General features: G+C 44.4%; 1 protein-coding gene across 1 annotated transcript; it reads right to left on the bottom strand.

The window, feature by feature from the left end:
- Window positions 1-13,274: 13,274 nt before the first annotated feature.
- On the bottom strand, window positions 13,275-56,463 carry CHST3 (carbohydrate sulfotransferase 3). The gene is made up of 3 exons (XM_032795205.2): window positions 56,408-56,463; window positions 16,435-16,725; window positions 13,275-15,222 (listed from the first exon to the last, which is right to left on the bottom strand). Exons 2-3 carry the CDS (start codon window positions 16,569-16,571, stop codon window positions 13,980-13,982), a joined length of 1,380 nt encoding a protein of 459 aa, XP_032651096.1. The 5' UTR covers window positions 16,572-16,725; window positions 56,408-56,463; the 3' UTR covers window positions 13,275-13,979.
- Between the last annotated feature and the right edge of the window lie 15,626 nt (window positions 56,464-72,089).

The following is a 72,089-nucleotide window of genomic DNA, read 5'->3' on the forward strand; positions in this document are numbered from 1 at the left end:
GGAAGGTGCTAAAAATGTAGTTGCTTAAAGACGCCTTGTAGAAAACTGAAATATAGAGAAACAACCCTTCACAATATTGAAATTTATTATGTGTCCCACAGTAGAGCCCAAAGGTCCCACTCAGGACTGAGGCCTCGTGCTGGGTGTTGTACAAACATGCAATAAAAAACAATCCCTGTCCCAAGAAGTTTGCAATCAAAAGCCATGAGCCTGGAAAGTTTTATGCCCAGGTCTAATTTAAAGCATGTGAATAGTCTCACTAAAGTCCTTAAAGTGAAGCATGTGTGCAAGCGTTTGCAAGATCAGGGCCTATATATGGTCAAGAGACAACAAGAGGAGTGGAATACAATGGATGGAGAAAGAGGGGAGACAAAGGTGAGTGCAAGAGGAACACAAGCTTGAATATGTTCTTAGCTAAGCGTACAAATTGGAGGCATAAACATTTGTTTCTTATAAGTTAGGTGGAAAAGATATGAATGAATCACTAATTGGCCACCTGCCAAGTCAGCGTCATTATGCAGTTTACTATAGACAGCATGGAAGAGGGGGTCCTAGGAAGAGCAGTGATTTGGATAGGGTGTTCATATATAGAGCATATTAGATTTTTCTCTTCTTTCATCCGTCAGTGTAAATAGACAGTCTGCTCTTGAAAGTTCAACTTTTCCTGTGGCTTTCGTTAACTAAAGCCTTTGTCACAATTAGCTTCTGAGGGAATGTTCACAAAGTTACAAAGAGGGGATTATCTGAGGTGTGGAATAAACAGCAAGAGCCGATGAGCTCTGAAGAAATAAAGCCCAAGAGGTTTAAACCTGGGTGCCTAAAACTGCCTCCCAAATCCATGTCTAGTCACCTGACAGGAAGTGGCCTGATTTTCAAAGATTCCCAGCACCTGTAGTTCCCAGAGGTTGTTGGGGTTGTTCAGCACCTCTGCTAAAGGGAAGCTTGAGTTTCTTCATTGGCGTGAAAGAAGACACAAGTGGGGGACCTATCTATGGTGTTTCCAGGGCCAGATAGCCAAGAGAGCTCAGCATGAAAATCTAGACTTCATTTAGGTGTCTCACTGGTAGTTGAGCCCTTTAGAAAATCTTACCCTGATTAGATCAGCTCTTCCATTGCATTGTTCTCTCCTCCCCTTCTCTGCTCCTTCTTTCAGACTCTTGATTTGTTTTGCACTCTGCCCATTTGCTGATCTGTTTTTCACCCTGTTTTTTCATTGGATTTTAGTTTTCTCTGTCACCTCTCTGCTCCGTTTTTCATAGTTTCTCTAAGGTGAAATGGGACCCTAATAATAACTGAGTGTCAATTAAATTTTCAAATCCGTAATATTGGAGGGGCCTTGATGCTAGACAAAGAGAGTTATTAGGTGTATTTTCAAAATGAACCATTAAGGAGCTGATCCTGCAAAACCTTCTCATACAATTATTTCAAGGGGACTTAGTGAGTAAAGATCTGCAGGACTGGGCCCTAGAAGGCAAGACAGCAGCCAACCAGTCAGTACCTTGTGCTCTGGCAGGAACAGCAGCCAACCAGCAAATGCCTTGTGCTCTGGCACACTATTATGCACTTTAATGCCTCTTTAATGTGCTGTGTTTTCATAGCTAGGGACCCAGAAAACTTCTGGGACTCTGTGCTGGATCATGGTATTCCATGACCTGCACAGAAAGCCTCAGCAGCTGTTCCTGGCCTGCAGCTGAGACGGCAAGTTCCAGTTACGCCCAGTCATTCCTTGCAGGTTTCTACTGAAATTTGCATCCTGCTGGTAGATCTTATGGAGGTCAAAGATGCTTTTTTCCATGAGTAGACAGTCTCCCCTGCTCTGAACAATCTGTGCTATTGAATCACATGGTTTGGTCTGGCATTTTCTAACCCCTAGAGCATCAAAACAAAATGTCCACTCATAGTCACAGTCACTCTAATGTGATGTGTGTATGTTAAAGGGAATCTCTTTGATGGGCAGATAACTGAATGTAATCATTCATGCCTATGACGCTGTATAAATGAGGACTTCAGTTCTGCTGAAACACGCTGGATTTTCAGCCCTGGAAAAGGAAGCTCCCTCTTGGTTCACAGGGGAGCATGAAAGGATCCGTGCACCTTTCTGCTCATGCTCCTCAGCTGTAACCTGAAAGGATCATCTCTGTGCTTGAGGTAGTTCAGCCTGGATAAACTAAAGTAAGGAGAGTTGGCAAATATTTAGTAGTCTCAAATAAAGAGATTTGTGGATACAGACTAACGGCTGCTACTCTGAAAAAAGTTGGGTGTTTTTTATTTACCTTCTGTTTTTTGAATTTGTAGTGTGCACTCAGCTCATGTTTTCCAGCTTTGTTCTGCAACTGTGAGGAGTTCTCTACTAGGAACTTTGGGGGTTTATTTTCAATGAAAGCTGAGATTCTGACTCAGTCACATGGATCCAGAAGGTGAGACTTTAAGAAAAACACCACATCTTGTGAGACTCTCTATAAAATTGCAAGAGTTGGCAGCCCTGCATTTTTATAACAATCATCTAAAAGTCACCTGACTGCAGCCAAGACCTATCCAGCATCTGAGAGACTGAGGACACTCAGCTTATCTGGAAAATTGCCCTTGTAAAAATGTTTCAAACTCTGCTGGCAACACGCCATGTGGGCCAGGTTCATTTCTGAAAATCTCAGCCTCATTGTGTATAGCATCTACAATTTCAGCATTCAGAAAATAACATGGAGTTCCCTGGGAGGGATTCAGACTGGCTAGTGGGGAATACGATCAATGCAGGAGCTCTGTCTTGCACGAGGGAAACAGCAGCACGTGAGTGGTTAAAACCCAGGCCCGATTCCCAGTCATGTATTTTTACACTTTTTGGTAATAGTGTTATTCTTGTCCCTTGGTCCTCCTCGGCCTCTTCTCTTAGCTGCTTCTTATGTTAACCCTCCATTAGGCAGTCAGCAAAGCCTCTCTCACTAATGGACGTTAATGTGTTTCCTTAACCCCTCAAGAGTCAATGGCTTCTCGTTCTCTTTCTGAGGTCCCTTTGTAGTATGGAGGGCTTTGCAGGCAACCCAGTGGAAACCCAACCCCCATTCTGCTGCCCCAGCTCCATCTTTCAGGCTGCCTGTCGCCAGATGCCCCACTGGTGGCTGTTCCTACTTTTAGATACTGTGTTTCGGGACAAATGGTGGAAGGGATTCAGAGGGGCTTTTGGATCAGATTGGACTTGATTAGGGGGCCACGAGCCTGAACTGCTCAAGGATGGGTCTCATTGTTATTAGGAAGGAATGGTGGTCAGCCTTGGCACAGGAGCCAGCCCGGGCTTTGGAAGAATTCCCTGGGCTTTGTTTAAGGTATTGGTTTTATTTGTGGCACCATTCTGGTCTCCTTTCAATGTGGCCTGACTGTTCTTTTTAAAAAGCAAGGCAGCCACACTGGGTTTGCTGTTTTGGCCTTCCAGCGCCATATGCCCAGCAAGTCCCCTCCCTGCCGACCCCCACACCCTCTCCAGTGGTGCCTGACAGACACAAACATGCATGCACCTAAACAAACCTGAACAAACTCTTTCAAGGAGTGCAGTCATACACAGCCACCCCTTGTCCACCTGTCCCAGTGAATGAGACCTGCTCGTCCTTTCTTCTCCAAGCCATGAGCACTTGGGTAAACCTTGTCCTGCTGAGCTTTTACTACCTGCCTGTTCTCTCAATAAACTGCAGGGCTGCATTTAGCAAGTCTTTTACTAGCTATTAAAAGATTACACCTCCAGGGGACCCGTTTACTATTTGGAGCCTGTGTCCAGCCATTTTGAAATGTATACCCGTTACAACCATTTGTATACAAGCTCATTAATAGATCTGTGTGAATTTCACAATTGTTGTTTCACAAAGTTTGGCACAAACACTTTCACTGGTGTCTCATTGTGGCTGAATTTTATTGATAATGTATGCAAAGTGGCTATGTTAGCCATGAAAAGACAGGAACGCCTGAATTTTCCCATTCCCCAGGCAAAAATTACCCTTTCTCTAAAAAAAACTGGTCCATTTCTGTTGTGTTTCCTGTTGCATTTGTGAGGTGAGGCCAAAATACTCTGGAGGCAAGAGCTCATGTTACCCTTTCTGCTGAGCCCTAATTCATTTTGGGAAATCTGCTTGTGACCTTGGTAAACCAGCTGCCAAGGCTATAGGCTTTAGCTAAGAACTAACAAACTCATAGTTTGAAAACAAACCAACTCTCTGTATGTTAGTTTTGTTCAACATAGGTATTAGCTTTGTAAGAATGTATTTAGTGTTTAGATTCTATGAAATGCTCGTAGGTTGCTGCATGCATTAATCTCACTTGTAAGTCTGTGATAGAACAACAAATTTAAGTTTTGCTTTATAACTTTGAAAATGCTTGCACTGAACTTGTGAACCCAGGCACATGAATCACATCTCCCCTCCTCTCTCCCACCCATTAAGGAGGCCTATCAAGTTTAAACAGGCCATAAGGATACAAAGGATTGGTGAATGGCCCCATCATACCTTGGAAATGCTACATGCAAAGAAGCTCATCTCATAGGCATATTTACATTGGAAACATCAGTTGACTTACATTAGGTCGATTTATAGCCACTGCAGTAATTACTGCGGTGATGCACATCCATATTACCCTTCTTGGATCAGTACTGCAAGCCCTCACCAGGAGCGCTTCCATCGATCTCAGAGGGGCAGTGAGGGGAACTGAAAGTCTGGTCTCTCAGCTCTGCTGGCAGTTCCCTACCAGCTGTCATATAGGCACCCAGTGGACTGCCCTCCCCCTCGCTCCCTATTCCCTGCTGGAAGGTTAAATGTAAAAGATAAAACAGAGTCACAAGAAATGTTTTCCTTTCTTTGCTGTTTGAACTTTCACAGGGCCAGAGATGCTAAATTAAGGCAGAGATCCCCAGGGGTTACCCCTGGGTCCACCCTGAAAGACATTTCAAATTGACAGATTACTACATCTGTCATCTTTAGGAGCCACAGATGGTAATGCATTTGTGTGTATATGCTTGCTTGCTTTAACCTGTAAATAACTGTCTCATTTCTTTTCCCTAGTTAATAAACCTTTAATTAACTTACTAGAGGGTTGGCTACAGGCATTGTCTTTGGTGTGAGAACTAAGATACAAGTTGATCTGGGGTAAGCGACTGGTCTCTTGGAACTGGGAGAAACCTGAATATTTTGATTCTTGGTGTGAGTGACCATTTATCAGTTAGTCCATCTTGCCTGGGTGGCAAGGTAGACTGGAGAGCATAAACTCTGAGGTAAGACTGTTACAGTGATCCAGGAGTTCACATTTGTTCCTGGGCTGGTGAAATTTAATTACAGAACAAACCGCTAGCTAGGGGTGTCTGCCCTGGTTTTACCTGTCAGCCCTGAGGTCAGCACTCCTGCTCGTGAGCCACTCCAGGCAGTGTGACAAGATTTGCAGCTGAAAGATGCCTAAAGCTAAGGCCCCATGACCCAAAGAAGTCTCTTTTCTTTCCACCCTGGAGCCTGGCAGGACAAAGGGGGCAGTGTCCTCAGACTCTAGCCTGCACAATTTTGGCAGTAAAACACTTGTACCTGAAATCGAGGCAGCAACATCCCAGAACATAACTATTTCACAAATGACTGGATACTTGGGAAGGACGTTTTGGAGCTGAGAGATAGAAACAGCCTCACTAAAAATCCAGAATTAATGGTGTTCCTCCAGCTAGATGCTTGCTGGGGATGGGTAGGTTCCAACACTTCACTGCAGCATCTTCCTACACCAGCTCCAGGGCTGGCCATAGGTATGCACGACCCTGAGAAAAGTGAGACTGAACCAGTGGCTGTCTCCATCCCACCATTTACCTAGAATAACCCGGGCTGCCTTCCTCCCACTGCCTCTGAGCTGCAGTGAGTCCCACCATGGATGCCTGATTATGGGTGAGGAAAATAAACAGGGTGGAGCCCAATGATTCTCTCTGGTTTGTTAAGTCCTCTTAGGTTCCTGAAGATGATATTTCCCACACTGATTTTAGCCTTTTCTTTTCCCTTTGATGGGTGGTAACATTCCTCTCTATATTTCTGATGGATTTGAAACCAACTTTTCTCTCCATCTCTGTGGTATTGGAGATAGCACCAGCCCTTGTGCACATCGCTCTGCTACCAAGGTTTGCTAAACAGCTGCTGCACAGCTCTCCTGACTGGAAATGAGCACCTGCAAATTCCATTAGAGTGAATGGGAGCTGAGTGCTCAGTAACACTGGGGTAGGGGAGGGCAACAAGCTCTTGTTTAAATTCTTGTCAGCACAGTGGTTTCCTTTTTCATCCCCAGATCTTATTTTCCTGAGCGTCTTCCAATGTGTTGACTGAGCGCCGTTGCTGCTGCTACACGGATAAGGAGAGCAAGTCACTGCCCCGGGGGAGCATGTTACACAAAGACTCTTACCAGCTGCTGCATCTGCTCCTGTTAATGTCTACACTTCTCCTGCTGCCAAAAATAACCAGTGAATAAATGCCAGAGAGACAGGAGATGTCTTTTTGGATTCTGCTCCATTGTATTTTTAATTAAATAAATCAAGTCAACCATCTTCTAACGGTTACAAGGTTCACATTCATTTCTGTGCATGGAAGATTCAAACTAGAGTACTGAGTACTCTCCTCAGAGGATGTGTCTGTCAGCGCTTCCAGGGGCTGGCAGACCACAGCGGCTCCAGGAGTGTAAAAAACCCTGTGTAACATCACTGCTATGGAGCCAGGCAGGCCTTTAAGCCAAACCCTTAACACAGGGTCAGTAAGAAAATATCTGGACATTGGTTTAGCTGTTAATTTAATTTTGTAAAAACTCCTAGGTGGCAGCAGAGAGTTCTCCCCATCCAGATAAATAAACGAGGGATGCTGGACTCCCTTAGGTGCACACTTCCACCTGCCAAAGGGACCCCATCCCAGTGCATTTCCCTTTGAAGCTTGCTTGATGCCGGGGCCGACCCTCCCTTGCCTCCTGTCCCCTTGGATTTTCCCCACCAATGCGGAGAGCCCCTGCAGCTGAACTTACATCTGCTTTCCTGGAGGCAGGTGCTCTGATTTTAAACTCCTGGGCTGTGTGATGTCAGCCACTGAAGAGGGCCAGATGCTTGAGATTCCTCCTTTTGACCTGACAAGCAAAGACGGATGAGAGGAGGAAGGGAAGGAAGAAAACAGCTGAAGTAATAAAGCAGCTCTCCATTTTACAGCCTTAGAAGCACAGATGGCAGTTGTGAGTCTTCCTCTCTCTGCCTGCTGGGGTGACAAGCAGCGTAGCTGCAAGTCAAAGGCTCCATTCAGACCCTGCTGCCAGCTCCTTCTCTTTCTTCACGCTTCTCCCCACCCGAAACGTTAGTGAGTGAAAGGCCCTCCCCCCACGAACTAGCCTGATAGCTGGAGGTTGCTATGCTGCAGTACCGCAAGGGAGTTGGGGTTCAGGAGAGCACGACAGGCTGACTGCATGCACTGCTTTCTTCTAGCACCTAAGCCTGGTCCCTGTCCTATAGGCCAGAGAAGGGAGAGAGAATGTGTAGCTTTACCTAACACACCAGAGAAAGAATGTGCTGTTAGAAATTTGCCTTTCCATGTCTAATAACTGGAACACAGAGGAATAGTCCTTTTACGTGCCAAGGTCAGAGACTGTCTCTCTCCCGCAGCCTGAAGATATGTTCAGGGAGAGAGAAAAAACCTTTAAATAAACAAATAACTGGTGAATGACTCTCTTGTGCTTGGGAAGGTCAAGTGACTGGCTGAGCAGAGAACTGACTCCCTCTGTCTATCCCAGGGCTATGTATAGAGAAGGTAGCCATCCAGCATGATTCCCATGAGCTGCTAATGAATTCAGCCCTGCCCTGAGGGACTGCTCCAGCAATGAGACAGAATTCCAGCCTCTAGGCCAAATCCTAGCCTGATTTAAATCCCACTGAAGTCATGTGTGATTGCAATAGGTGTAAATCATGGCAGGATTTGGCCTTCCATATTTAATCACATATCCCATGTTCATCTACCAAATAACCGCAGCTCTGAGTATTGCAACTTTTCTCTCCATCTCTTGGGATGAGGGGACCTGGTATCAGCTCCCACCTGGGGGCTGGGATTGAAACCCCCATATTTATTTCTCATTATGCACAGGTCTGATTCCAGATGGGCTCCCCAGAGGCAACAGCCATTCTTTTATGCCACTGCGGCATGTACCCTTTCACTTCCTCTGCATTTCTGTGTTTTCCCAGGCCATAAAATTATATCCAAAGCCTTTGTCCTGTCTGGGATTTATTATGTGTCTCAGGGCTAGGCTACATGAGAATGCTACAGCTGCACCGATGCAGCTGTGCCACTGTAGCATGTCTAGTGAAGATGCTCTCTCGTCAGCACAATAAAACCCCCTCTACAAGGGATGGCGCTTAGGACAGTATAAGTTACGTTGTGCAGGGGGTGGCTTATTCACACCCCTGAGCAAGATAACTTTTACCACCATAATGCAGTGTCAACAAGCTCACAGCTTGTGAAATGGGCCATTTGAAAGGCTGTCATTTTAAAAGTGCTACAAAGAGTTTCATGTCCTACACAGCCTGAGTTCGCCAATTTTTGAGATTTTTTTCAACCATGCTTTCCTGAAAAAATAAAAAAGATATTTTCCGCCTTCCTGTTGCTGTGCAAAGCCCCCCGACTCTCTCAATAACAGGGAACAGTGAACCTAATCTGGTTCAGTTATAGAGTGTGGAGGTGTTACTTGTAACAACAGCAGTTAGCAGTTTCGAGACTGAAGTGTGATTTTTGTTTGTTTCTGGGTGTTAAGAAAAATAGACTTCTCAAAACAACAACATTTTGTTTGAAATCCTATCTGTGCTGCTCTGAGTTTAATTGTTTACCTTTTTTCCATTTCTTGGGATATTTATTGTCTACCTGGTTTGGGGTGTAGCTCAGACTCCCTGTTAATAAAACATTTCCCCTCTTTTTCATATAATAAATAAATAAATTCCCCTTGCAGTTTACAATATTAAACCCTCCATTCTCTGAACGGTTCCACATGGTTGCAGGAAGTGGCAGCCTCTTTTCTGCCGGACTGCAGCCCTTGTAGACAAAAAATAAAAATAAAAATAAACTTTTGAAAAGCACAAACAAAACAAACAATAGCAATAATAACGCCTCACTTCTCAGAACCAAAGTGCTGGTTGGAGCTCCAGGTAAACACACTCTCCCCTACTGACTGCACTAGAATTGTTTCCACTGGGGGCTCCCTGCTGGAGCTGGCAAAGTAAGTTTGATTAAAGAGCAGTATGGATCTGATTCATGGTTACCCTGCACCTTGGTGCTGATCCAAAATCTGTCAAAGTCAGTGGGAGTCTTTCCATTGATTTAAATGGGCCTTGGCTCGGGCCCACTGGGTGGTCATATTGTGTAAACCATTTCCGTTTTGTTTTGGGGACCATTTACAGCCACTTTATACTGATGCAAATGACGACACAAGGTAGAAGGCAACTGGAAATAGGGCCCCTTGTGCTGTACCGATAGCTCTTGTTGTCTTGAGTACACTGAAGAAGTGCTCCAGTATGCATTAAGGCCTTTATTCTGGAAAGTACCTCTGTTCAGGACAGCTTTTATGCATATGCTTAACACTAAGGTGTGCTTAAAGTTATGCCATGCTTAAGTGCTTTCCTGAATTGAGGCCTAAGTCTGCTACCTTCCCAAAGGTAAACAAATTATAATATAGGATGAGGCAGTTAGAGGACAGACTGTGAATATTAAATAAAGAGAGGTCAAAAATGATTGTTTGCACCAGAGGGTCTGTGAGCTTGAAGGAGGAAGCTGTTGTATATTTGCCCTTTATGGTTTATATACCTGTAGGTAGTAATTTAAAATGTGCTCTTCAGTGGGTGCAGAGCTTGAGTTTCACAAACAACTCCACACATGAGTTGCAAGGGCATACATAGAAAAGCCCCCTTTGAAGTATATATTTGTTAATTTCTTTTCACCATTTAGATGCCATGGCGCCTGCGGGGGCATCTAAATGCGCTTGTGTCCTGGCTGGCGGTCAAGCATCCGCCGAAATTGGCGGCATTTTGGCAGCGACGCCTCTCGATGACGCCGCTTGCCTCCGACAAGCGACTTCATCAAGAAGCGGCAACATCAAAATGCTGCCGAAATTCGGCAGCATTTTGGCGGATGCTCGACTGCCGCCACGGTCCTTCGTCTGGCGCCCGCAAGACGAGAAGGTTGGGGACCACTTATTTAGACATAAGTAATTCCTTGAGAAACTGTAAAGATAGTTTAGGCCCAATATTTAGGGATAGAAAAATAAATGTTTTTGTTTTGTTTTGTTTTTACAAAACCTGCTATTAGTCAATTTTTTCATGATTATTTTTAAGCTCAATTGGAAATAGTTTCCACCTTTTTGTATCAACATTCTCTTTGCAATATCTGCAACCCAAACACTGCAGAAAGAATTGTGCCAGTACAAGGGAGCTGAAAAGTGAAGCTGCCCGGCATAAGTGCTGGAACTGGGGGTGCTGCTGCACTCGCTGGCTTGAAGAGGTTTCTATCATTTACAGTTTGGTTCAATGGCTTTCAGCAGCCCCACTATAAAAATGGTTCCAGCACCCCTGCTGCCTGGTCTGTTTTCATTGGTTACTTTCTGCATCTCAGTTTGGACAAACTAAATAACAGGGGTAAAATAAATTCATATCTTTAAAAAACTATTGCAGTTTAACAATATAAGGTGTTGTTAGTAACCCTGAGAGGGAGATGTGGATTGTTCTTTTTTAAAAAGAGAACTGTGATAGGGTGTGTACTCCACACAGGCCCTGAAAGGGTTAATGTGGGCCTGAGGGACCAGTTAGGGTACCTGGCTGTACCTGGAGGGAAAGCCAGGCTTAACTGAACAAGAGACTCAGCTGGGCTGGAGCAGGCTGGATTATAAAGCCAGAAAGTTTGCTGGAGAAGGGGACTGCAGGGAGACTCTGAGGTTGCTCTCTGGGAGCACAGAGAAGGGGAGATGAAAACCCAAGCGGGAGAATAACCACCAGGATTCTAACCCTAGAACAAGGGTCAACCCCAGAGGAGTTGTGGGGAAAGGAAACCTGAGAGACCTAGGTGGGAAGAAGCCCAGGGAAAACAGCAGCAAGGGGTAGAACCATGCAGACCTTGGCTGCTTGTTACAGGGTTTCTGGGCTGGAACCCAGTGGAGAGTGCAGGCCTGGGTTCTCCTATCAGCCCCGCTGAGAAGTGGCACAGAAGCCCTGGAGAGGAGCTCTGGACAGCTGGTTTGGAGATTTATTTTGTTATCCTGGAAGGGGAGGACTATAGTGATCTCACTGGAGGGCCAAACCACAAAAACAGAGCCCCTTGAGTCACAGAGAGTCAGAGACAGCAGAGCATGCAGTGAGCAGCGGAAGGGGACAATGGAGTTGGACAGAGCTGTTCCCCAGAGCGACCAGGAGGAGATGCCACCTAGCTCTCCCTGTGTCAGGGACGCTGTCAATTTTTTCTTTTTTTACATGGGTATAGGTTGGGGGCATATACTTTGTTAAAGTACACCAAGGCTGAGAATTTCAGCCATTATCCTGCATTTATTTTTGCGTTTCTCTTTCCGTTGCTCAAACAGGGGTGTGCTCCGGCACAACAATGGCCATAAACAGGATGTGCCTGGATCCCCCTCCTGCATTAGCGTCTCCCCTATGCTGCTCACCCATGTCAGCAACAGCTTACTCTGTCTACCTGCTGTCCAGCTCCAGTTTATCAGTGCTCCCAGGCTATGTCCATGGATCCATAGGAGATTAGGGGGACTGCTCCCCTGCCCAGCTGTGCCTGCCCCCACCCTTGTGCATGAGAATTCTGATATTCTCTCATGCTAGTGCATCAGATTAGGAAGTGAATCCAACCACGGATGAAACTGACTGCCTAAAGTACTGATAAATGCACAAAGTAAACACACTGAAAAACAGAGAAATGTCTCTTGCGATCTCTCTAAACTTGAATAATCTGTGACAACAGACAAGTTTCAGAGAGAAGTTTGCTGTGTTGACAGTATCCCTTTAAATTTGATTTAAAACAAAAACCTGATGCTGCCCCTTCAAAAATTACTAAAAAACAAAATGAAACGAAACAAAACAAAAAAAACACACCCAGCTCAGATCTTGTTCCATGTTTCTTCTCTGAGGATGTATTTAAGGGTGAAGGGGACTCAGTGGGTATCTCAGGGTATGGCTACACTTGAAACTAAGTGCGAGTGTGCTTGCAGCACCAGCACTGGGAGAGAGTTCTCCCAGCGCTGCACGTACTCCACATCCTCTACAGGTGTAGCTTGCAGCGCTGGGAGCCGCGCTCCCAGCACTGCGGCACTGTTTACACTGAGGCTTTACAGCGCTGTATCCTGCAGCGCTCAGGGGGGTGTTTTTTTCACACTCCTGAGCGTGAAAGTTGCAGTGCTGTAAAGCGCCAGTGTAGCCATGGCCTCAGAATAATGATGGGTCGGTCTGAAAAGGAGTCTGAAGACCTCTTCTGGAGCAGCCTCTGGGTTGCCCCAGGAAGAGATCAAACTCCAGGAAGCAAAAACCTAACCTAACTGTAGATTGGACAAGGGGCAGCACAGGCCAGGAATTTGTCTGTTGCAATCTGAGACCATCTCTTTCTGTTATGGAAACTATTCCTATTGCCTAATTTTGGATGAGTTCCCACTTGCCTGCATCCCAGTCTCTATCCTCCCCCTTCTCCTGCCACAAAAAGCTAATTGGTACAAACTACTCCCCTTTGCTTTGGGCAGGAGAATTGCTGGCAGCCTCCAACCAGCACTTCCAAAGATATACAAACAATAGCAAGGACAAAATATAAATATTATTACAGACACACCCTGCCACCACCAGCCAAGAAAGCTTTCAGTATCGATCTTTAGACCAGCAAATGATCACCGAGGAATCCAGCCTCCACAGTGGTGGAAGACAAAACAACTGATGGCACCTTGGAAGGAGACCAGTTGAATCCCCAGGGATAGAGAGCATTGCTTTCGCTTTCTCTCTCTAAGTCTCTCTCTCTCTCTCTTAAATAGTGTTTTCATTGTCTCCAGGACATCTCTTAGCTGCTGGCTTTGGTGCACTTGATAAGAAGCAGCTTAGGTGGAAAATGCTGCACCAGTGCCAGAGATCATGGTGTGGCTGTTTGCTGGCTCTGCTACATGTTTTCCCGATGTCCTGGCATTTTGCTCTTCCAAGAGCATGGTCTGAGGGAGTGTGCTCACCCTTGTAGGACTCACTCACATCTCAAGGTTTAACAGGCTGTTGGTATATTTAAAGGTCTGCAGACATGCACAAAGTGTCTGACATAAGTGTTTGTCAGCATAAGGCAGCAGCAGTCAGGATGGGAGGAGAGAGTCTCACGGATCCTCTCACTGGGGATTTACTAAGAGGTTTCTTGGCAACAAACCCCAACCAAGTCCCTTTCTGACAGTTCCGTCAATCCAACCAAATACAGTTTAGCGAAGTCTTTTTGCCCAAGGCGATATCAGTGCAACCCTCGGCTCCTCTCACCTCCTTGCTCATACTCAGCGAGATGAGGGATTTTAAAGTGTACGAAGATTTTTAAAACATACAATTCTCTCTTTGGAGGTTTAGTGCAGAAATGTCCTTTGAAAGAAGGGTGGGGCTTGTGCAGAGAAGAAAGCTAAGAGGTGAGGTATGGAAGCTAGTACCTACTGCTTTGGTTCTCCCCACTGCCAGCTTCTGAGCTCCATTTAGTTTCAAAGGGTGGCCACATTATAATCCATCCAGACGAGCCAGAGCTCCTGGCTGTTACTGCATTCCCCCTGCTGTCTGCTGGAGATTCAGAAAGCACCTCGCTAGGATGAGGAGCGCATGGAAAACACAAGCCTTATAAACGAGGGTGTGATGCGTGTCAGCAGGGGACAGTGGCCCCTTTCCACTTGCCCCTTTCCTGCTTCCCCAGCTGTTCTTGTGCTCAGGTTTTTCTTTTTTCAGTCTAACCGTATGTTTCCATTCAGAAACCCAGTGATGAGAGCTCTTACGTGATCCAGAAGGCCTTCCTTTCCTCCAGCAAACTGATGGATCTGTTTGTGAGGGTCTCTTGGTCGCTGGCCAGTTTGTAGCCAAATAGATTCATGGCTGGACCGCAGACGCTCTGCACCACCTGGGCCAACTTGAAGGGGATGCTGAAGCGCCACTTCTCGAACTGCTCCGAGGAGTTCTTTTGGGTGGAGTAGATGCCATTGCTGTCCTGAGGTGCCTGGGTGTTCTTCTGGATCCATTCCTCCACCTGTGGGGTGAGGCTGATGCCAGCAAACCTGTACATCTCCTTGGCATTTTGGAGGGGTGACCTGGCAATATCCTCATAGCGGATCAGCATGTAGCGGCCCCGCAGCCAGGCTGGCTGTCTCAGGCCAAGTTCAGCCGAGAGGCGGATGCTCTCGCAGTTCCCCCGCAGCCTCTGCACCTCATCCTCATTGAGGGGAGCTGCTCCTTCTGAAGCCCATTTCTTCCAGGTTTCATACTTGCCTGAGAAGGCCACAATGCGAGAGGCCAGCACTGCCCGGGGGTCCCGCACCAGCTGGATGATCCTCATGTCTAGGCGAGGGTCTTCAACCAGGGGTCGTAAGAACTCCAGCTGCCGAATTCGCACTGTCTTGAGTGCCATGTGATTCTTGTGCAGGCAGGCTTCTGCAGCGAGGGTAATGTTGAGGGGGCCACAGCGGCGGTTCTTGCAGTGGTACTTCTCAAAGACCTTCTTGACAAAAGGGGTGCAAACAGGATCCTCGCACAGGGAGCGGCTTGAGCCCCGCCGGAACATATAAGGGGTCAGGTGCTCCTCAGGGAATGGGGTGATGAAGTTCTCCAGGATGTAGAGGTCACAGAGTAACAGCTGCTTCAAGACATCTCGGTAGACGAGGGCCGATCCCACCGCGTTTGCTCCGCCTGGCTCGAATGACACTGTCCTCTCGATGTGCCACAATGGCTCGAAGAGATAGAAAATGTTGCCCTGTTGGTTGAAGAACTCTCCCACAAAGGAGGAACCTGTGCGGGTGGTGGCCATCAGGAGCACATGTCTCCGGGGTCCCTGTGCCACAGCAGGCTCCTTGGTCCCTCCCAGCTGCAAGGTGACATTCTGAAGCCGGCTCTTGAGCTGAGAGAAGGCAGAGTCCAGCTCGCTGAGGGACAAGAGGGACCCATTTTCTGACAGCACTAGGCCAGGGTCTGTGCTGTTGACCTCCATCAGAGATTGTGGGGCTTGCTTCAGCTTGTCTGATACCCTGCAAACAAAGAGAACACAACCACAAATGAGGCAGTGGTTAAAAAGGGGGACATTTAGATTTTCACCTCTAAGCACTTGAGTTCATCTTATTTCACCTGACGCCTAACAAGTTCAGTAGTTTCAATTTACTCCCTTGTGCCTCTCTGTCCATACTGCAAAGCCAACACAGACTGGCACAACTGGCAGTCTCTTCAGGAGAGGTCCAGTTTTGGAGTAGCAGTAAACTGCAGGTGGGGATTAATGGGCAGTGGCGGGGCTGTAAGGGAACCCAGGAGTAGAACAGCAGGACATGCTGCAGGTCAGGACGGAGGTGCTTTTGGTGTAACTGCTTAAGGGACATTTGCACAGAATATGTCCACTCTATTCATCCTTCATTTTCTCAACTGCTAACATTTATCAGCTTTTAAAAAAGAAAAGCCCTAAGGCAGGTCTACACTGGAAACTTACATTGGCATAGCAACATCTCTCCGGGGTGGGAAAAATCCACATCTCTGAGAGACATAGTTAAGCTGACCTAACCCAATATAGACAGCACTGTGGCCAGAAAAAGTCTTCCGTGGACCTAGCTACTGCCTCTCAGGGAAGTGAATTAACTACAGTGAAGGGAGAACTCTCCTGTCACTATAGTGAGTGTTTGCACTGAAACGCTGCTGCAGCTGCACCACTGCTGGTGTGTCACAGTAGCATTTTAAGTGTAGACATGGCCTAAATAAAAACCCTCTTCATTCCCTCAGTATGGGCAAGTAGGCAGCTTCAGCTAGACACTTTGGCATCTCCTCACTTGTCATAGTCTACCTGGCTATGATCTTCTATGATGCCCATCTCCCGTGTATTTGTCTTGCGCATTCTCAAAGCATGAGACCTGCACATTAATCCAACTATCCTGGGGCTCACTGGAGATAACCAGGAAACTATGGTTGCTTGGGCAGGCTGTTTACTGAAAGTGGGGAAAGAACTGGAGGAACCAATGCTAAGCACGGCTGGGAAGAAGGCCTTTCACTGTAGCCAGTTGTACTGACTGACTGGGATTGTAATGGAAAGAAGGTGATAGGCATTAATGGGCTTCACAATCCACGAGGGAGAAATGTATCTACTTGTACTTGGCTGGAAGGCTGGCTGCGGAAAGGTGAGGTGAAGGCTACCTCAAGAATGAAGAGAAATCATCCCCAATCCCCAATATAGCAAGAGCTTGCTCTCTCTTTTTTCCTACCTCGATATGATATTGTTTTCCTTCTCGATAATGACAAGAGCTACAACAAACACCAGGAGAATGGCATACTTGCTCTTCATTCTCAGGCAGTGCCGCAGGTCTCGGATATCCTGGGGTAAAGCGTGTCCTTTATCCATGGGGAGAGACTGGGGAGTCCAACGTTTTGCCTCAAAGTCTCTCCCCCGCCAACTAGAATAAAGGAGCACCTTCCCCCGCTCCTTGTGCTCTTCAGCTATCTGGAAGGCATTGTCCAGTTTTAATACTTCTTGATCAGACAGGTGACACCCTTGCCTGCACAGAGAGAGAAAAGGGGAAGTGTTAGTGCTGGGAATGAGAAGATGGGTTCCCTGGAATAAACCAGTTTAAGAACTTAACTATCGCAGGGTCAGCATCTTTCATATGGTGGATGCTTTAGACAGATTTCAAGAGTTACACAAAATACTGACCTAGGGAAATCTCCATCGAGATTGACCCCCCACCCAATCAGCGTGATATTTTCTCCAGTATCTGCTCAGAGGCTTTAATAGGACTGCACCACACAAACAGAAAGCACTTTTCCTCCCTCTCACCTGCTGCTGACTCGGACAGTCAATAAAGCATCTCTTTACCCTCGCAGGAATTAAAGAGCGAGAGAGCAGGGCTCTACATCAAGGGCTTGGTCATGATCCCATTGCACTGTAAGAATAGGATTTCAAGTAACACTGATTATAATTGGCAATTCTCAATTTAAATAAAAACTCACTCCTGTCAAGCCCACAAATGCTACCCACTGCAGTCAAAAATAGTCCCTCACCCCTTCCCAAGGCAGTAAAACATCCCTAATGTTGTCTGTCTGTTTACAGTAGACTGTGTGCTTCTCAGGACTGCAACTGTGGGCTTAATTTTGGTCTTACACTTGTGTAAATCAGGAGCAATTCCACTGAGGTCTCTGACCTCACACCAGTTTCACCCAGTTCACTATCAGGCCAATATGTCATCTTCTGTGTCTTGCACAGCCGTGAGCGACCGGTCAGTGCTTATGAATAATGATAAAATGTAATACATTTTAGCTAGTCAAGAGGGGCACAGGATTCATATTCACTTCTCTCAAATCTTTGCCTGGCATCAAGCCGTCAATTCAAAGATACGGCTTTTAGCTATTAGAGTTCTTGTCCTCACTTTCATCTCTCCTGCCCTGACTGTTTCTCGGTAGTTTTAAATAGAAGTAGGACTAGCTGGCTCAGGTGACTGAGGATCACCTGGCGGCAAATTTGGATCAGGTCAGGAATGTCAGAAATCACTGCACCAGCACAGCTACTTAACTTTTCTGGATAACAACTGGCAGTCTCCCATCAGTGAGCAGGCGGTCTGCATCAAAAACCCACCAACACAACTTGTACTAAGTAGCACGCTTCCAGACAGTCTCAGCATAGAAGCCAAGGATTCTGAATAATTCACTGCCCCCATAGCCACTCTCTCAGCCACGAACACAGGCCTTTCAGGTCAGGTTTGCAGGACATTGTCCAACCCATGTGTGACAGCTTGCACTACTGTGACTATGCAGTGCCTCTCGCTATGACACCTTTCCTAAGAAACATCGAGTCCTTCCAGTGCAACTGTAATGCTTGTTCCAGTGGATTTACTTTACTTTCGCAGTTTGGCATTTATCAAATGCAGCCGTAGGAGATCTTTATCTTTTCCCTATAAGAACTGGCCTTTCATTAAACACAGACCTTAAATGCAAGGGGCCAAATTACCCCCTGCTGTATCTTCACTGAATTGTAGGGATGGATTGGCTGAACTACTCTACACATCTAAACTGGCTATCAGGAAGTTTAGGCCTGGTCTACACTACGCGTTTAAATCGATTTAAAGAGCGTTAAATCGATTTAATGCTGTACCCGTCAACACTACAACGCCCTTTATATTGATATAAAGGGCTCTTTAAATCGATTTCTGTACTCCTCCCCGACGAGAGGAGTAGCGCTAAATTCGATATTAACATATCGGATTACGGTTAGTGTGGACGGAAATCGACGTATGCCTCCGGCGTAATCCATGCAGTGCACCACTGACGCTCTGGACAGCAATCTGAACTCTGGATCAGCGGGCAGTAAGCAGGAAAAGCCCGTCGAACATTTTTGAATTATCAATTTCCTGTTTGCCCAACGTGGAGCTCTGATCAGCAAACGGGTGGCGATGAGTTCCAAATCCAAAAAGAGCTCCAGCATGGACCGTACGGGAAGATACTGAATATGATTGCTTTATGGGAGACAAATCTGTGGTTCAGAGCTCCGTACAGAAGACGAAATGCCAAAGCGTTTGAAAAAATCTCCAGCTACACACGAGTGCTGCATGACAAGTGTAACGGAAAGCAAAGAATCAATGACCTCATGAGGAGAGGGGGTACTGAGACTTCCAGCTATCCCACAGCACACAGCAGTCTCTGAAAAGTATTTGCCATTCTTGGCTGAGCTCCCATGTTCCGTACGGTTAAACACAGTGTCTGGCGTGGTTCAGGGAATAGCTCTCAGTTTCTTCCCCCCCCGCCCCATCAATGTGAAAGAAAGGGAAAGAAATCGATTTCTTGCTTTCTTTCAATGTCACCCTACTGTGTAAGCTGAGCCTGCTGGTAGATGCATCTGCAGCAGCTGAAGAGACAGTATCTGCTCCTCTGCCCTCTCTGGGTAGAGTGCAATATGACTGATATGCCATCGCGCCATCAGCCGTTGAGTCTTTCTGGCTGGCCTTAGTGAGGCTGGCCGGGGCGCCTGGGTAAGAAATCGGGAATAGCCCAGTTATTCCAGTAATAGTACAGAATGGCTGTAACCGCTCCCTCATAGCAACTGGGAGCTGAGCCTTCAATCAGCCCCCTCCCTTTCCTGTGTAAAGAAAGATTCTGACTGCCTGGACTTGTCTATGCAAGAGCATGCTGTCTCCTCTCCCCCACATACCGCTAATATGTCCTGCCTGGAACATCGTGCCGGAAAAGCTGCCTCCCCACTCATTCTTATGGCAATAAATCAGTGTTTCTATTCCTACATTCTTTATTACTTCATAACAAATGGGCAGACAACTGGCACGAGCCGCAGGAAGGTGGGAGAATGGGAAGCAAGCGGGTGGGGTGTTGCAGGGGACCCCCTGTGTACTACTTATACGCGACAGCTGTGCTCTTCTGATACAGCTGGTCCTTAAATACACTTCCCTTATTCTTAGGCAGGACTGACTCTATTTTTAGAAACCATAAGGGAGGGATTGGACTTGGGGAGTCAAATCCAATTTGCTTTGCTTTGCGCCCGCCGATACAGCCGGGCACTCATGATAGCGAGCGGACAGTAACCAGAGGGGGAGAGATAACCGTCATTTCATTGCCAGTTTAGTCCGCAGTAGAGCGGTAGGGTAACATGAACACTGTAACCATCTCTGCTATCATGCAAATCAAGTGAATGCTGCGTAAACCGCACTGAGATCGCCCTCTGTCGCAGCACTCAGTCATCATACGGTGCGAAAAAATAAAAGCTGAACGGGCTCCATGGTTGCGTGCTATGGCGCTGCCAGGGCAATCCATGGGAAAGGCGGAAAAAGGTTGTACGATTTTTTCTGAGGAGAAGGGACTATGACTGAGACATTTTACTCCATCTTATTGCAGCGACCACACTTCGCGCCAGATCAAGATCAACCTCCAGAAGTCCGAGAGGGCGAGGGAGTCGACTGCAAGGAGAGAGCTTAATACGGTTATTGAAATTTCTGAGCGAAGATGCAGCCACAATGCAACGCTTCAGAATCAACGTTAGCCTTGGACAATGGACGCACAAGCGTCGAATACTGTCTAGTTGTGGCTGCATGAAACGAAGTTTATATATCAGTTTATAAACGTTTAGCTAATTCGATATTATCCGTAGGTAGACGGAGAAATAGACAAAGGTTTTAATCATCAGAGGAGTGAAGTTCTGGAACAGCCTTCCAAGGGGCCAAAAGACATAGTCATGCTTCAAGACTAAGCTGATAAGTTTATGGAGGGAGGTATGTGGGATAGCCTAATTGGCAATTAATTCATCTTGACTATTAGTGGTAAATATCCAAATGGTCTGTATGGGATGTTAGATGGGGTGGGATCTGAGTTACTACAGAGAATTCTTTCCTGGGTGTCTGGCTAGTGAGTCTTGCCCACATGCTCAGGGTTTAGCTGATCGCCATATTTGGGGGTCAGGTAGGAATTTTCCTCCAGGGTAGACTGGCAGAAGCCCTGTTTTTTTTTTGCCTTCCTCTGCAGCCTGGGGCATGTGTCACTTGCTGGAAGATTCTCTGCACCTTGAAGTCTTTAATCCATGATCTGAGGACTTTAATGGCTCAGACACATGTCTGATACAGGAGTGGGTAGGTGAGATTCTGTGGCCTTGTGCCAGGAGGTCAGACTAGATGATCATAGTGGTCCCTTCTGACCTTGAAGTCTATGAGTCTATGAATCTCACATTAACAGATAGAAAGCAGAGGTCAGGAAAATGAAAAGCATCTCTGGGTCTCAAATCTGGGAAAGCAGAGACAGCATTGCAGTGCACCAATAATGCTTCCTGTCACCTGAGGATGACTGTCATACTACAGTAGAGAGGAAAGTGGGAAGGGGGATTCCCTAGTTATAAGTGAATAAAAAATGTCAGGACTCGATGTTTTGGAAACATACTCCGCCGTTTAGTCCCTGGAGGGAACTGCTCCAACAACCAGGAAAACATCTGCTGCTCTCAACATCTGGAGAGCTGGTGTTAAGGGCCTGTAAACCATTTCCTTCTCCTAGATGAACAAAATTTCAACTAACAATGAGAGCAATAAAAACACAAGGGGCTTCCTTCTCTTTATAACCTCCATCCTGCTTGGGAGGAACAGCTGTTGAGAGCATCCACCAATCTCTGCCCCTCATATCTCCGTTCCCAAAATAAATCTTGTGAGGGACCCCTTGCTGCACTTCCCCTCTGGCAGCATCCTTCCCCTGCCCTCATCAGTCTTAGTTCTGAGAACTGAATACAACCACCTACATTTTACAAGCACAGCGTTCCACCCCACCAGCTGTTCAATTGCTGTGCCCTACAGGCTTCCTTGTGAAGGGCTGGAGAAGGGGGGCAGGATGACACAGAAGGGGAATCCCAGAATGGAACAGGCAAAGGGAGGCAGCCCTATTCTCCTTCATCCTGCCAATGGACAACAGCCATTGCTCACTCTGATTTGTTGGAACAGTTCCAGATCCAACACATTCTGTGTTCAAGTAAAGGCCCTGTTCCCTTCACACTTGCCTGCCAGGACTAGCCCTGGGAAAGAGAGAGCACCTGAAAGTGACATCTCTTGACAGGTTTGGTGGAAATGGAATTCCTTTTACATTAGTCACCATGCTGTTTTATGCTCAGGCCCCAGCTTGGGGGCAATATATTTTTGGAAGGGAGTTTTACAGATTTCCAGGTATTAAAAGGAAACTATGTGGAGAATCGAAATTTTCTGTTCTATCCTTCTCTCTTGATTTCCTAGAACACAAACAGCATTTTCACTTCCCAAGAAATTTCACCAGTTCTTTGCCTGTTGTATAGACAAGTTCCTTTTGGGGTTTTATTTTTTCTAAGTGATAATTTAAAAATGCTTTTTTGCTAATTTAGAACTCAGTACCTGTACAGAGGTGATAATTCGTGCACATGTCCAAATTTAAACTGTTTTGACTGGAGCTGTGTATGACTTCTCTCTGTTGCCAAGACTTCAGATACCTTTTCTAGAGCTTCAGTTCAACAGAACTCTGCCTAGGCTCACCAAGAGGTTTGTGAGATGCAGCAAACTTTTCAGTGAATGCTGGCTCAAGTACTGGTTTAGTAATGAAACCCCCACTCTTGGCAGATTTGGCTTGGCTTTGTTTCAGTACAAATGTGTGTACAGCTCCAATTGTGATTCCAAGCTACAGATCCATATGATCACAAGCATGAAGTTACACGGTACATGGTTCCTGCTTTGGATTAAAAGTACTTCTTAAAAAGTTATACACAAATGCTGTGGACACAGCATGTTCATCTACTGGGAACAAGGCATATTGTAGGGTAGGCCTAACATGTGTTTATCTTGCAGGTCATAGCCATGTGCTTAGCAGATTTAAAGGAGACTTTTTTTTAACTAACAGCAGCTTCTTGTTTTGGTGGTATTAATATAACAATTGTAATAGTGTTTTTCCATTTTACTTATGTGGAAGCCATCTAATATTTTCTTATGCCCGAGATTATTCTGTCCCCCAAATGTTCCTAATGGTAATGTCACATTTAAAAAGGCAAATATCCAGGCAAGCTGTGAACTGTCCAGTCTCTCATATAGCTTAGTCAACTCCCATTTAAGTCAATGGGAGTCTTGCCATTGACATGAATAGCAGTTAAATCTTTGCAGTGCAGTGTTGTCCTTCGCTCAGCCCATTTGACAGGGACCAGGAACTTCTCCATATTAATCTTGGCTCTAATAATTATTCCATTTGTTGCCATGGGCAAGTCACTTAATCTTTCTGCCTCTGTTTTCACAACTGCAAAATGGGGATAATAATTCTTAACTATCACAAAGGTGAGTTTAGATTGCACTATATTTGTAAATCATTTTGAAGATGAAAGGCACTACATGATGTAGGTGCAAAGTATCCTTATTATGAGAATGTGAGGAAGAAGGAGTAAAGATCGTCTTGTGATTAAGGCATGGCACTGGAATGCAGGAGATCAAAATTCAGTTCCTTGCTTTCCTACAGACTTCCTATGAAACCTGGGTAAGTCACATAATCACTCTATGCCTCAGTTCACGAGTAAAAGGGGATAATACCTCCCTGTCTTACAATGTAACCTCCCAATTCGTTGATGTCTGCGAGGTGCTGCTCAGATACTACAGTGATGAGGGCAATGTAAGTTCCTATATGGATAGTTAAGGGCAATTACCATTTATAGACATGATCCTCCTGCATCAATAAAACAGACTGCTCCTCTCTTTAGAACTGGCACCTTAGGCCTGGTCTACATAGGGGGAGGGATCAACCTAAGATATGCAACTTCAGCTATGAGAATAGCGTCGCTGAAGTCGACGTATCTTAGGTCAACTTGCCTCGTGTCCTCATAGCGCGGCGTCGACCGCTGCCGCTTCCCTGTCGACTCTGCTTCCGTCTCTCGCTGCGGTGGCGTACAGGAGTCGACGGCAGAGCAATCAGGGATTGATTTATCACGTCTATACTAGACGTGATAAATCAATCCCCGATAGATTGATCACTACCCACTGATCTGGCGCACCCTAAGTTACAGTTTCTTTGCAGTTCCCCGATGTGTGCTTTCAGATTTAATCCACCCTCCTTTTGTCTTCGCTTGTACATTGACTGTCAGTGTGAATACAGGGCAGTTAGGCTGAGCATCTCAGTCATCAAACCAACCTAGAGCAGCCTGGGGCATTTTTTCCTTGGCTTTTGTCTGCATAGAAGTGTTTGGGGGTGTCTGATTTGTTTTTTGCACTCAGTCTCTCTCCATCAGGTGAGAGCAGGAGAGACTCATGCAGAGCATAGCCCAGAAACGTGCATTTGTGTCACCGTCCCTACAAAGGTGATTCTGAAACTGATACCTGGGAAGATCACACACACTGCTTTGTAGAGACTCTGCTTTGTCCTGCTACACAACTGCACAGACCAAGGAGCCCCCTGCAATTATAGTGTCAAAGACTTTTGTTTTGCTGTTGGACTTTGAAAAACATTTAGTTTCTTTTCTTTTTTTATATATGGGTGTCTGTTTCCACAGTACAAACTGTCTGCCAGCAACACACTTTCAATTTCCCACTAGTTAGAGCACAGCTCCTTCCACCCTCCCCCCAGCCTATAGATTTCTGTCAGTTTCTCAGATTGTGCGGCTATGATGATACACCTCAGTCACAGGAAATGTTTCTATTTGAGTAGTGCCTAAGAGCAAAGGCACTTAGTTTTTTGCAGCAGCTTTGGTTGTGGTGGAGGAGGGGTATAGACAAATTAAAATCTCTCAGTACATTTTATTTGACACTGTTTTTCACACAGTATTTTTATTCCCCTTTTCTACTCCATAAACAAATAGTTAATAAAATAATTATTGACAGTACATGGAAAAAACATTTGCCCCTCTATGTACTGGGGGTAAACGTCACGTAGATTTATTTATTTATTTAGGCTTGATTCTCCATTGCCCTGTTCACACCAGTGCAACATAAATGAAAAGTGGATATAAACTGCTGCCAAATAGGAATGGTTGGTATTTTGCATCCACCTATGCACCATGCCTGCACAGAGCAACTGAGAATCACACCCTCAGTGTTTAAAACTAAAAGAAAAGGAGTAAGTGTGTCAGGGACAAAGAGTGGAACAGTTTGCCTAAGAGACTCAATCACTAGCCATCTTTAAATAAAAGTTAGATATGTTTGTTGGAGAAAATGACACAGAGACTCATAGACTTTAAGATCAGAAGGGACTATTCATGATCTAGTCTGATCTCCTGCATGTCGCCAGCCACAGAACCTCACCCACCCTCTCCTGTAATAGACCCACAACCTCTGAGTTACTGAAGTCCTCAAATCATGGTTTAAAGACTTGAAGTTACAGTGAATCCACCATGTACACTTGTTTAAACCTGCAAGTGATCCCGCCCCATGCTACAGAGGAAGGCAAAAAACCTTACATATGTTCTGAGGGAGAGGGTTGCAGCAGATAATAAAAGAAATTCCTTCTGACCATTCCAGTTATGATTCTGTGAGGTTCAAATAATTTCATTTCAATTATTTTTTCAAATGAACTATATATTCATTAAAATGGCAAGGAGGCTGGGTTATAATGGTAGCACATTTTCTATAATGACATTTTTCAGTCCGTTTGGATTCTGTAAACTGCTGCAAACTGTTTTTGATAATACTTGTCTGGAATTTATTCCCAAACCTACAGAAAGTTTATCACTCTCTATTAATCTGATAGAATTGAACAGAGAATTACATCCCTGCTATAAAATTACACAGGATGGTTAAAAAACCTATGGGAAGGATATTGTTCTCTATTAAAGTCTATATTGCATTATTGATTTTTATGCCTATTAAATTCTAAAGCCCTTTTCAGTAAGGACTGAACATGAGCTGAGATAGGGCCAAGACTGGTTTACTTAACAGCTGAAGGGTCTGGTTGTAAATGACTGAAATTCTGGCGGATTACTAATGCATAGTTATTTCTGCTACAGTTAGTAAGTGAATGATATACTTGCTATTACAGCATCTCAGGAGCTGTGCTCTAGTTATGAGTGCAATGGCACTTCCATTCTAAATCCCATCTTTCCAGTCACCTACAACTTTCTCAGAAACTTATCTTTAGGCTGAAATTGCTAATGGTTAAAGCAACCTTGTCTGCCCCTTCCCACACCGGACCATGATTGCCTTTCCCCTCCCGGATGCTACTCTGATTTCCTGTCCCAGCTATAATCAGAACTGCACTATTCCAGCTTCTGCCTCAACCATCAAGCAGAGATAGGGCTGGGAAATTCATTTTCAAACTAAAATAATGATACTGATTTAAAAAACAAACAAACCAACAACAAATCAACAACCAGGGTGTTAGCCTTGAGGCCCCTTCATATTCTGCTAAACAAGACTTTCAGTGAGAACCAACTTTTAGCCTTCCAATTAGTCACCCGGCCTGTGATGATGATGATGTAACCAACTCCAGTAGTGAAAGAGCCTGTTGTACAGAACATAAGCAAGGATACAGAGTTCTAATTGCTGTGAAAACCATGGCTCTGACTACTCTGGCTACTGTGCTCCTAAGGGTAAGTCTACACTACCCGCTGGATCAGCGGGTAGCGATCAATCTATCGGGGATCGATTTACCGTGTCTAGTGTAAATGCAATAAATCTATTCCCGATCTCTCTACCATCGACTCCTATACTCCACCGCAGCGAGAGGAGGAAGCAGAGTCAACGGGGGAGCGGTGGCAGTTGACCCCGCACCATGAGGACGCGAGGTGAGTCGACCTAAGGTACATTGACTTCAGCTACGCTATTCTCATAGCTGAAGTTGCGTATCTTAGGTCAATCTCCCCCACTAGTGTAGATCAGGCCTAAGATATCAACCTTAATGTTGCGGTAACAGTTTTGTGCATGCACTTTAAATGAATTCCAGGTGTTCCTGATAGCCTGAGGAAAAGGCAAAACAAACCCCGGTGAAATCCACAATGAAGTCAAAACCCACTATTTGGAATCACAAGTATAATGGGTATAATTTCATCTCTAAAACAGGGACTTTTGCACAAGAGAATAAAACCCTTAAGAGGATGTGTCAAACATTGTGACCTGTTTATACTGAACACCACAAATGCAATTTTCACCCATATAATATGGGTAGCCTCTCCTTACTAATTATGCTCACACATCTTGTCCTGTACATTGTGTTTGTACTCTCTCTCCCCAGGCTGAGCTTTTGCTGTTGATAACATGACACAGCCTGACCCTAGAACAAACATCTAGAAAGTAGCACAGAGACATCAAATTCAGTAGTCTCTTTTGGTAACCTGCTTGGCTTTTCATTGTCTAGTGTCTCAGAGACAATGTTACACACAACAGCCATGAATACAAAGTCATTTAAAAAGCAAAAGAGAGAGACTGAAATGTTACGTTTCTTATTTCAGATTTTCACTCGTACTACACGCTCTGTGTTGCCCTGTGTTCCACTCTTTATCATAGAAAAATAGAGAGCAAGTTTCCTTGGTGCCCAGGCTCTCTCTCTCACATGCACACACGCCCCCTTTTCAATACTCTCCAGGTTCACTCAAAATATCTAATGAATCAATAAAAATATTGTCCTTCCTTAATCCTAACACGGACCTGGTAAACCGTCTATTGCAAGAGATCAACCAAAAAGACTAGAAAAGTGTGACAGTCACTCTTTGCTTTGACTACATTGATTTTCAGAGGGAAGTGTTTTGTGTCAGAGAGAGGTGGGGAAAGGCTCAGAGGACAGTGGCTTGTAGATTCAATTGTACACTTGTAGTATGAGAAATTCAGGGATATGTTAGCATAAAGATTAAATCCCCACCAGCAGGGGCTGGAGAGAACACTAGAACTGAGTGAACATGGAGACTCAATTTCCCTCTAATGCAAGGAGAGGGGCTAGTTAACATCCCATATGTCAGGGTTGAAATGAGGACAAATTTAAGGTGAGACAGGTTGTTCATGGTGAGTTTGGTTTTAATTAACTCTGGCCTTCTGCTTTGCTTCAGAGAACAGCTCTAAGGATGGAACAAAAAACAAATCAGCAAGAATGCTTTGCTTCTTTCCATTCACAGTCTTGCCAGAACATGTCTAACATGGGTAGCATATAAGAAGTCTAACCCAGGTAACATATAAAAAGTGCCATGGCTAGAAGATGAATTCCAAACTCAGGTCTCCTTCTAAATCAGAGTGACAAATATCTTACTCAGCTTGGGAAAGCAATAGCTGTGGTTGGCTGGGAAGTTTGCAAGTCAAAAGTGAAGTACTGAGCTCTAGAGAGTAGAGAACATATCATGAGGAAATTAGCTACCCCTCACCTTGCCAAAGCTTTTAAACTGGACTCGCCTCTCTGCCCCCATCCTTCTGGCCTGGTCTGTTGTTCCAGGACAGGGTTTCACAGAAAAGCAGCCTCCCTGACCTCTGTCTCACCACAGGCCTCCTTTTAAAAGTCATATTTCTGTTTATGACTTTTACTATGGATCGTTAAAAGTCTGCAGTGGCTCATAAAGCAACATGATCTGCCGTATAATTTGAGGCTCTGCTTGAGGATGTGCCTCCAAACAGCTTTTCTCCTAGGAAAAAGAGGAAGTCAAGGGCAAGTGACCAGAAAGAACCTTCCCTAGGCCGTTGTTCCTCTGACTGTATTTTAAAATATTTGGACACAGAGGAGTGGCAGCTGAAAAAATTCCGAGTTTTGTCAGCAGTTCTGTGTCCAGAAACAGGCAAATTCCAGCATTGACTCTGAGAATTTCACATGTCTTTTCGTTGTCCTAGCCAAGGACCCCACAATTCAATAGCTATCCTCTGCTATGGTCAGAGGAGATTCATTCTCCATCTTCATGCAGCTCTGCTCATGTCGCTCCTCCAAGCTTATAGCCCTGAGCTATAACTGTTCCTTTCTGGGAGGAGTCTGCACACAGATTCTCCAGCTCCTTTTCACAACTCCACCAACGTATCACTACCAACATGCTCAGAAGGAGATACTGTATCTCTGCACTCCCCTGATTAACTATGGGTATGGCTACACTTGGAATTTCAAAGCGCTGCCCCGTGAGTGCGGTCGGAGCGGCAGCGCTGGGAGAGAGCTCTCCCAGCGCTGCACGTAAACCACATCCTCTATGGGTGTAGTGTTCAGCCCTGATTACACTGAGGCTTTACAGCGCTGTATCTTGCAGCGCTCAAGGGGGTGTTTTTTCACACCCCTGAGCACAAAAGTTGCAGCGCTGTAAAGTGCCAGTGTAGCCATACTCTATACTTCTCTGTATCACAATCTGATCTGAAGAGATGCAGATAAAATGCCAGGATACAGTAGCTGCCAGGAGGGACAAAGCTAAGTCTCCGCTGACAATCAAGACAATCTGTGAAGCAAAATAGCAATTGTTGCAAAAGAATGAAGGATTGATTTATCAGGCAGGACTTCAGCAATACAGAATAAAGTCATACAGTGTGTCACTCTAACACATATCCAAGAAGTTATTTACAGAGTCCAGTTTCTATGACTACAAAACCTCATGAAATCTATATCTATAAAAGCAGATTTGAGTGACACGCCTGCAGTCTGTAACAGCAACAAATTGTTACAGAAAAGGATGTCATAATTAGCACATCATGTAGTTCTAAACAGTATTCTACATGAGGATCAGAAATTCTAGAAATGGGAAAGACCATCTATTTCATCCCTTTCCAAGGCAGGATTTCTCCCTAGTGTGCTTCTTGTGCTCTATTCAGCCTAGTTTCAGATGCCCCAAGCAACAGGTATTTCCTAAGGCTAGTAATAGTTTCTAATTTCAGTTACTTTGCTGTAGGAAAATATCCCCTCCCACCCCAGGGACAGGTGGAGTTCAGTGAGGCTTTTTCTGGTTTGTAAAGTGTTTTGGGATCCCTGATATTAAAAGTGCTACATATGTATGCAGTGTTACTTTTTATAAAACATCTTCAAATATCTCCAGATGTAGCACTTTTTCTCAAGAGCGAGAGGGCAGATTAGGGGGAAGGAAAGGGAAGGGAAAGATGTGTAGATGAGCAAAGAAACATAAATACACTAAGGTACCATATTATATAAATGGTGTGATTTTCTAGTGCTCCTAACTCCCTTAGGTGCTTAAGTCCCAATGATTTGTAATGGGACTTGCACTCCCATTACATGTTTGAAAATCTTCCCTTAACTTCTCTAAATAAAAAAACAAATTGCATTTTTCTTTCTCTGTGTTTTGTTTACACAAAATATTATAAACAAGGTTACACACACAAACTGAATATAACATGTGGCTTCAATTTCATGTCAAGGTTCCAATGATTTGAATGTTACCCTTGTGGTTTATATTGTCACCACTTATGAAATAGTGCAATTGGATATAAGTTATTTCCATTATCTAGTAGGGGAAGGACCAAGCCTGTATGATAGTTATTGTTTGACTGTGTCCTGCAGCAGAATGTGAACTAAAAAACTCTACTAGACATTGCATCAGGCCAGAAAACACTTGTACTTGGTCTTAAAGCCAAAAAAATACATTTCTGGCGTTGTATATCAGCTGTCACTCACTATATACCCTTTCTGCTGTCAAGCAGAAACAACAGAGAAAGAAAACAATGCAGAGAACAAAGAGTCAGATGGAGAGGAATGTAAGAAGAGAGCTAAGACTGACTCTGGCCTTGTCTACACTGCCACTTTACAGAGCTGAAACTTTCTTGCTTAGGGGTTTGAACCCCCCGAGCACTGCAAGTTTCAGCGCTGTAAAGCTCTCTGGCATGACTCCCAGCACTGGTGAGCTACTCCCTTTGTGGGAGTTGTTTTTCACCAGCTCTCCCAGCGCTGGTGCTGTGACTGCACAGCCACGTTAAAGCGCTGACATTGGTAGTGAATACATACCCTTAGGTAAGGGACAGTGCAAAAGAGCTATTCCTAGAAGACAGCAATATTTTTTTAAGGTCACAAAAAAGGCAACAGAAAGACAGATATATTTTGAGCTGCTGTAGAAAGAACAAAGGTTCATTCACCAATTACAATTCTCCAGAACAGCAGAGGTTCCTTGTTTTCCACAGAAGAACCTTCAAAGACAGACATGAGGATTTACTGTGTTAGAGGCTTGGTTCAGCATGAGTGAAGTCAATGGGAGATTTCCCACTGAACTGATAGAAAGCATGAGCAGGTCCCTACTCAGTAATGAAGAAGTAAACAGCAAACTGAGGATGGCAAGCAGAACAAAACAAAAACACAGATGCTTTCCTCTCAAAATAAAGTCAGTGGTGGAAAAGCCCATTGTAACATAAGAAAATTCATATAATAGTCAGTTTGCATTTTAATCAAAAGAAAAAGATTTGCAGAGCAAGTGAGATTAGAAGTTCTCCCTTCCGGGAGGCAACTTTTCTCAAATCAGATGTGTGATGCCTGGTAAAGCATTTGTTTTCCATTGTGCAAAAGGACTGTCTACTAAATAACTTCGGGGAATGCAAATAACTATTTTTGTGGACATTTTTCCCCCCGGTCCAACAAGTTTCACCCCATCCTTTTCCCATCACTGTTCAGTTTTATGCACAAGGCATAATATCCTGTGTAAGCAGAGCCAAGTAACTGTCTTTCTACCCAGATCCAAAACCATTCTCTTCTTGTGCTAGTGTAAAACCGGCACACTCCACCAAAGTCACTGGTGCAGGTGAAAGGAGAATTGAGCCCTTTGATTCCCAACCCATTCCTTCCTTTCTGTTTCTCTTTAAATAGCTGTCACTCATGACTGAAAGGCGTAAAATCAATCAACGAATCTGCGCCATGGTGAACTGATGCTCTAATGTCATGGGAAGTCTGGCTGTTCCAAAGAGAGGAGTAGTGCACACAATGTATTTTGGGAAAATTGACTGATGGGTATTCTGTAACTACCAGAACTGCACAGATTGTTGTTACTGGGTTTAAAGTTTATATTTACATACAGACTTTTGAATATCAATTGGCTCAGAGGGAGTTGCTTGCTTATATTATGCTACGAGTAGTGTAAAAACAAACCTGCTATAAGTGGAGGATTGTGTACTGCAATTGTAGTTTCACACATTGCAATGTATGGGAACAATTCAGGATTTTTGCAGTGCATCAGAGCTATAACTGGGTTTAGAGTATTTCAGTTAAAGAATGAGCCTGGCAAAAATATATTTAGCTTTATACACACATATTTTGGAGATATTCTGGGAGATTTTCAGATTTGACAAAGATGTGTAAATGTGTGCAGTTTTATACTATCACTGACTAACGAACTATTTCCATCGGTGGTAAAAGCCCATTAATTCAATTACTTTTGTTTGAAGGGCAAATCTGCCCTTGTAGCTCTAATTCTTAATATACAGGCACTTGATATAGGCACAAGATCTCCATACACCCAAATGATTTATGGAAATCACATTCTAGTTTTCAAACATAAGACTACAGCACAGCTACCCAATAATCAATCCACAAATCTTGGCCAAGTGTGATACATGGCCCTTTCAAGAAACACTTCATTTAAGAAACAACTATACACAGTTATTTCACTTTGGGTTGTACTAGTCAGTTGAACAGAACTGGATCCAAAGGTTGTCAGAGTGCTTCCACTTCCTGGTTCCATGTGTATAAAGCAGCCTATTGAGAAGCTCAGTGCATGTCTGCCACTTGGTTTCTGAAATTTTGGTTGCTTTACCTTTGTAGTGATCAGTAGTGAAAGAATCATGCATCAGTTTGTATATTTAAAGCTTTTGTTAGTTTAATTTGTCAGCAAACCATTCAGAGGGAATGTGTGTTTGGGACAGCTGCTGTTTGGTTTACTACACTTAGGGTTGCCACCAGTCAGTTTCAGCCAGACAGTAAAACTTTCAATGTTCTGCTCAGTGTCTAAGTGATGACAGAACTTGACAGAATATTTGAGCAACTGAAAAAGGAATAAAATATACAAAACCTCTCTAAATAACCCCTTAACTCTATTTCTGCTCCTAAATTTAGTAAGGCTTAAAAATCTCTTCTGAGCCTCTGATTTCTTTGTTGTGAGAGAAATTTTGTTTTCCCTTCCACTAGGTTATTAAAAATAAAAATAGCTCATTGTGGAGTTAAGGAGCCCAATGCAGTCAAGAAGACAGGGCAAAAGTACACTGTGCTTTATTCCTTCTGTCTTCTCAGGTAGGGTTAGGCGGGCAGGCCAAAGGGCAGTGTGGGGAGCATCATATCAGTTAAGCTGAGCAAATACAAAAGCATTTTTTGCAAATAGTTGCTCAAATAATCAAATTTGCTGTGACTGTGTTTATGGTACTTTTTTGTTTGCTGTGGAGGATATTGCTGAAAATGTGTTTATTGGCAGAGAATTCACTGTTTTTGTGGGCATTCTAAGTATATATGGGAGAGTATTTAAATAAAATGAATTTCAAACCCATAAATCACAAGTATCTGCACCAGAAACTTGATTATAAGTGTCAAACTCATCCATTCAGGGAACTGAACATTACTACAAATCCTGGGTGCATAGTCAAAACTAATTAACGATGCTTCAACTTCTGATACTCACAGCAAACTCCTTGCAAACAAAGCACAGCCAAAAATTATTCACTGAAATTATTCAGTGAACTATTTCAAATAATGACTATGTTTGAGAAAACTGATCTATTCACAGACGAGTCACAAACTGAAAAAGAGGCAACAATAATTAAATTATTTGCTACAAAATATGCACCCAGTCTATCCATCAGGAGGAAGATTATGCTGATACCCCAGGAAAGGAATGAGTCGTCAGGTATTGTGGGAGAGAAAAGTTACGTAGACTATTGCCCCCTCGCTTTAACTGTACAGAGAAATTTGAGATAGTTGATGATCAGAGAGAACAGGAAGCAGTGCTGTGCCTCAGGACCAATGTCACTTCACTCTAGAATGGAACTGCTGACCCTCTCATTTTCCGCAACCCCTCAGTTACACAGCCATCCAAGTGCATTATGGTTTGTGCCATGAAACATCAGGTGCCCATCACTTCTGGAGACAGGCTACTGTAGCATTCTGTGTGTGTGAGTGAGAGAGAGAGAGAGAGAGAGAAAGAGAGATGGAGAGCATTGTATACTTTCTGTGCGCTAAATTTCAAAAAACATTAAGTGACAGTTGAGCCACCTTCTTCCAGATGAGATGTAAAAAGCAAGAGTCATGACTTCTGGTATTCATTTAGCACCCATGTCAACTCTGCCAGGAGTAGGGATTGTGACACTTATTAAAGCTGCTTCTCGGCTCTATGAGCTAAGATGTGAAAAAATTGTCTAAGTTACATTGTTGGGGACCATACTGTATATAGCTTATGAATGGTTTATGTATGATTGTGTTCTGCTCAATGGGGGAGGGCTACCACAGCTCCTATAGGAATTAAAATACTGTATGGGGCAGCAGAGCAGTGATTAATGTGAATCACTCTTAGGTTTCACATATTGCTTCAAACTGGTCTGTCCAGAGACCAAGAGATAAAGAGCTTTTAGCACAAACAGGCTGTGTTCTTTCTGATCCAGCATGTCACATTAGCCCTTTTGGCCACAGCATTGTATTGGAAGCTCATGTTCAGCTGACTGTCCACCACAACCCCCGAATCTTCTTCAGAATCATTGCTTCCCAGGATAGAGTGCCCCATCATGTAAGTATGACTTATAGTCTTTGTTTCTAGATGTACACATTTACATTTAGTCATACTAAAAGCATGTATTTGGTTGAGGCCAGCATACCAAGTGGTCTAATTGCTCTGTATCAGTGATCTGTTCTCTTCATTATTTACCATGCCCTTAATTTTTGTGTCATCTGCAAACTTTATCAGTGATGATCTCATGTTTTCTTCCAGATAATTAATACCAATGTTAAATAGCAAAAGGCCAAGAACTGATGCTGTGGCATTTCACTAGAAACATAACCATTAGATGATAATTCCCCATTTGCAATGACATTTTGAGACCAAACAGCTAGCCAGCTTTTAATACATTGTATGTATGACACGTTAATTTTATTTTTTCAGTTTTTCAATCAAAATATCCTACAGACAAAGTCACACCTTACATAAGTCTCTTATGTTGTGTGGCAAATTGCCGGTACTGTTCTCTGGGTCTCGCGCTTTCTCTTCTCTGGGGTAGGTTCAGGGCGCTATTGCTTGCCTCTGAACCAGTTCTTAATCACTCCCCTAGTGTCCTTGGAGGAGGGGAGTGGAGAGGGAGGGACCTGGGCCCGCCCTCTACTCCAGGTCCCAACCCAGGGGCCCTGGGGTTGTGGTGAACCACTTGACTAGCGCTTTCTTACCCTGGGTTACTTCCCTCTCATACCCGTCAGCTTGTGAAGGGCTTCTCGCCTCTCTTCTATACAAGCCTGGTGCCCCTTACCTAGGGTTTCTGTTGGGCTTCCCAATCCACCGCAGCACTCCTCCAAACCTTCTATTTCTCTCTGGACAAACTCTTCTCTTCTGCAATCTGCACTCTGCTCCAATCCAACCTTTCTCCTTCAACTACCACCCCCTGTCTGACTGAAGCAGGGGTTTATATCCCATGACTGGAGTCAGGTGCTCTAACTGGAGTCAGGTGCTCTAATTGGCCACAGCTGTTCTAGTTAATCTAAAGCAAACCTTCCTCCCTTGGCAGGGAATAAGGCCCCCTGCTAACACTCTTATGCTGCCCTCTGGCCATGCTGTATCACAGTTGACATTATTGCCTATTATCAATCAAATTTGTAACTTCATCAAAAAAAGATCTCAAGATCGTTTGACAAGATCTATTTCCATTAATCCATGTTGACTGGCATTAATTATATTACCCTCCTCTAATTTGTTATTGAGTCCCGTATCAGTTTTTCCATTATCTTGCCCAGAATTGATGTCAGACTGACAGGTCTATAATGACCCAGGTCAACACATTTACCCTTTAAAAAATATTAATACAACATTAGCTTTCTTCCGGTCTTCTGGAAATTCCCCAGTGTTCCAAGACTTAATGAAAATCAACATTAACAGTTGAGTGAGCTCCACAGCCACCTCTTTAAAAACTCTTGGATGCAAGTTATCTGGACCTGCTGATTTTTAAAATGTCTAATGTTAGTAGTGGGTGGAGGGATAGTTCAGTGGTTTGAGCACAGGCCTGCTAAACCCAGGGTTGTGCGTTCCATCCTTGAGGGGATCACTTAGGGAACTGGGGCAAAATCAGTACTTGGTCCTGCTAGTGAAGGGGGCTGGACTAAATGACCTCTCAGGCTCCCTTCCTGTTCTATGAGATAGGTGTATCTCCATATATTTATAATATTTTATTTAGTCACTGTTTAACATCATTCTGAGACACTAGTGGAATGCAAAGAGTGGTATCATATAATATGACTACATCATCACCTATTTCTAGGACACTGAAAACTGTATGTCAATATATATGAGACGTGAGCCCCAATGCACCACAAGTTTGTACTGACAGCCACGGCCACAAGGCACCAAGAGGTCAGCCCTTTATTGCCACAGTGATGATCATTCACAAACTGGGCCTTGTTGTTCCTGTGATTGCAGGGGAGAGACAGAAGAGTAACAATTTGCTTTCCTGTTCTTCTCCCCTACTCGGCATAGCAAAAATACCTATGTAGATAGTATGCAAAGGGGAGGCAAAGGAGAGTGAAATTCTGATTGGGCAACACATGAGTATGTAGTCTGGCGGGAAAAACTGGTGAAAAGAAGATTGTGCTCATTACTGGCATACTGGGGCCTCATTACAGAACAGAGGACCTGGGGACAAGAGAAAATTCTAGGTACAAGAGACAGTTGGTCTTCCTAACAGTTATCCTCAGTAGAGAATGCAAGGCCCAACTCTGTCCCTCCCACTTTTTATTTCCTCTTCTTCAGTACTGGAAGTAAATCCTGAGCATGTGTGCCTGCCTGTCGGCTGGGTGACGAAGCAGAATGAAGTCATAAATGGCCCATTGTTAGCTGAAACAGAGAGGGTCTCTGTGCACATTTAACACTTCCCTCTCGGATAAGTTACTCCAGCTGACTTTCAACCTCCTAACTCAGTTAGTTTTATCCATGAGACTCAAGTTTTCTGGGTGGAGGAGGATTGTGTTTTCTTGCAAATCAAAGTTAGTTCGTGTTGCTGATGAAGGTTTTGGATTTAGTACTTCAGGAGTGGGGGCGGCAGCCTTGGTAGCTTAATCAGATAGGAGGTGCAATGCAACAGAGTTGTGAATCTGTAAAAACCAAGGGCTGGCTAGTCTGGGATCACAGGAAAAGGAAAATGATGGGCACCCGCATGGCTGTATCTAACGTGATTAAATGCTTCTAACCCAAATCTGTCTGAGAGATATCAAACTGCACCCAAAAGGGGATAATAAATGGGATGACTTGTGCTTTTCTTCTCTTTCAAGGTATAAACTGATCTCAGGGTACCCAATTTCTGAACTATTTTCATCACCTTCCAAGTGGTGTGACTGTACTTCTATTTGTGCCAATATTAAAAATACATGAAAAACTGCTATTATCTGCTTGCACGGAAAAGAGAGGCCACCGATATTTTGTTTCTTGCCATTTTTAATACTACCTTGGGCTCACTGGAAATCCTGGTAGATGGAAGGATGAACTGATTCGAGCAAACACATTCGTTTATTCACCTTGTATTTGGCCCTGTCACCACTGAGAGCAGAAAGATTTCAAAAGCCCTAGGCAACAAACTACACTTGGACTCTGTATTCTGTACAAGCAGATGACAGGAATTTTTCATGTTTTGAAAACAAAAGTAAATGTATATTCACACTACTGGAAGGTAACAGAAATAACTAGCATTGTCTATCCCTGTTAAATGCTTCTGCCACATCAACTACACCCCTGGACAGTCTTTGTTTCAATAGCTCAAATATCCAGCCATTGTTAGCTTTCCTCAGCTGCTTACCATGTTATTCGAGGTGTCTCAGAACAAACAAAAGGAACGTACACCATTAGAAATAGAAAGAAAACCCCTAACACTAAGTACAGGTGGTTTGGTGAGCTTTCCCCTGGTTGTGATGGTCCTGTGCTTTACCATCTACTGACTGCTGCTCTCTCCACAACTAGAGCTGGAAATGTTTTTCAGTTATGGCCCAGGTTCTTACAACTGACATTGACAAGAAGGTCAAGACTTAATAAACTTACAGATAAAAAAAGAGTTAATAAATCCTAGTCAAAGGAATGCCATTCTTACAAGCAAACCTGCAGATAGGGACACACACAGCTATACATCCCCAGGCAAAAAAGGGCAGGCTGGTACAGTGTCATTGTGGAAAATTACTGATACTTGCTACTAAAGATATAACAAAATCATCACAAAAGCCCATGGAATGGGTTACTAGGAGTTGGCGTAAGAAGGGTTACATCAGGCACCAGAACATAATCTTTCATAGGTCTCTGGGGTTTAGAAAGCTGTCAGCCAGAGTTGACACTGAACATAATACTGATGATAGTAAGAAACAGATGTAACTGGTTTTAGCCACATCTGGGGAGAAAAAAAGAATGTTACAATGAAACTCTTTTCCCCCCCCTAGATCACCTCTTATACCTCCAAATATCTTACAAAGGACACTGGGCATGCAGCAACTATACAGGTACAACCAGTAACCATTATTATGTGCTCAGCGATGGCTCACGTGCTGCCTTGAATACTAAAACTAGTTTAAGGGACTAATCCTGAGAGGTGCCCAGAGATTCTTAGCTGTGCAGGCCCTTAACAAGAGAGAATTTTGGCCAGGCTGCCCACAAAGATGATGCCTCTACTTTCTGAAAAGTGCTGGGAATTCTTCAGCTTCCACCTGCACAGCAGCTAGAGCCAATGTCTTGAAAAAACGTTTGCCAAACATCTGATCTGAATGACCACACCTCCAATTTGTCCAGATCCCACCCTTATACTTCACTGCAGTGTCTACACTAGGAATAAGTTGAATTCCTGATATGGGAACATGAAGCCAAAAGCCAAAATGGTACTAGCTGAGAATTCCTGCCACCATATTCGGGGAAACTTCCTTCAGAGAGAATGGCATCTGCATGATAGGGCATCTAAGGCTATGTCTACACTGTGTTTTAAAACCCATGGCAGTGAGTCTCAAAGTGCAGATCTACAGACTTGTGTTTGTGGGGCTCACGCTATGGTGCTAAAACTGTGTATACATTCAAGCTTGGGCTAGAGCTTGGGTTCTGAAGCCTGGATAAAAGAGAAGGGTTCTGCAGTTGGGTCTGCAACACGCTCACGTAAAATCATACTGCAACCGAAACTTGAGTATGGTAGGTGCTGATGGAGCACAAAACCAAGTATCCTGGTAACCAAATTTGTAACAAGAGTAGGCACAGGGAACGTACGCATGTTGTATAGTACATGAAAGCCAGCACAGGTTACACAAGAAATGAAAAAATACCATCTGAATATAGTTGGTGTCAGTGAGACAAAATGGGCAGGGAGTGGCATGATGATGTCTGATTTTGTTACAATCTTATACTCAGGTGAAACAATGCATGAAAGAAATGAAGGAATTATCCTGGATAACTTCACAGTCAAAACCCTGCTGGCTTAGGAGCCAATGAACAACAAAATCATAAGTCATGCTGCAAACAAGACATGACAAGTGTACAATAATTCAAGTATATGCACCAACAAATGCAGCAGGTGACAGTGAAAAGGATACATTCTATGAGCAGGTGCAGGTTAAGATGACATGCCTAACCAGGTGTCTTCAATACACAAATTGGCAAAAACTCTACTAGCTGGGAAGGAGTCATGGGCACAGTAGTGGAAGGCATCCAAGCTGATAATGGCAAACAGTTCTTGAATCTCTGTGGCACAAAACCTCCGGAGACAGGAGACAGGCTGTTCCAGCACAAGCGGACTCACAAGCTCACATGGAGATCACCAGACAACGTGACTGTCAACAAGACAAGTATACACACAGACTAAAAGATGCGCATCTTCTTTGAGAGACATCAGAGTCAGAAGAGGAGTAGATGTTGCCTCCGATCATTTTCTCTTAGTGGCCATGTTATAGTTTAAACTTAAAAAGATCACGAAAACAGACAAAAGGAGTGTTTATAGCAATAGAGAAGTTCAAGGACAAAGAAATGCAGATCAGATTCCAGACTGAACTTAGCAACCATTCCAGTGGTTTACAGGGCCAGGCTGATTAAAGTCTAGAAGACAGCAGGTCAAACTAAAAGAAAACAATAGATGAGTGGAAAACTCTGAAGGGAAAAAAGGAACAGTGCACGATGAAGGCAGAACAATTAGAGATGGATGGAAGATACAGAGAAAAGGACAAAGAAATAAAGAAGGGATGCAGGCCAGATAGAAATGCCTGAGTTCAAGAAAAGGCTGCAAAGGCAGAAGTAGCAGAACAGAGGGGAGGTTACAAGCAATCATACAGAATAATGAAAGACTTCTCAGGAAGAACCTGACTGTCACAGGTGATCCTCATCAGGGACTCTCACAAACAGATGTTGAAACACATGAAGAACAAGCCAATTAAAAGAAAATTTCCATTCCACATTAAACTGTCTAGAGCTGATGCTTATGTACTAGCTTGAGAGAAATGACAACGCTAAGATAGAAACAGAAGAAGGACCAACAACACCAATGAAATGTAATCAGCCATCAGAGACCTTAAACAAGGGATAAGTTCTTTGGGTTGACAGAATTCAAGCAGAAGTACTAAATGCAGGTGGCAAAATTCTAACTGAGCGTCTAACAAAACTCTGTAAAAAAAAAAATCTGAGTGAAAGAACAAGTGTCACAAGACTGGAAAGATGGTATCATCGTGGCATTGCCAAAAAAGGGTGACATCATCAGTGCGTGAACTGTACTGCTATCAATCCCAGGCAAAGTATTGGCTATGGTTATTCTGAACAGAAAGAAGGTGGCAGTGGATGGAATACTACGGGAAGAACAGGATGGGTTCTGTCCAGGTAGATCACATTGTGGACAGATGTTCACTCTTTAACAGATAGTTGAAATAGCTACTGCTTGGCAAAATCCCATCTTAATCAACTTTACTGACTTCATGAAAGCATTTGATAATATCCACAGACACATACTGTGGAATACTGCTAGACACCAAACAAGCTAATCAACAAAATGAGGGAGTATATGATGGAAACAGATGCATAGTAAGAACAGATACAGCCCTGAGTGAGTGGTTCAATACTGGGGCTGGAGTTAGACACGGGTGTGTGTTACCACCAATCCTCTTTGGATTAGCAATAGACAGGGTGATGAAGCAGGCAACAAAAGGTATAATGGACGGTGTAAAATGGCAGGTTTCAGAGTAGCAGCCGTGTTAGTCTGTATCCACAAAAAGAACAGGAGTACTTGTGGCACCTTAGAGAATGGGTTAGTGGAGACAAATTACACAAGATTGACTTTGCTGATGTAACTGCTTTTCTAAGTATGACCTGGAACAGAATGACTGCCCTTACACGGGAGAACAGGACGCAGCAAAAATTGGATTGAAACTAAATGCAAAGAAACCCAAGATTATGTAGGAAATTGGACAACCGATGCAACCGTCTATATGGATGGAAAATAAATGAAACAGGTAGAAGTGTGCTGCTCTATGGGGAGTGTGATGACATTTGAAGGTGGCTGTGATAGATATTCATACAAGATAAGGGAAAGCAAACACCATGTTTGGAAGGATGAACAAACAGAGGTCTCCACATCAAACTAAAGGTCAGACTATACCATGTGATTATAATGAGTAGGCTACTGTATAGAGCAGAGACTTGGCCAATGACAGTGGCTAATAAAAAGAGATTGCAGGCTGCCCGTGACAGATGGCTGAGGAAGACACTAAACATTTAATGGAAGGACAATAAGAAATGTGAAAATAAAGGAGCAGATAGAGCAGGACGTGTTGGAAAATATCATCAAAAAAAGAAGGCTCAGGTAGCTGGGACATGTACACCTTGTGGAAGATGGGAGACTTGCTAAGCAGGCACTGACTGGATACTCAAAGGAGGAAAAAGAAAATGAGGAAGGCCAAGGAAGAACTGGCAGAAGAGTGATAGAGGATGCTGAATGTACTGGCTTCACCTGGGATGTACTGGCATCACCTATGCACCACATTTCAGTAAGAAGTGAAAATGAGTCCCCAGTGCATAGCTGTCCCATCACAGAAGGTGGCAAATGATTTTGTACAACTCAGGAGGGACCCAGACTGCAGGGCATGCCGCAAGTCAAGACTGAGGTGCATTGGCACAGCTGAGCAACAGAGGCTAGAACTGGAACAGTGGCATGCGACAAACAAAGGACTGAGGCATGTGGGGTGTCCTGGCTGGGAACTGCAGGGCTCCAGGAGAGGATTCTCTGCCTTCTCTCTCCCAGTCATGCATGAATTCACACACCTCACTTACTACTCTGCAGCTGCACACTCACTGTCACATACTCCATCTACCCCAGCTGATGGACCCTGGAACAGCATGGTCTGCTCCTTCAGGGGTCTAGGGCCAACCAGCCCTGCTGGAGTGTCAGACCCCACTTTGAAGGAGTCAGGTGATGCCCATAAATGGCTGAGAGAGTTGAGGAGGAAGGTTGGCCCCTGTGAGAAAGGGGAGCTGAATGAAAGGATCCTGTAATCTGTGCTGGTCAGGGGAATAGCTTTGGTTTGGGTTCCTTTGCTAGTTTCGTGTGTGAATTAATAAACTGTGCCCTGAGGGATGGGCCTGAAAGACACTGGTGTGGTTAATCTTCCTGGGGTGGGGAAACAGGCCAGCAGCACTACAGACCCTGTCTGTGCAACCATCAGTGTCATCTCACTCGTAACCTCCCCTGTGCTGAGTGTCTCCAGGGGTCAAGGGATGGGAGGGGAAGTACAACAGTAATAAAAAGTCCCCAAACCAAGTAGAGTTGAAGAAGTTTGGTGAGTTCTCCCTGCTCTATTGATGGTTCAAAGCAGCACTTTACAGCAAAGCCCATCTGCTGTTCTTCCTACGGCCAGAACTGCAAATGGTTGCACCAATAGTATAATTACACTGGTCTACAATTTTTGAGAAGTCGTGTGCTTCAGAGATAAAATGCGCTATTTATTATGTATTTTGATGTGCTGAATTCAAATATGACAATTAAAACAACTGATTGGCTACTGTTCTAAGATATTTAAGTTTTTACATTTTATGTCTATGTATATTGTGTAGATAGTAGAGTTTTAATCATAAATTGTAAACCTAGGTCTTTTCATGTGTTTATGGTTGCTTTACATGATAATATTTCACCTGTCCTGTTTATGTAACACTTTAAAAATCAGCAAAAGGGTTATATAAATAAAATTTATTATGAAACAAAAGGCAAAAAACTATTATGTACATAGTTTAGTCCTATTCAGTGTCTACTCGGCGCTTCTTGGCTTGTCTCTTGTATTCATTAAATGGAGCATCTCTTGTCACTGTCCAGCAATAGTCTGCAAGCATTGATGGGCTCCATTTGCCCTGATAGCGTTTCTCCATTGTTGCAATGTCCTGGTGAAATCGCTCGCCGTGCTCGTCGCTCACTGCTCCGCAGTTCGGTGGAAAAAAATCTAGATGAGAGTGCAAAAAATGTATCTTTAGTGACATGTTGCAACCAAGGCTTTTGTATGCCTTGAGGAGGTTTTCCACCAACAACCTGTAGTTGTCTGCCTTGTTGTTTCCGAGAAAATTTATTGCCACTAACTGGAAGGCTTTCCATGCCGTCTTTTCCTTGCCACGCAGTGCATGGTCAAATGCATCATCTCGAAGAAGTTCACGAATCTGAGGACCAACAAAGACACCTTCCTTTATCTTAGCTTCACTTAACCTTGGAAATTTTCCACGGAGGTACTTGAAAGCTGCTTGTGTTTTGTCAATGGCCTTGACAAAGTTCTTCATCAGACCCAGCTTGATGTGTAAGGGTGGTAACAAAATCTTCCTTGATTCAACAAGTGGTGGATGCTGAACACTTTTCCTCCCAGGCTCCAATGACTGTCGGAGTGGCCAATCTTTCTTGATGTAGTGGGAATCTCTTGCACGACTATCCCATTCGCAGAGAAAACAGCAGTACTTTGTGTATCCAGTCTGCAGACCAAGCAAGAGAGCAACAACCTTCAAATCGCCACAAAGCTGCCACTGATGTTGGTCATAGTTTATGCACCTCAAAAGTTGTTTCATGTTGTCATAGGTTTCCTTCATATGGACTGCATGACCAACTGGAATTGATGGCAAAACATTGCCATTATGCAGCAAAACAGCTTTAAGACTCGTCTTCGATGAATCAATGAACAGTCTCCACTCATCTGGATCGTGAACGATGTTGAGGGCTGCCATCACACCATCGATGTTGTTGCAGGCTACAAGATCACCTTCCATGAAGAAGAATGGGACAAGATCCTTTTGACGGTCACGGAACATGGAAACCCTAACATCACCTGCCAGGAGATTCCACTGCTGTAGTCTGGAGCCCAACAGCTAGACTAGAGCCAATCAACAATTTTAAGCATCATTTTCATTCTCAGTGACCCAGAATTAGTAAAGTTTGACTACATTCATTTCAGAAGCATTTTGGCTGTAGAGCAGTGTTACAGCCCTGAGGAATTCATTTTTTCTTTCCTGAAGTTGTCTGCTGGCACCACCTCATCTAATTGAGCACAATTATATACTAGCATCACTCGCAATTCTTTGTAAGCACAAAATGCACAGCTGGAACTGCTGTCATATAGGGAAAGGGAGGGAAATAAAGGTGTTAAGGAGAAAATTATGGAATGAGAGACTGGATGGGCCAGCCATCTGCCAAAGTCAGTCAAAGGCAGTTTGCTCATCCATCCATTCCTCCGTGTTGCAGACTATGGGCAGCAATAAATGGGAGACATCACACAGGCATGGAAATAAATGTAAAGTTCAGATTACTAGGGCAAACCAGTGGAAGGTGTGAATAAATGGAGTCACATTTCCCCAAATAACTCAATGGTCAGTGAAAGAGCTCCCGGAGTGTGAACTATGAGCCTCTAGTTCTAGGTCCCACCCCGTTCTTTATGGGATTCCTTTATTCATTCATCCTTTCTTTCACCTCCAACCCCTGCTTTTATGACTATAATCAGAGACAAATTCAAACTCAATGGAAATGAATGTGTAGCACTAATTACTCCTCTCCAATCCCCTGGTGCAACTTCTTTGAACTTGACTGTGGTTCCAACTCATTAATGCTGCTGTAGAGTATTGATGTTCTAGAATCAGAGTACTCAAGTGTCAGACAGGGCGAAGGCTCCCCTTGTCTCGGAGTAATGGAATCTGCTTTGGTGTCAGCTGGGCTGAGGATTACCTTAGTATGGGAATTCATCTAGCATAAGAAATCTTGAACAGGTTTCTATTTGTTCATTTTGCATAGACTCCGCATCTCCTCTGCTGTGCACTTCTCCATCCTTCCATTCTCCATCCCCACCACTCCTCTCATACACTCTCTCCAGTGATAAGCAGCACTCAGTGGCTAAATAGTCAATGATGTTTTATTGCTTGATTAGTGGAGGGTAGAGATGTTTCTTCAAACCACATCTGAACAGGCTAACTACAGACTACATTGGCCAAATTCAGACCCATGTAAGACAGGAGTAACTCCAGAGAAACTGCAGCCTGCTTGAACCAACTCTGAACTTCATCCCATCAGTCAAACTGGAACTGCTACAGCTCCTGGAAATATTTACATTATATATAAGTTCAGAGACAGCCTCAAGTGACTGCAAGGGCGTAGTTCACTTGACAGGCTCTCTCAATGCCATAAATGGCAAAAAAGCAGACCTTTAATGGATGGATTGACTATTTATAGTTGTGTGGACTGCATGTGATTCATTTCCTGGAACAAGGACCTGAGGCAAGAATACCCTTGAATAGGAGTATACTGGAGGGCTTATTAGGACACATACCCAATCACAAAGGGAACTGCTGCCCCAACTCAAAGGTCTTGCCTTCAGCATGTAGTTCTTGAGGGGACTCTTGCAGGACTTAGCAGCAGCCAGAGCCAGGCAGAATGCAGTAACTCCCACGTAGCTCAATCTTTTTTTCAGCATTCCTGCTATTTCATGCCTGGGCCTCCACCAAACAGACCACCAGACTGATGTATAGTGCTAAACTGGATGATAGTTTTGTGCTGTGAGCAAACATTCGCTGAAATCAGCAAACATTTAATTTGTAAGCCTAAACAGGATTTAAATCTTGCACACCAACAGGAAAGTCTTGCACACTAATGCACTGTGCTACTTATTCCCACTTCAGAGAATCGTATCGAACAGAATACATAGACTAGGATATTCCTGCCAAGTGGGAGTTGCTTTGTTTCTAATTCTTGGCTGTACATTATAGGTGCTGCAGGTCGCACTGCAATAGTTAAGGCTGACCAACTCCTTCCACTATAATATTCTGTTTTCAGTTGCTTATAATATATATATTTCATCTTTTTACTTTATCAGATTAAAAAAATAACGAGAGCTAATGAGGAAAAAACACTGTGAAAATAGTGTGATAAGAAGTGTAGTCTTAGTTGTGGTTTCTGGTGCTACTTTTGCTCACAGTCTGAAGAAAATCTTGTAGCCTATAAGTTGCTTCTAACCTGACTGCCTCTTCAGACTGTATTGTATTAACCACTTTAGTGGTTGTTCAAACTCCTACGCTTGCTTCAGAAACACGACAAATTTTTCCCGCTCCCTTTCTCTAAGTGAAACTTTGATGCTGCCTCTAGATTTTCTCAAGTTATGATGTTACTAATGTAAAAATAAAATAAAGTCTGGGTGGATTGTACAGCTTGTTTTCAAAACACATCCTCAGAAATATCAGCTTGACTTAGGGATTCTATGCATGTACATGTGGCGACATGCCCCCAAAATAGGAACACTAGATAGAGAGAGTGGTGTGTGTGAATTTATATTCACTTTAAGCCATTCTCACAGTTAGGCAGACAATCTACTCTGTAGCCATCATCTTGCCAGTTAAGCTGGAAACAGCAATGCAAAAAGGGGTCCCATCAGGAAATGCATAACATGAAGCAGCATGAACGTGGGATGAGTGTCATTTGGTCACAGGATGAAAGCCTTGGGCTGCATTTGACTGACACAACCATTTTGTTTTTTTAAGATGATGGCCAAGCAGAATTTTATTTAAAAATTAAAATCAAAGAGTATGTATGTGAGTAAAAGAAAGTTGTCTCACTGTACATTTTTAAAGCTTCCTGAAATAGGACCAGCTCCCATCTAAATTAAGTAGACAGTGTTCCCCTGGAAAGCCTCAGTCAGAGCAGAAGAGTTGGAGCTAGTGAGTGTACAAATAACTGCTGCCCCACTCTACCTATGACTCCTCAGCATGGATATAGCGGACTGACTTTCAGGGATTTTCAAGGTGACATCCCTGGAAAACTCCCAGGACTCTGTAACTTTAGGTTAAGAGCATTTTCACTCTCTCTCCTACTTGGTTCTGATACAGTCTCTTGATACAGGCAGAGAAACTGGACGGATTTATATCATCTCTCCACTGGGCAAAAGAATTCTGGCATATCTCTGTACAGGCCAGTGCAAGCAAACAAGACACACACACACACAACTTCCACACATCATTTACAGCATTGATTCTAGTAAGCAAAGAGTCAGAGGATCCAGTCTGAGTAAGTCTTCAGATTCTCAATGACTCCTCTGTTTTGACCCAGCTTTGGGATGAGTTGAACGTGGATCTCCCTAGCGGCCAGCCATCTAGAGGGCTGGATGGTAATATGTATGTATAGGAGAGGAATATAGAGAAGGAGTACGTAGGTGGGCATATATGTGGATGGGATGGATTGAGTGGGAATGTACAAGTTGTCTGGATGCTGCCACACAGCAGTGGCCTTGCATAAAGGATGATCAAAGGCAATCTTGTTAGTAGAGATAGAATATTAGGGTTGGAAGGGACCTCAGGAGATCATCTAGTCCAACCCCCTGCTCAAAGCAGGACCAATCCTCAGACAGATTTTTGCCCCAAATGGACCTCTCAAGGATTGAACTCACAACTCTGGGTTTAGCAGGCCAATGCACAAAACACTGAGCTATCCTCCCCAATATATGAGTGACAGCATATGTGCACCCAGGGTTGAGAGCACAGCAGATGTCTGATACGGGCAGACTTTTGTTACTTCTGAATTGTTATTAGCAAGCTCAGAAAAAGAAACTGAACCTTTAAAACTCCTTCTTCCCTCCCTATCTTCCCCACACCAGTCTGACTTCCTCTTTCTATGCTGCTAATTTTCTTAAACTTAACAATTCTCCTGAGTTCTAGGTTCTCTGTCATCTGGGGAAGTTCAGGTTTTTGTTTCTTTCATTGTTTTTGGCTTTGTTTTCAAATAAAAGTAGTTCATGCAAGGCCACAAAAGAGAAGAATGGACCATTGCTTCCTCTTTGTTCTCTGCAGTACTCTGAAGGGCAGAAGTAAACTATTGAAAGACTATTAACTGCTCTACAAGTCACTCGTTGCAGTCTATTTATTCATACATTTTGTAACTAGATTTTTTTTAAAAGCTACTAATTCCTTGATATTGCTTGCCCTGTTCTTCTCATTTGCTCATTTTCCCATCATCCACTACAGGCTAACAGCTGTTTCTCTCTCTTCTAATATTTGTTCCATTATTTTGCTAGGATAAATATATCAAATATTATTATTTGCATTATGGTAACAGCTAGAGGCCCCTGTTGAGATCAGAGCCCCGCTGTGCTAGAACCCATATGTGTACACAGCAAAAGATAGTCTATGCCCCACAGACCTTACACGTTGTGTAAGGATAGATGAAACAGGAAGACTACTTTGAATAGGTTTTCCACAGCCCTGGACACTGCAGCAGCCATTGTTAAAAGAAAAATTCAAGTGAGAGAAGGGGCATGTTCTGGCTTTTATTTCACAGATGGCTGTTGAAGCCCAGAGAGATTGGGATTTATCCAAAGTCAGGCAGGAAGTCTGAGGCAGAGCTGGGGATCGAATCCTGATCTCCTGAGGCCCAGTCCAATATCCATGTCTTTTCTTCTATCAATGTATAATAATTAGCTGCTTTAAAACTCCATGGTAGTGGTTTTTACATCCTGTACCTTGGTACATGGTCTGTGCAATTGTTAGTAGACAATTTCTGTCGAAACTTAAGATGATTTGAGCAATTAGTTTTTGAGATCCATAACTTAGACAATCAATTTTTAATCCTGTTTTTAAAAATGTCTAACCTTTTTTTTTTGGGACCACATCTTATCTCAGAAATAGCTTTTCCTAGAAACTTCAGATGAAGTTTACTCAGAAGCTTTGGGCAAGATCTAGTGTGCAGGACCAAATCTGACACAGGGAAAGACATATTTGTCAGCTATTCACTGGCAAAATAAGGACTGTCAGCATGAGGTGTCAGGCTCCAACAGAATGTAAAGGGCTATCAGTTGACTGGTGCAGACTTAAGCTTTCTTTGTTGTTTTTCAATAAGTTTCTAACCCTCCTCCTTGTGCAGAGAGCCTTCCAAGTGGAAATTCTTTGCTTGGGAGTTCTGTAATGAATTCCTCTGAAACATCAGAGATGGCCATGGCAGGAGATGGGACACTGGATGGGGTAGGTCAATGCTTTGAGGTGGTACTGAGTATTCTCCCTCTCTCAGGTGCTTGGCTGGCTGGCTGGCCGGTTCTTGGTCATATGCTCAGGGTCTAACTTGATCGCCTTATGTGGGGTCAAAAAGAAATCCATCCACCTGCCCCAGGTCAGATTGGCAGAGACCTTGGGCTCTTTTCACCAGACTCTGCAGCACATTACTTGCCAAGATTATCTGGGTATAGTTTGATTGTTTCCCTGCCATTCTGAAAGCCTCAGGCACTGATGCACCTTGGTCCACCCTATTCTCTGCCTATGGGACATAATTGTCTATTCTCCTGCTGGCAGTAATACTTTGATCTAATGTCAGTTGCTGGGTTAGTGTGTGGCTGCTGAGTGGGGTTGGTGGTCTGTGCTATACAGGAGGTCAGAATAGAGGACCTGATGGTCCTTTCAGGCATTAAACTCTATGACGGTAAAAGAACAGAAAAATTCTGGCTCACTCCTCCTTGTTAGCTATGGCCTTGCCCAGGCTCCTCACTCACTCATTACTGACATCTTCTCCTTCCAGGTGCACCCCATGCCAGGCCAAAGATGACAGGCACCATCAGAGTCTTTATTACCCACCCACTCCTCTCTGATAGCTGCTCTTTTCTTTAGTGGTTATGCTAGCAGTACTACCAGGAGAAACTGTCCACTGCTCTCCCCTACTATGCTACATGAGCAGAACAGCCCCTCCCTTGTCCTTACAAAGACTGCAGACTTCTTAAAGGCCTATGGAAAAAGCTGACAAAAGAACATTACAGGTCCCACTCTCAGCAGCTTTAAATTTGCAGTGGAAATCCCCTTCCAACAGGACTGGAGAAGGGCTTAGAGACATGTCAGGAAAGAAAAATTAAATATTTTCCTGTCTTGGTTAAGCTCCCAACCCCTATCAACTGCTGTTTGAAGAGAAAGTTGAGATTACCCTGCAGAGAGAGAGAGGGAGCACACATCGCAAGGTTCCTCAGAACTAAAACAATCCAATTGTACCTTTCATACCGCAAGAAATGAAGCTCACAAATAAAACCATGAACCAACTATATTCTATAACAGCATCTGACTCTTTGCAGCTTTCCCAGAAAATTGCATGGGCATTCTGTGGCTCACTCCTTAGCCCACCTCCTCCCTTCCTCCATTCTAACACATCTGGCCCTGGTGAGTGTAGAAAGAGAAAAGGATGGACTTGTTTCTGACTCACATACCAAAATTTCTGAATAGAGCACTGAATTGGAACTCAGGAGGCCTGGGTTCTATTTCTAGCTCTGCCACTGGCCTGCTGGGTGACCTGTGGCAAGTCACTTCCTCCCTCTTTGTGGCTCAGTTTCTCCATCTGTAAAACACAGGGATAATAGTATTCACCTTCTTTGTAAATCCCTTTGAGACCTACTGATGAAAACTGCTATTTAGTAGTTATTATTATTGTTATTATTTATTATATGTTGTGTGTTACATAAAGAATCAAATCCTGGAGGTAAAATCCCATTGACTTCAGTGCCTAAGTAAGGACTCCAGAATTTCTCTGGGGGTGTGTGTGTATAAAGAGAGAGAGAATGCACAAGGGTTATACTTAATTTTAAAATAGATGCCAGTGGTTTTCTTCTTAGCCTGTTTACTCACTGGGGTTCGTGGGAGGTCAAGCTGGGGATTTGCTTATTTATTTTTCTCATTTTGCCCCCCCGTCCTCCTCCAGACCACTCTGGACAGGTTTTCCACTGCCCTGTTAAACTGACTAAGTGTGCTGGGTACAGGAGCATCCACTTAGAAAAGAAAAGCAAGTGAGATGAGCATTTGTAAGAAAAGAGGCTGCATTCTGGCTCCCAACACAGCATAGACTGGGGAAACAGGGAAAAGTGCCGGTAGATGCCAGCAGATCTGTACTGGCATTTTTATAAGAATCTTTTGATGTATTTACTTCAAAATACAGGATACAGATGGACTTTCTAGGCCCATTATTTATTATTGTGTCTGCCTTGAAATAGGAACTGATTGCTTTGATAACCAGAATGAGATTTGCTTTTCTATCGTGCCTTTTATACCATGGAATCCCAAAAGGGTTTACTAAGCAATGACTTAGACGTGAGGGACTTCATTAATAATGGTGGTGCTGCCATGACTCTGTAGTTCAGATGGATCACTGTCTGTTCTCTTTCCTCTACAGCAGAAGTACATCAGTCAGATAAGGTGCTGTGCTATGGCAGGATGCTGGCCCTTTCTCAGTTGATAACAGACCTGGGCTACCAGGGCTCGCACTAACACTCTAAAAAAAGCTGTGTAGACAGCGCTGTGAAGTTGCAACTGGGGCTGGAGCTGGGGCTCTGAAGGCTAAGGAAGGGGATGGGTTTCCAAGCCCTGCCTCCAGCCCAAGCCACAAGTTCAAAGTGCTCTCTATATAGCTATTTTTAGAGCACTAGTGCGAGCCCCACTAAGTCTGTCAACCCGGGCTGGCAGGCTTGCTCCAAAATGCCGTGCTGACATACCCAGGATGCACACCTGAGAAGGGGAACTGTCTCTCCTTTCTTTCTCTAGCAGTTTTGCCTTTCTCTAGCACATCTGTTTGGCTTGTCATCTCCCCCCCATTTACGGTTGCCTCCACTGGGCTTTTTGCCAGAAAAGTCTGTTGAAATGAAGCAGAACCCTGTTATTGTTTGCTGGATCTGACTATAAGTGAAATGTGCCTCACTGGATATTTTTGCTGCTTCCAAAAAATACTCCGTTGACTCAACCACAGTTAAATGAAGACGGACTTTTCAGGCAACGACATCAACACTAGACAGAGGGCTTGTTCCAGGTCGCATTTTGATAGCTGCTCTCCAATCCTCCATCCTGCTCATGGCTCCGTAAATACCTTCCAACTGGTGTAAAGGAGGCAGCCCTTAGAAGATCGCACTCCGGTTTTGTCTTCATCAGCATTACCAATTAACTCAAGTTAGCAAACACATTTGTGCATGTCAGCCTGGACACCACAGATGTTTGTGGTTTATCCTAGAACAAATGTGTGTGTCCTGGAACAGAGGTTTAGGGAGCGTCCAGACTGTTAGCTAACTTAAGCTAACTGATATAATCAACCAATTGGAGTTAAAAATCCTCTGGTGTAGACACAACCAAAAATGTAGTGACCAAGTGCCTCATGTTCAGGAAGCTCTGCCAAAGAACTGCAATTTTGGAAGAGATCACAATGTCTCAAATCCACTCCAGAACAAATGAAACACTAAAACACAGTGTGCCATACCAAGTCATTATATGCATTGGCCATGTCATTTCATGCTATAACATTACAAGTCCAGGGAATGTAATTATGCCCTCAGAAACCCTCTACTCAGAAGGAATAGGAGTAAGGGGAGCTGAAAAACAATTTTAATAGGAGAAAAATTGATGAGGGAGACTGAGAGTTAAGGGCTTTGGTTTCCCCTGGTTTTACAAATATGAAAGACTAGACCCTACCTCACCCCTTCAGTGCCCTGGACACAATCAATCTAAGGGTTCTGCCATCAGATAGCTTTTAAGCAGGAGAAATGAAAATCACACAAGTAACAGAGAATGTAACTCCCTACAACTGTGAGGTCTTTGTGGGGCAGATGGAGCAGCAGGGACGGACTGGGAATGAGATGGCGAGTTGTTTGGGAGTCTTGATGAACATTTCAATTTCTACTCTTCTATCTATTAGAAAGCAAGGGTAGCAGGAGGCTGCTTCTCCTGACCACCTCTTGGGCCATATACCCTTGAAGAAATAATCCAGGTATGTGATTTCTCTAAAAGGGCATGATACAGGAAATGGTTTGGAAAGGGGAAAGAGCGATTTAGTATATAATTTACTAATTATTCTGTAGACTACTTAGTAAGACAGATCATCTTCTGGACCCATCTCTGCTCCCAGCCCAACCCTCAAGCACTGCCTCCTTGGTTCCCAAAGTGGTTCACTCTGCAGACTGTGAAGAAGGGTTAAGGGGGGCACTGCTGAGCCATGAGTAGGCCTGAGAACTACTGGCTTACACCCCAGCATATGTGCAGGTAAAGAGGGAATGAGTTGTGCCTGGCTGCTGCTGTTTCTCTATAGCACAAGATATAACGTTGACTGGTGTGTGTACCCTCTTCCCTCTCTGTCCCAGAACACATTTAGAACAACAGAGGTATGTCTTTGTCTCAGTAAGTTCTTTCTCAAGGATATATATTCTACGTACTGCTTTCAAACTCTCCCACAACTCAGGTTCCCTCTCTCCCACTCTGGGAAAATGCCCTTCTAGACAATCGCCCAGATTCTATGGGAATGGAATGTCCTTTTCTATTTCTCATAATCCCCCTGACCCATTCCTGCATTGAGAGAACAGAGAAACTGCTGAGCACTGTGCCTGTTCAATAGGCTAATCTGAGACCCGCATTTGCTCCAGTTTTATTGTGTAAACAAAGCAGTATGTTTCCCTGATCCCACTATCCAAGCTCCTGCAGATAGGACAGGAAGCAAGAAGCAGTGTTAAGAAATAGAGAATTTCAGCTAGTAAATAAATCTGTTATTGTGCTCCTGGGGATTGGAATGAATATCCCAGAATGCAGCTGTGTGCATATAGCACATTTTCAGGAAACATAGTGTCCCCCCAAAGCAACAAGTCAGGTGTATGTGTTACTGACTGACATCATTATCTCTTCATCACCCTGCTCTGGACCCATAAATCACCCCAGTTCCTAGTGGAAAAGGACAAGTAATGCAAAAAGGGACTTAGATCCCTTGGGGAAATGAGGTAAGTCAAGATGAAATCCTGTGGTTTATGCATATAGGGATCTATTCTCCCACTGATGAATGAGGGATTTATGTGGATAAGACCTCTTACTAGTAACAGGAATTATCCACAGAAAGCCTCACGTGCTCTGACAGAAGAATACACCTATGTGTCTGTTTCTCCATCTTGGAGTTTGGCTACAGCAATCAGTTAAGTCAACAGGAGTCAGTGCTTCCGATCACCGTGGCTGCAGTCTAAAATGGAGGAATTAGCATGATTTGCGGTGGACCTGCCAATGCCAACTCTGTATCAGAACTCTCTGGATGGAACTTTCAGACATGGACTGGTGCTCAGCCCCAGTCTGCACCAGTGAGAAAGAGAAGTAAGTGAGGAGAATTTTCCATACCTCTGAGCAAGAAAACAGGGTTGACAAGAAAAATGATGCAATTCCATGATACTTATGAGTAAATCCCCTTTTCGAGAGCCAGACACATTGCTCTTTTTGGACAGAAGCTCACAGTTAGAGCTGGACTGTCTGTCCTTAATTTTTAACAAAGTAACCAAAAGAACTACATCAGTGTTTTTCAAACTTTTGTATGGTGACCCCTTTCATACAGCAAACTCATAAGTGCAACCCCCCTTATAAATTAAAAACACTTTTTTTGTGTGTTTAACACTATTATAAATGCTGGAGGCAAAGCGGGGTTTGGAGGTGGAGGCTGAAAGCTTGCAACCCCCCATGTAATAACCTTGCAACCCCCCTGAGGGGTCACTACCCCCAGTTTGAGAACCCCTGAATTACACGGTGTGGGAGGTTCCTGGGCTAACAAGATCTTCTCTTGTGAAGAACTGCATTCAGATCTAGTATCAGAGGGGTAGCCGTGTTAGTCTGGATCTGTAAAAGAAGCAGAGAATCCTGTGGCACCTTATAGACTAACAGACGTTTTGGAGTGTGAGCTTTTCGTGGGTGAATACCCACTTCGTCAGACGCAGGATTCAGATCTAACTAACTTTAATAGTGAAATGGAAGTCCCCAGTGGACATTTGTCTACAAAACCAAGATGTGGTTTAGGGCAGCTTACATTTTCTGCCCATGAGAAGCCCAGGAATTATCAGAGAGTGCTGCATGCCCTACCTGAGATGGATTGTCTGAGGCAGATTGTCAAAGCTGTCTATAGTAGCCAGGACCAGGAAAGATGCAACTAAAGACTGAAGTGAATTGGCAGAGGTGGGTGAGCCCATGATAGAAACTGAAGAAAGTAAAGAGTTAAGGGGAAACACACAAAGTTTTAGCTATCAATATTAAATAGGAAACGCATCTGCAGCTACCCTAGCTAGGATATAGTTACAAAGATCACCAATTTTTCTGCTGGGATCAGGAAGAAATCCCTCCTCCCTCTCCCTGTATAACACTATATGGTGCATTAAGGAAGTTTTACACTTTCCTCTAAAGCATCTGCCCATTGCCAAAAAAAAGGATATTACACTACTCTAGATAAATGGACTGCCGGGTTTCTGATCTAGCTGCACTTCCTGTTCTTCATGTCATGGAAAAAGAAACCATACTTAGCACCGGTCTCTTTGTTTCCACCTACCTGGATGTGTGGGTCTTCCTTAATTCCTTAACTGGCCAGATCCTCAGCTGGTGTAACTAGCATAGCTCTGTGCTGACCCAGCACATTCAAGACAAGCATTTTAGCCTGCGCTTTGAACTGCCTTTCACTCCCAGCAATGCTGCTTCATTTTAAATCTGCTGGCAATTTACATTCTGGAAGGAGGTTCCATGAATCATTCCCTAAAACTTCCATCTGAACAGGCCGCGTTGCACAGCACACACACAAGTTTTCCCGAATTGTATCCCAAAGTTGGAAGGACAATTAATGCAATGACTCTTGCCCGGCGAGGGTTGCAACCACTGCTCCTGGCTTTGCCGGAGAGCCTGACCCTCCAAATCGCAGCCTGGCTTTGGGGTGAACGGATGTTTATCTTCTCCTCTTTCTGTTTCATGCAGCTTAATCCTTTTTGCAGCGTGGCCTTTGCAAAGCCAAAATCCGGCTAGCTGCTCCCCGGACTCACCGTGTCTAGCTTGCTCTTGAGCTCTGTCCTCTCTCTTCCTTCTGGCCGTCTGCTCCGTCCCTAGGGGGACGCTAGAGCACGCGGAGTGCCGCGGGACTTACACACAGAGCAGGGGCCGCGCGCCCCCCGGATTGCCCCCAGCGGCACAGCCCGGCTCTCCCTGGCGCACCGCGCCCGGCCTGTGCTAGCTCTTCTCACGACCCTTGGGCGTGTCTGGAGGGGGGGGGGGCACGGGGCCCAGCCGCGCTCCTCGGGGCACGTTTCCTGCCCTCCTCAGGGCGCAGTGTACCGGCCGGGGCTGAGCGCGCCGCGGGCATCAGCGCACGAAGGGTCCCCCCGCCCCGCCAAGGAACAAAAGCGGCGGCGGCGGCGAGGCGCCTGGACCGTGCACGCGACCGGTTGCCTTACCCGGCTCCCTCCTCCGGGGACGGCCGCGGGGAGCTCTGCCCGGCGGGACGGGCTGCGGCCAGGGCACCATCCGCGCTCGCTCCTCCAGCGGCGCAGCGCCTGCTCCGGGGAAAGCGCCGCCGCTTCCCAGCGCCAGGCTGGGGCTCGCTGCCCCCCACCCCCCAGCCGGCGGCCGGGCTCTCGCCCCTGGCAGGCACAGGGCTGGGGGCCGGGAGGCTGCAATGGACGAGGGGGTCGGGTCGGATTCAGAGCAGCCCCCGGGGGCGGAGGAGTGAGCTGGCCTCCCCCCGGCACTGGCACACGCGCCTCACGCCGCCGCCTGGACCCCGGCCCCTCGGAAAGTCGCTGCTGGGCCGGAGGTAGCGGGCGAGCCCGCGACGGGCGGCGCAGGAGAGTTTTCAAGTGAGCCAAAGTCACCAGCGGGTCCCCCTGCGGCGGGCTAGAGGAGGAGACGGGGGAAGGGAGCGCCGCCTGCCCCGCCCCCTCGCCTCGCCGCTCCGCTCGCCCCCTCCTGGGAGCAGCCCGCTAACAAGGACCCTTCTGTTGGCTTTGTTCGAGACACTCCGCGCAACGCCGCCCTTCGCGTCTCTGCCGCTTGCCGGCTCCCGGGGAAGTCGTGCGCTTGGAGCTTGCCAGGCGGAAAGCTGCGCTCCGCGCTGGCGGAGGTGGCCGAGTGCGCGTCTGGCCAGACAGACAGAGGGGTGCAGTGGGCTGCAGGAAAGGAAACTTGGGTGGAGGGGGGGAGGATGGAGCGAAAGGACAGGACAGACTTCATCTGTGTTATCTCCGCACTTCTGATTTCATTATCCATCCCCTCTGCAAGCGAGGAAATAATTTAGGAGGAAATCGCACGTCGATGAGAGCCAAATCTCTGAAGTCACTCGGATCGTGACTTCCCACTGTAGCGGAAGGGATTTCAAGCTCCTTTTCAATCTGAATATTCCAAGGCCGTGGTCTACCCCATTTGTTGCAATTGTATCAATGGTAATTTTGCGCACGGATCATGGGTGGGATTTGACTCCCTTCTCGCTGTAGCATGCACAAAGGGAAAGAGATTACGTAGAAGTAAAAGGGGGAAATTGTCGTCTCTCTTTTTTTAAGGAAAGTGCATTTGTGACTAAACAGTTTCCATATTAGTGTGGCTGGGTTTTATTTCGTATTTTCATGATTGTGTATTTTCTATTGCTCCAGGGCTCTTTTGATTATAGATGATGGACTGAATTTGTAGCCCTTCTTGCTCAACTTTTGGCAATTCATGGCAATAATGCTTCCACTGTTTCCATTCCAGAGCAAGGGGATCAGATACAGTACTGTGAAAGTTCTTTTTTTCCAGTGGAGTGCAGGGTGTTAGATCAGCAACTGCTCTTGGAAGAGGACACTTCCTTGCACTCAGGTGTGATTTTAGTCTAATAATACCTGGATGGAGCAGATGCAGGATGCAGATCTGAATTTCAAACATCCCAGAGTTTATGGACATTTAGAGACAGAGTTTAGATTCAGGGCCATTTTTAGTTGTTACTGATGTGGTGACCCAAATCCTATAGTTATTAAAAATATCTTGCATTTTTACATTATATTCCTAGCACTATAAGGTGTATATTCACCCCATTTATTGAAAGACTTCAGAGGATAACACTAATAGTTATATAACTATGTATACACAACTTTAATTCCACTTGAGCATTCAGATTACATTATAAACCACAAAGCAGCATTCAGATCACCAGTACCTGTGTGAGAGGGAATTTATTTGTGTGACGCTGCAGCAAGTCAGTTATTCTGGAACAGCTGGGTGTACACCAAAGAGTCAGCAAACACATGAGCCTCAGATCCTTGTATTTTTTTGTAAAAACCCTCCAGAGATTGTAAACTCGCTGCCACTCTCCCCTCCTTTCACTGTAAACTCAGTCTGCAAGCCTACAATGAGGTGAAATCCTCACATAAATAAATAAATAAACCACATGGAAAACTGCTCCACCAAGAGGTCAGGAAATTCAATTTATCTCCCTAGCTCCTATTTAAATTGGCTTCTGGCTCCAAACGCAGAAGCTAAGCAAGCTGCTGAAACATATTGTAACGGTAATGTTTTTTCTGAAATTGCTGCATCAGTTTCTCACTGTAAATGAGATTGTGTGAGACTTTATGGCTGATCTTGAACAATGCTTCCTCAGCTCTCGTCCACTCACGCCCCTTCTCTACCTACGCTACATTGATGACATCTTCATCATCTGGACCCATGGGAAGGAGACTCTAGAAAAATTCCACCACATTTCACAACTTCCACCCCAACCATCAACCTCCTGGGACCAATTTCTTACACAGGAGGTCCACTTTCTAGACCCACGGTGCAAATAAGTGATGTACATTAACACCACCCTATATCGAAAACCTGCGACCGCTATGCTACCTTTCATGCTTCCAGCTTCCATCCCGGAGCAATCACAACATCTCATTGCTACAGCCAAGCACTGAGACACCCCATCTGCTCTAACCCTCAGCAGGACAACACCTTACAAATCTCCACCAGCATTCTCAAAACTACATACCGCACCAGGAAATAAGGAAACAGATCAACAGGCCAGACATGTACCAGAAGCCTCCGTTATTGCAAGGACAAACCCAAGAAAGAAACACAGGACTCCATGGCCATCACATACGGCCCCCAGCTTAAAACCCCTCAACTCATCACAGGATCTACAACCATTCCTGGAACAATGATCCCACACTATTCACAGGCTTGGTGGGCAGGCCAGTCCTTGCCCACAGACACCTGAACAACCTATACATATTCTCACCAGCAAACTGTCACACCATACCATAGTAACTCTCCTCAGGAACCAATCCATGTAACAAACCTCGTGCCACTCTGCCACATTCTACACCAGCGACACCATCACACAGGGCTACCAGATCAGCCATACATCACTGGTTCATTACCTGCACGTCCACAAATGTAATATACACACATATATCCAGCAATGCCCTCTGTTTTCTATGTACACGCCAAACTTGACAGTACTACGGAAAAGCAAATGCACAAATCGATATCAGGGAATGGCAATATAAAAAACTATGTAGGAGAGCACTTTCAACCTCCCTGCCATCACTATTTAGAGACTTAGGTGGCCATCCTGCAGCCAAAAAAACTTCAGACCAGACTTCAAAGAGAAACTGCTGAGCTTCAGTTCAGCCTGCAAATTTGACACCATCAACTCTGGCTAAACAAAGACTGTGAATGGCTTGCCAGTATTACAGACCAGTTTTTCCTCCCTTGGTTTTCACACCTCTACTGCTAAACAGGGCTTCATCCTCCTGATGTGGAACTACCTGTTATCTCTAGCGTTGCTTGCTTGCATATTATACCTGCCCCTGGAATTTCCACTACCTGCGTCTGACGAAGTGGGTATTCACCCACGAAAGCTCACGCTCCAAAACGTCTGTTAGTCTATAAGGTGCCACAGGATTCTCTGCTGCTTTTACAGATCCAGACTAACACGGCTACCCCTCTAATATGTGGGTATTAATTCATATGCAGCTCTATATGCGTACACTGCTTTGTATATGTTCACAGTTATGCACATGGAATGTGTGTGAATGTATGTGTGAGTATATCTTTGTGGTGTGTGTGTGTGTATATATAAACGAGTTTGTAACTGCTTATGTATTGTGCGTGAGTAGTATGCAAGTGTGTGTATTTGTGCAAGTGTGTATATGTGTGTTTGTGAATGTGTGGTTTTGGTTTTGGTATATATATATGTGTGATAAATAGCACAGACATGATACATTTAGTTATCATTCACTTAGGGCTGTATTACCTGCCGTCTGCCCACTAATCTATCTTCCCCAGGATTTATTCTGACATCCAACCCCTTGAACAGTTGCCAACAACTTCTATTTTTAAAAAATCCATGTGCCACAAGAATGTTCTCTGCTTCCTCCACGCAAAGTACTCCAGCCTGAGGCCTAGGACAAGCTAGATTAAGTCCTGAGCCAGTGACAGCTTTTCTGTACATAAAAATGTTGCAGCCCCACAGGGAGAAAGAGAGATTCCCAGCTTACTAATGAGGGGCACAGCACTCATTTCTAGCCTTGCAGAGCCACAAAGTATCAGACGTTAAAGCTGCAATGTTTCTCTGTATAAAAAAGGCATTTTAGATCTTGTTTAACGAGCTCCCTCTGAGCCCTATGTGATTGGACTCATGGTAGGTAAGGCATCTGGCTTTATAGAGAGGGGGATACAACATATTGTCCCAGTAAAAAATGTTAGCACTCTTTAACATTCCTAAAATATTTTTTCTGTAACACACATGGCATATGCAGAATGCATGTGCCTAATAGCGTGGTGCGGAATGAAGGTTTTACTGGCATTCATTTGGGATGAACGGCATAATTTACTAGTGGCTTTGCTACTTCTGGGTACGGCACCCATCCCAAACTCAGGCTGATAAAATCTATGTTTGTGTGTATGTGTGTTTAATGTAAGAATGTGTGCCTTTAGGAACAGTGTGCACTATGAAGGTGTCTTTAGGTATGTGTTTAGGTTTGTCTGTTTGTACATGGAGGTGTACACATGTGTCTGTATAGAGGGTTGGTGAGTGCATACATATGAATGTGAGAGTGTGTATATGACAGCCTCAGCATACTGCGTGTCAGGTTACAGTCTCCACCTATCAGTGCTGGTTGGTTATTAGCAGCTCACTAGCCTTGTCTTCCACAAAGAAGGCTGTTTAATAGATTCAGGTAATGGGGAGCATGTTAGGGAAGGGGTTTGTTGTATTAGATGGAAAGCATCAAGATATTTCCACATCCTCAAACAACCACCTGCTCTTTAGCTTGGCTTCTTTACCCTTCCTGTCTACATTACAGCCAGTGCTGTTTTCTTAGACCCTGCCTCTTCATTCATGTCACACCCACCTTGTTGGACCAGTGAACCTACTACTGGTTGTATTATTTTGCTTTCTTCATCTTCAGTTCAAACCAAGGAGCTAAAATGTTCGTATTGACTGACATTGCAGTTAGATATGGTGGCACAAATAAAATTCTGGTACTGTAATGGTGTGGTTGGACACTATGCAGTCATCAGAGTCTTGTACAGAATGCTGGTGGGGAGGGTGAGAGAGACGGACTATATCTTTATGGGTTTAGATTTAAAGAATGAAAGACATACGTGGCCTGATCCTGTAAGCCTTTTATGTATAGTGTTCCCATTGAAGCAAGTGGAAATTGTACAAAAGGCTTGCAGGATTGGGTCTACATAAATAATGAAATTAGATATATGTTAAAAATGATGGTTATCTGGATTGACTGCACACCATTGGGATTTATATGTGATTTCTAGACATAGTTTAACTTGCAGGATTTTTGAACTTCTCTCTTATTGTTTCCATTGTAACATGGGGGTATGTCGTACATGTTGTGGTTAAAGATTCTAATCAAAATATATATTCTAAAATTATTATAATTTTTAAATGAATGCAGAAGGGAAAGGGTCTGTAATTGGCCACGCATGTTATCTGAGAGTGATGGCCTGTGTAGGCTTTTAGTACACTATCAACAGTAGTAGCAGTATACGTGGGAAGTTGAAGGAGAGCCAAAATCTTTTGGAGCTCAGGTTCTGTAAGGTCAGAATGCGTGCCTTTGCTTTATTTCACTCTTAAATCTGCATGATTCTTGCCAGATTTCAACTCACTTAATATGGAAATAGTGAGAGCAAGCCTCTTCTCAATCTATTTTCAGTCACAAAAATAACAATTCTCTTCCCATTTATAGAACCCTCCTTCTGAGGATCTTATAGTACTTTGCAAACATGTATTAAGTCTAACAATCCCCCCTGTAACATAAGCCTCCTGGGCTTCAGTTTACTCATCAGTAAAATGGGGGAAGTTAAGTGATTTTTTTTCCAAAAAGTAGATTAGGGCTAGCACTGGGAAAAGAGCACAGGAGTTTGGATTTCTACTGTCCTATTCTAGCCACTACATCATACTTCTTTCCTAAACTACTCAGCCTTCAAATGAGAACAACAGCTCTTCACTCTGCTGGACAAGCCTTCCGTGTCCCTGACAAAGTGATCGTCTTTCAGTTCCTGCAGGAACTGCGTTCTTGGAGTCTGGATTCAAACATAAAATCTCCCCAAAGCCCAGAAAGCAGGTTTACGGTCTTTATTTCCAGGCATCACACCGCCTTATCCCAGCTACGGTCCCTACTACATTCCAAAGCAATGCCCTCCAAGAATGACCTCAGAAGTGAGGCATGGGGAACAAGTTGTTAGAGAAACCAGAATGCTTGGGTCTTGTGTGGGGAGGGACCTCATCTGATTCCAATTATCTAGCTGGAGCTCTGGATACCTGCACTTGGTCCAAGCTGATGATGTGTCTGCAACATCACTCAGTTTTGTTTTTAAAAGTGCTGGCTGTTTTAAAATTAACCCTTACCCAACTGGTATTTAATCCTATGCAAGCTACTGCACGAATTTATCCAGATACAGGAACCTGTATTTCATACCGACTGCATAGGATAGCACAACAGTTTATATACATCCAAATAGTCTTCACTCTGTACTTTCCTTAAAAGGCTTTTTGATGTTACTTGATCGTACAGGGTTAATATATTGCATTTATAAATAAGGTATACATAAAAGTGCAGTATAGATTAAATTCAGTTCTTTCCTACTTTTCCATTCACTTTAAAGTCATAAGAACATAAGAATGGCCACACTGGGTCAGACCAATGGTCCATGTAGCCCAGTATCCTGTCTCCGACAGTGGTGAATGCCAGAACTTCAGGGTAGTGTACAGAACAGGGCAGTTGGAGTAATCCCCCCAGCTTCCCTCCTGGCTTCTGTCACTGAAGTTTATGGTTGTCCTGAGCATGTGGTCACTTCTGGCTTTTATTTTTATGGTGGATGGTAGGCTGGCTGTGGAGATAGTCACTTGGAAAAAGTCAGGCCAGATAGCTGGGATTTGGTAATGAGCTATAGGACCTGTCACTAGTCCAAACTCAGCCCAAATCAATAGTGACAGCAAATCATTTAGCATTTCATGCTGCTCAGTGGCTTGTTTAAAATTAGTTGGTGGTCTCCGTTCTTCTGCTAGTGGAGAGCTGTCCACATCACAGCTGGCTGCCTTATTGGCAGTTTCATCAAAGAGCTCAAAAAGTGAATGAAAACAGGAGGGAACTATTTTCTTGTCCTTAGGGGAGTTCTGTCCAGATCAGGAGCGAAGCAGGTTTGAAAACTTGAAGTGTAGGGTCATGCTCTGTGGTTTCTCCCTGTAATATACATTTTGGTGGGTAAATAGAGGATTTCAGAGCTGCCAGTTGAGTACTTTATGTTTTCAAGATATTCACTGCAAATTCATTGAATTTTTTTACTCCGTATCCGCTCCCCTAGTTTGCATCAGTGGTTGACAGTTTAACAGCTCATCAGGAACACTGAAAAGCCATGTGACACAGAAGGAAACCCACCATGGCTGTGAGTCAGTCCGTGGGGAAAAACTTAGCTAGGCTCAAAATTATGTGGTTGAAAACAACCTGATGATTTAGGTGAGTAAAAATAACACTAACCCTGTGTTTCTTGAAACTTAATTTTGTAAGCAAGGTTTGCTTGTGTTTTCCATACACAACAGAATTTTTGGCATTCACACAGAAGGAAGTATAAGACTTATACATCATAGGCTCACAGCAGTTCAGAAGGATGGCTACCACACCAACCAAACATAGACGCATACAAAGTTGAGATGAAACAGTTCAGTGTTCCTCACAATGAACAAAGGTGTCTGCAGCAAACATTTCAGAGTGGTGTGTCAGAGTTTAGGACATGTTGGTGATGGAAAAAATAACCGGGACTAAACGGTACAAATATGTCAATTTTCTTCTGAATTATAGCCTTTCATAGTATGCACTGAAAATTTAAATTCATTAGTGGCTTAACCAAGACATATCAGCTATACTGGATTTTCACAAGTTCAGCAGCAAAGAGCTGCTTACCACAAATCCATGGCAAATGACCAATTAGACACCTAACTCACCATTTGTGTGCATAACTGTGATAGTGGCAGGAACAAACTAGACAAGCATATTTTTGTGCACAGCCCATGATAACTATCTTTTGCATGCTGATCGGTTCTCAGTAATATGTTGAAGACTTGTCTTTCTGTGTATGGTGTAGAAGCTTATGGATATAGAAATGATAGACATCCAATTTCAGTTCTGGTCAGAATGAAGGAAAAGAAGAACTTAACATGTTTAAGTTTAAAGTGCAGTTCTGCTCTGAAGAGCGACTCATTGAAAGTACCATCATGGGTTCCAGGTTTACTGTCTCTCAATAATTTCCATATCAAATGTTCTCAGTTTGCAATAAAATACATTTCCTTATCTAATTGCCAACCCTACAAACTCACCCTGGGATCTGAGAACCAAACAGTTCTTTTCTTCTTATATATCATCACCAGTAATAAAGATTTTGGAGGCCAAATGATATCTATGTAACCCCATTATCTTTAGATTATACCTTCACAGACAACTGTGCAATCTCTGTTTGCCTTCTTTGGGGCTGTACCGGGGTAACTGTTTATATCTATCACTGGAATTTAGGAGCCAGTTTTGTTGATGATGCAGAAGATGGAACAGAATTCAGCTCACTACTCCTTAGCTTTGTTTGCTCTGCAGGGCTAGCTAAAGGTACTAAAAATGTACGTTTGACACTAGAATCAGCAGATGTGACTCTAAATTGACACACAAAGAGCAGATCCAGTGAGTAAAGAGATACCATTTTCATTCAGATGTTTTTCAGAGTAAAGTGTATAATTTGAGGATTCTTCACATGCCACAGGATGGGTAGTGTATCAATTGTTGGGGCACCCAGGACTGTGATTCACCTTGTTACCTCTCTATCTCCAATGAGAGTGAGTCTTTCTTGTGGTATCTGGGTGTCAACTGCCTCACGCTGCCAGTGCTTTGGCCAGTCAAGCACCCTTCTCTGGGCTTATGCCAGCCTTTCTTTGCCAGAGAGGTTAACACTAGGTGCATGCCAATCCTTGAGTCCCGTTGAATAGTTCCCCTGTGATATGCAGCCCCTGACATTGGCTTCTCAGAACCTCTATACCTAAACATGCAGCATACCCCAGTTCACCAGTTTTACCTTAAATCCCCACTCCTGTAAACCACACAGCACTTGTGAGCACTTAAAATTAAACAAAAGAAGGTTTATTTAAGAAAGAATAAAAATTAACGAGAGAGCGGTGGAAACAAGTGGTTACAATACAAACCAAAAACCTAAAACATGAACCTGGGTCTACAGTTATCAATAGTTATCTTTCCTGCCTATAAAGTAGATTTTCCCCTCAAAGTTCAATCTGTTGCAGAGCTGGCTGGTTTCTCGAGAACAAGCAGCCAAATATTCAGGAAAGCACCTGTTCAGCTGGGGGTTTCCTCAGTGAATGCATCCAGAATGCCTTTCCCTATGCTCTGTTATACTGAAAACAGTTTTTTGTGTCTATTCACAGACAGGGAGAACCCCTGCCTTGTAGAGTTTCTTTCCTACCTTTAAGTGGTTGGGATTGTTTCACATTTTCTCTGATGGTTTTCCCTTAGCTGTGGCAAGAATAGACAATAGAATCTTGCATTACCTCTCCAGCTGATTTGGGAGGGGTGACAACGGACTTTTGCTTGAATCGGTCATCACAGAGGCATATCACCTACTAGTGCAGGGGTGGGCAAACTTTTTGGCCCAAGGGCCACATCAGGGTTCTGAAATGGTATAGAGGGCCAGGTAGGGAAGGCTGTGCTCCCCTCCAAACAGCCTGCCTCCAGCCCCCTATCTGCCCCCTCCCACTTCCTGCCCCCTGGTTGTCCCCCTCAGAACCCCCAACCCATCCAACCCCCCCGCTCCTTGTCTCCTGATTGCCCCTCCTAGGATCCCTGCCCCTAACCGCCCCCTGGGACTCCACCCCCTATCCAACCCCCACTGTCCTCTGACTGCCCATTCTGGGACCCCCATCCCTAACTGCCCCCTTGGGACCTCACCAGCTATTCACCCCCCCATCCCCTTTCAGAATGTGGCCCTGCGAACATGGGCAGAGGACTCAGGAGGAGCAAGGGTGGCCACGCAGCTGGAGAGAAGCAGTGGGTTCCCTTCAAAGCACTGTTTCTCTCCTGCTGGCTGCACGGCTGCCTGGTGCTCCTCCTGAGTCCTCCGCCCACGTTCCCCGTGCTCCCACCACTTGCACTGCCCGCCTGCTCCCCTCCCTGTGCAGTGCAGCCCCTCCCACCGCAGGGGGTTCATTAGTGCTGAGCTGCCTGAGTGCCCAGCCCAGGGTCCCCCTGTTGTTGGGGGGCCCGTGTCAGGGCACCCTGTTTTCACTTGTAAATCTGACCCTGAACCACGCCACTCAGCTGGAGCCAGCCTCGCCATCGTGCTGCTAGCATGGCGAGCTGAGGCTGTGGGGGAGGGGGGACAGCAGGGGAGGGGCCGGGGCCAGCCGGGAGCTCAGGGGCCAGGCAGGGTGGCCTCGTGGGCCGCAGTTTGCCCACCTCTGTACTACTGTCTAATTTCTACTCCAAGTCCATAAAGCATGCTTTTAATATAAATACATTATTCCTTAAATATTATCGATCCATACATCTTGCAATGATTATGAGTCTTGAAAAGTTCTGAGCTTTCTATAGATACCTTATGTGTTACTCTTTATGGATAAGTATCTTGTAAGACATGTGTTTGGTATAGTGAGTATGCCAGGTCTGAGATGAGAGCTGTGTGCAAGGAACAGGGAACCCTTTGCCAAGGGGTCTCTGTTTCACAAATAGTCTTGCAGGGTGAGCTTTCTGGAAACTATCCTTTCAGTGTAGACAAACTGAGTGCCACTCACTTTACTGTGAGAGGTTCTTCGGGATGAGACTCTTTAAGACTCAGGTCCTGTCTGCTATGTGTGGATATTAAAGATCCCACATCTCTTTTTATGAGAGTAGAAGTTTGTCCAGGTGTTTTTGCCTAAATTGTCTTCTTTCTTTGCTGTTGTGCATTATACTATTGTCTAACACCTTCCACCCCAGAGATAGCTGCATTTCAGTGGTACTGGATGTTCACAGTCTAATATTTCAGACCTGAGTTCCTAAACTTAGGTTTCAGTTGGATCTGTGACTGCTCAAGCCCTGAAAATCAGACCTGTCACTTAAGTACTTCCCTGTGAATTTAGGTGCCAAACCTTAGGCCTCGACCTCTGAAAATGTTTGCCATAGTTTGTAAAGCACTTTGGAAATCTTTAAGATGAAATGCATTATAGACAAGAAAGTATTGTTATTAGATTCAGTTTCTTTGCTTTTTTTCTAAAGTTAGTATCATCCATTTAGTTCTTACGTGTACACAGCTTCCATTGAAGTCACAGCACTTTTGCATTTAAAAAGTCTAACAGATCAGTTGTTATTTTTACTTAGTTTAATATATACTAGTATATTAGAAGGCCTGCCTCATGTATGTATGGCTAAAGTATATATTTTCAAGTTAAATTAAGACGAACAATAGTCATATAGTTAAGGCCCTGGACTGGAGACTTGAGAAATCTGGATTTTGGTTCCTAACTATGCCAAAATTTCTGTATGACTTTAGGCAAGTCACTTAATCTTGCTCAATTTTACATTGGCAAAATGGTGTTAATCCTCCTTTCTCCTGCGCTTTGTCTGTCTTGTCCATTTAGTTTTGAAAACTGTTGAGGCAGAGCTGTCTCTTGCAGTTTGTCTGTACTGTGCCTAGCACAATGGGGCTTTGATCTCAGCTGGGGCTCTAGCTGCTGTTATACTACTAATAATATACATTTATTTTTAAATTGCTACTAAATCCTAATACTTGCTGTGGAAGTATATTTTTACTTCAAGGTCCCAGAGACACAGACAAGGTTTTCATCTTGAGGCCAAAAGACCAAAAACATCAAGACACTTGATCACAGCCTTGGATAGGCCAAGAGACTACTTACACTTGATCTTAGTTCACAGATCTTACACTTGATCTTACGCTTTGCCCAGACATTTATATTCAGCATATGAAAATACACTTTTCATACATATTCTTAAATACACACTTTAAATGTATGTATTTTCAAATATTTAATGTGTGTGTATATATATAGTCATAAGTATAGCTCTGTATATAAGTGTTGGAGTATGTAAGGGTTAAGTAAAAACCTGGCTAACCCCCATAAGGAGGAAGGCACAGTCAGGCACTATCTCTTCACTTGATAGATAAAGTTGCCACCCTTTTGCCTCCCCTCCTGCTTGTTAAGGATAGATAAGTGTTGCAGTTGCATAAGGAATGTGGTTGTCTGAGGGATACCCTTTAAGAGAAGAAATGTTCTCCCCACTCCCTTCCTTTCCCAGCTACATAAATGAGCTCAGGGTCATGGCCCTCCCTCCCCTGTGAACTGCTGATTAAGGAAGAGGGGAAAGTAAGCCGGTATGGTCCGGTATGGCGTACTGGCAAGAGCCAGTATGCCGTGCTGGACCGCATCGACTTCCACGGTGGGGATTGACAGGGCTCTGAGAGGCCCACAGCCGCGGGGAACTCTGAGCCCTTTAAATCCCAGCCGCAGCCAGGATTTAAAGGGCTCTGGGCTGCCCGCAGTGGCCAGGAGCTCTGAGCCCTTTCAGTCCCGGCTGCGGCTGGGATTGAAAGGGCTCTGAGCTGCCCACAGTGGCGGGGAGCACTGAGCTCTTTGAATCCCTGCCGTGGCTCCTGCAGCCGGGCGGGGCTGGGATTTAAAGGGCTCAAAGCTCCCGCTGCTGCGGGCAGCCCAGAGCTCTTTGACTCACAGCCACAGCTCTGGTGGCTGGGCTGGGGCCAGGACTTAAAGGGCTCCAGGCTTCCCTTATGGGCAGGAGCTCTGGGCCCTTTAAATCCCTGCCCCAGCCCCACAATGCTTGGGGTTCCCCCTGGTGGCCAGAGCCCTGGGCTCTTTAATTTGCCCATGAGCCCCAGAGGGCACCCAGCCACCTCTGCAGCTGGGAGCCCCTGCTTGATTTAAAGGCTCTGGGTCTCCCAGCCACAGCTGGTTACTCAGGGCCTTTAAATCTTGAGAGGCCACACCTCTTCCAAATGAGGCCATGCCTCTTCCGGATGATGCCATGCCCCCTCAGGACTCCAGCAGTACCGGTAAGTCCTATAAATTACTTTCACCCCTGGATTAAGGGAACCTGTGGCTACAATTACTGCAAAGAAATGTATCTTCAAGTTAAACATGTCTGTATAATATGCTTAATGCAATAAACAGGGGCGGGTATAATTATATTCAGTATATAGTTATTAATATTCATTATATGGGCATTTATATTACTAAATAAGGATTTTGGAGGTGTTGTTGTAAATGTGGGTATTTACATATTAACTTAGATAAAAGAGTGTGATGTGATTAACTCAGTGCTTACTCAACAATTGGGTCGAGGGAAACAAGTACCGTAACTAAGAAGCCCGTTTACTCAATCCTTGTCTAGGTCCCCCTGCTCATTCTTCTCATCTCTAACAATAAGATGCCAACAGTGTGGCAAAATTAGAACCAATTTTGAAGCTGCTATGAGATGGTCAATAACACCTATGCCATCCTTGATCTTTTCTGTCTCTAAGAGCATCAAGAATTCTCCATGAATAGCAAATATTTAAGAACATCAGAAGCATATAAATGCTATAAAAGGCCATATATTTGTCCAGAATATCTCAGTAGAATTTTTCCAATCTCATCACCTCCACCATCACTAACCATACCTTCCATTACCAGACTTTCTCTGTAGTGGAAGAGTTGTTTTCATATTGTGATTGATAGCATACTGACTCTAACTACCAGGAGGAAGTCATTAATACAATGATCCAGAAAAGTTGGTTTGGATTATCTCACCAGAGACTAATGGAGAAACCTCTGATTGAAAAGATACTTTTCCAGCTAGTCCAGTCTTCTTCACCTGTCCATTGTCTATACTTAACATTCCAGAAGAAGGCAATTGTGGACGTTTATGTAAGACAGTCGATGTGACTGACTCTGTCTGGGACATCGTACAGCTGAGATAAAATCTGAAAATATCATTTTGTTAGGTTGCAGGCCACAATGCTATATTTCATACTTTATTCAAAACATGAGCTCAGTTGTTCTTTCCCACATCACATGGTTGTTTTGCCTCATTGGTCAGTGGTACTCTACTTCAGGTCCGGCTTTAGGAAGTGCGGTGCCCAATTCGAACAGTTTCGACGGGGCCCTGGCAGGGATGACTAAAAAAAAAACCAAACCAAACCAACAACAAAAAACATCTGTAGAAAAACACATGGGGCCTGTGTTCACTGGGCGGTGCTCTGAGTCTTTGGCGGCACTTCGGCGGTGGGTCCTTCACTCGCTCCAGGTCTTTGGCAGCACCGAAGGACCCACCACCGAAGTGCCACCGAAGACCCACAGCAAGTGAAGGACCTGCCACCGAAGTGCCGCTGTAGACCCGAAGCGCTGCCAGGTGAGTAAAAATTAAAAAGGTGCCTCTAGCTAGGGAAGGGATTCTCACTGGGTGCAGGGCCCTCTTAGGCGCGGGGCCCAATTCGGGGGAATTGGTGGAATTGGCCTAAAGCCGTCCCTGTACTTGCCAGTCTAGTATAAAAATGTAAACTTAAACTTTCACAACAACTCATCAGGACCCTAAAATAGGTCCATTATGTCACCACTTTAAAAATGCAAATCTCATGCATGGGCCTAGTCCTGGGGTCCAGCAGAGTTATGCTTGGCATAACTGGTGGCAATGATGGTGGGGAACCGGACAGAGATGGCTGGATGTCACCTCTGTGCTCACTTGATCCCTGGAGTTTCTGGGGACCAATTTTTCATGCCTCGCCCCAGGCAATTTAAAACAGCCTCAGGGTTGCTCTAAATTCTGCCAGCTGATAATGTGCCTCAAGGGATTATTACACCAGTGGGAAAATGCCAGAGCACAGCAGCACTCCAGCCACCCCTTGCTCCTGGTTGTGTCCCTTCCACAGGGATGTGGCTAGAAGTGGGTGTATAATAGGATGGCATGGCCAATGAGCTGGAGACCCTGGGGCTAAGCAATTCCTGATTACAGGACAACCCACACCTGGGTTGTATCAGGTGCTCCCTGGGTAAAAGGCAGCAGTAAGGTGCAGAGGAGGGCTGGGTGAGAGAAGCTCAGGAGATACTAAAGGAGAAGGAAGTAAGGCCAGAGGGCTGAACTCTCTAGCTAGAAAGGGTTGGTGGTTTCAGGTGGAGCAGACTGACAGAGAAGAGCTCTGGATGTGGCTGAAGAACTGGAGCTAGGTATGAACTGATGAACTATGATTTTGAACTTTATGTTGAGGACTGTTTGGATTATTTTGTGATTTAAGGACTCTGAGGACTGTGTGAACTTTACTTGATATTAAACCAGCCCCCAAAAGAGGTGCTATGAGCCACAACAGGGACTGTCTGGAGTGCTCAAGGGGCTGGCAAGAGAGGGCTAATAGGAGTAGGGTGCCTGTAAAATGAGTTCAGTCTCTGTGGCCGGTTAGTCCATAGCCTCTCTGCAGAGCAGCAGTTATTGCCAGTTCAATTAAGTTTCTAAATCAACTCACTCTCATGCGGAGACTAAGCATGGAAAACATCCGCTCCAAAGGGGAAACATTTCAGACATTAGGACATTAAGACCTACTGGAATATGGGATAAAAATGGAAATAGT

The sequence above is a fragment of the Chelonoidis abingdonii genome, chromosome 15 (genome assembly GCF_003597395.2).
Source record: "Chelonoidis abingdonii isolate Lonesome George chromosome 15, CheloAbing_2.0, whole genome shotgun sequence".
In the NCBI taxonomy this organism is placed as follows: Eukaryota; Metazoa; Chordata; order Testudines; family Testudinidae; genus Chelonoidis; species Chelonoidis abingdonii.

Bases quoted from the DNA above. Each gene is read 5' to 3' on its own strand.
- CHST3 (XM_032795205.2), bottom strand. From the start codon at position 16,571: ATGGATAAAGGACACGCTTTACCCCAGGATATCCGAGACCTGCGGCAC. The intron at 15,223-16,434 runs GTAGGAAAAAAG...CTTTGTTTGCAG, and splicing joins GAAAACAATATCATATCGAG to GGTATCAGACAAGCTGAAGC.